This window comes from Hemicordylus capensis, chromosome 3 (assembly GCF_027244095.1).
Source record: "Hemicordylus capensis ecotype Gifberg chromosome 3, rHemCap1.1.pri, whole genome shotgun sequence".
NCBI classification, from domain to species: domain Eukaryota; kingdom Metazoa; phylum Chordata; class Lepidosauria; order Squamata; family Cordylidae; genus Hemicordylus; species Hemicordylus capensis.
The window spans coordinates 158,221,458-158,293,546 of NC_069659.1; the positions used below are offsets into that span (position 1 = coordinate 158,221,458).

A 72,089-nucleotide genomic window follows, 5' to 3' on the forward strand; every position below is an offset into this window, starting at 1 on the left:
CAATACTATGTCAGTGAACCTGCTTTGATGAAAGGGTTCTTGCTCGGATGAATGGATAGTTTGACTAGGTTCCCACTGAGATGGATTTTTTTTAAAGCTGATCTCTCAATTGGAAGTGCTATTCAAATAGATGAATTGAATTATAGTCTCAAAAACAGATATGCAATTGGACATAACTGCAAGTAGGCTGTAGGGAAGGATGCACAGCTCTGCTGTACAACATATTTACCTACAGAGGTTCCGAAGTTCAAATCCCAGCATCTCCATTTGAAAGGTTTTAAGGAGGCAGCATTGCCCAAAGCATGGAGTACCACTTCTAAGTAAAAATGGAGGTACTGGATTAGATGGTTGGTTTGACTCAGTATTTGTTGGCTTCATGTGCAAATTCATGAAAACACTTCACCGTGTTGAAAATCACACGTCGGTGCAGATGAAGTCTATCCACACTGCATTGCTTTCAGTGGAAGACTCACAAACCTGGATGTGGATATACATTGAAAGTAATTTATTTATTTATTTATTATTTACATTTATATCGTGCTCTTCCTCCAAGGAGCCCAGAGCGGTGTACTACATACTTGAGTTTCTCCTCACAACAACCCTGTGCAGTAGGTTAGGCTAAGAGAGAAGTGACTGGCCCAGAGTCACCCAGCTAGTATCATGGCTGAATTGGGATTTGAACTTGGGTCTTCCCGGTCCTAGTCCAGCACTCTAACCACTACACCACGCTGGCTCCTATATATAATGTAAATAGACTATATCTGTGCTCTGTATACTTGGACGCACTTATGATTTATCTGTCCTCTTAAACTCTTAAGAGGGCAGTTTAAAGGATTCGATGAGAGGAAAGTTGGATGTCAACCACAAAAAATAAAAAGGAAAAATATGCCCAGGATGCATGTTCTCAGGGCACAAAATTATTCTCTTAGGTCCCAAGCTAACAGAAATATTTGCCTTTCCTTTAGCCTAGCTCCCAGCTTCTGCAGGTGAGAGCTTGTATGTGTACTGTGCTGACAGCATGAGAGTAATGCACATATGCAATCATCTGTTGCTGGTTTGAGGGGGAGGAGTAAAGCATTTTTTTAAAGTGTTTTGTAAATAGCACAGGGGTTCTTAAGGATGCCACTCTAGCCTTGCTCTCCTATTTTGCTGCTCTGCCTATGCAACATCCTCAGGGAATATGATAAGTACAGGACAATATGCCTGATGTCTCTGTAATTTATTCTCCTACACAGTATTCTTTGCTGAAGGAGAGTTGCCAGAGCTTGTGTCTCCTCTCATTGGCTTCAGAGAAGGGATAATTTGTCTAGAATGCTAAGTAGCCTTAGAACAAGATTTGTTGCTTATTGCCACCTGTAATTCATAGGGACAAAAAATTATGCATGTTAATAAGAAATTCTGCCACATCCATATAGTATGGAATTAGTTAAAGGCCTGTGAAATTTTATAGCCGGCTTGTGGGGGGGTCCTTAAGGAAAGCCAGTCTTTCCCCTCACTCCTCTGTTCTTCTTCAAGTTTAAAGCCAGCTTCTCAGTTACCAATGCAGAGTCCTGCTTTCATCCTCCCAAGGCTGTATCCCAAAGTCACCCCAAAGTGGAGTGAGGAAGATAATCTTTGACATACCGTATTTTACGGACTATAAGACGCTATGGACTATAAGACGCACCTTAATTTTAATCCAGTTTTTCAGAGTTTTAACATATTAAACTGTTAAAACATATAAGACGCTCCTGAATTTTGGCGGATATTTTTCAAGGAAAAAAGTGAGTCTTATAGTCCATAAAATACGGTAGGGCAGCATTGCACAATCAGCTGACAAGTAGGTTGAAGGGAACCTTTGGTCCTCTCCAACTTACTTGCGGGTGGATCGTGCAGAGCAGCCCTTGGTCTCCTCCATACTGGGTGTTAGCTCTTTGTTTCATGGCATCTGATTGCGTCATCTTATATTTTCTAGACTAGTAAGTGATGAAAACATTTTCCCTTGGCACCTAATCTTTACTCTAGGTCCCTTCATGTGCACATCCCAAGATCAGAAAAGGATTCTGACCTACTAAACTTTGGAGGCACTTCCTAATCTGAAGGAGCAATCAGTTATCTTTCAGTTTCGTCTATCTATCCTATCTATCCATAATTCTCTGTGCACCTGTGGCTAATCCCGTGCATGGCAGCTCTCGCAAGAGTTTGCGAGCAGAGGCACCATGGTGATTGGGCAGTGGGGACTCAATACGCACATAGAGAGGAGGAGCCTGTGATGGTTAAGGTCAGTTGGAATGCAAATATTAATGGTCAGATGTTCTTGATTGTAGAGGAGGGGTGTGTGTGTGTGTATATATATACACACACACACACACGCTTAACCTGTGCAGAGCATCTGCACACTAGTACTTGATTGTTCCTCTCACTCCCCTCCACCACAGCCCTATCACCTCGGAGATCTCTCCACCCTCCCCTGAGCCACACTCCTGCTCCTCCACCTCCATCCTGTTGCTTCCATCCCCCTCACCCCTCTTGGTCACTCCTCTGTCCCTTTGTTCCATCCCCCTCACCCCTCCTGGACATGGCTGCAGTGTTGCCAGCTCTAATTGGCCAAGTTGCAGCCCCCTAACCCCAGAGACCGCCCCACCCTTACCTGAGCCCCGCTCCTTCTCCTCCCTGCAGGAGCAGCATCAGCATCAGTGGTTGACCGGGCCCTTCCTCGCGGCCGTCATGGCCACTCATTTCTCTCAGGCTGCTGACAGGCCCAGGTCTGTCCCTTGCCTGCTTGTCTCCCTCCACCAATGGCCTTGGTAGCCCCAAGCAGCAGCAGTTGACCGGGCCCTTCCTTGTTGCCACCGCCATGGCCACTCATTCCCTTCAGGCTGCTGACAGACCCAGGCCCATCCCTCGCCCTTCGTTCTCTCCCCCTCCCCTTTCTCTCTCTTCCACTCACTCTTCCCCTCGGTCTTTCTTCCTCTCCTTTCTTTTTTTCTTTCTCTCTCTTTTCCTTCCTGAGTTAAAAGATCTACAGATTCATACAGTGGCAGCCTCCTTTTCCTGAAGGGGCCTTTCCTCCCTCACAACTCCTCTCTTTGCAGACCCCTGCCCACTATCATTTCATATATATAGATTCTTCTCTCCTCTGCAATCAAGCACATCTTCCAACCAGTAACAGTTGCATTCCAACTGACCTTAACCATCACAGGCGGCTCCTCCCTATCTGCATATGGAATCCCTACTGCCCAATCACCACGGTGCTTCTTCTCTCACAGGCTCCTCCCTCCATCTGCATATGGAATCCCCACTGCCCAATCCCCATGATGCTTCTGCTCTGTTACCTCTGATTGGCCAAGCACTGTGTAGGCAAGACTTGCCACGTATGTCATTAGCCTTTTATATAGAGAGATATGTGTATACACACACACACGTATAAATATATATGTATATGAGGAGGGTAGTGGGCAGGGGTCTGCGAAGAGAGGGGTTGTGAGGGAGGAAAGAGCCCCTTCAGGAGAAGGAGGCTGTCACTGTGTGAATTAGATGAGGAAACAAGATGAACAAGATCTGTTAACTCAGGAATGGGGGGGGGGCAGAGGAGGAAAAGAAAGTCAGGGGAAGAGACGTGGAGGAGAGATAAAATGGAGGCAGGAGAAGAGAGAAGGAAGGGACGGGCCCGAGCCTGTCATTGGTCTGAAGGGAACAACTGGCTATGGTGGTGGCAGCAAGGAAGGGCCCAGTCAACCACTGCTGCTGTTTGGGGCTACTAAGGCCATTTGGCGGAGGGAGGCAGGCAGGCAGGCAGGCAAGGGACAGGCCTGGGCCGATCACTGGCATGAGATGAATGAGCGGCCGTGGTGGCAGCAGCAAGGAAGGGCCCAGTCTACTGCTGCTCCTGTGGGGAAGAGCAGGAGTGGGGCTCAGGTGAGGATATGTCTGGGGATACTGGGGCAGCTTGGCCAATAGGTGCCACAACCCTGCAGCCATGACCAAGCGTGGTGAGGGGGATGGAAGCAATGGGATGGAGGAGGAGAACATAAGAACAGCCCTGCTGGATCAGGCCCAAGGCCCATCTAGTCCAGCACCCTGTTTCACACAGTGGCCCACCAGATGCCGCTGGAAGCCACAGGCAGGAGTTGAGGGCATGTCCTCTCTCCTGCTATTACTCTCCTGCAACTGGTACTCAGAGGCATCCTGCCTTTGAGGCTGGAGGTGGCCTATAGGACTCCGACTAGTAGCCGTTGATAGACCTCTTCTCCATGCAGTTATTTATTTATTTAAAATATTTATACCCCGCCCATCCAGTGCAATACTGCTTGGGGTGGCTTACAACAATAACAGACACAGATACAAGTAATAAAATTAATTATTTTTTTTAAGTCAGATTAAAAACAATTATTAGTTTCAAATTAAAACTGAAAATTATAAAAAGCTAAATAACCTACCAGATATAGCAAAGTAATGATATTTGAAAGCACCTTTAAAAGGTGTGTTCTAAGATGTTTTTTGAAAACACTGAGGGAGGGAGCATGGTGAAGCTCTTCAGGGAGGATGTTCCAAACCGAGGGGCCACAAACGAAAAGGCCTTGTTGCTAGTCCCCGCCAACTGGAACTCTGTTAGTGGTGGGGTCATGAGCAGGGCCTGAGATGATAATTGGACAGCCCTGGCAGATTCATATGGGCAAATGCGGTCCGACAAGAACCCTGGCCCCAAGCCATGTAGGGCTTTAAAGATCAATACCAGCACCTTGAATTTAGCCCGGAAGCGGACTGGTAGCCAATGAAGCTGACACAGGATGGGTGTAATACTCGTGAAGCAACTCACACCCACGAGCATCTTTGCAGCAGCATTCTGAACCAGCTGAAGCTTCCAAACAGTCTTCAAGGGCAGCCCCACGTAGAGCGCACTGCAGTAGTCCAATCTGAATGTTAGTCAACGCATGAGTGACTGAGGAGGTCAGGTCCGACTGCTCCAAGTAGGGTAACAGCTGGCGTACCAGCCGTAGTTGGTAAAAGGCACTTCTTTATCCAAACCCCTCTTAAAGCCATCCAGGTTGTTGGCTGTCACCACATCTTGTGGCAGAGAATTCCGTAAGTTGATTGTGTTATGTGAAAAAGTACTTCCATTTGTTGGTCCTAAATTTCCTGGCAATCAATTTCATGGGATGACCCCTGGTTCTAGTGTTATCTGAGAGGGAGAAGAATTTCTCTCTATCCACTTCCTCCACACCATGCATGATTTTATGTGCCTCTATCATGTTTCCCTGAAGACATCTTTTTTCTAAACTAAAAAGCCCCAGGTGTTGTAGCCTTGCTGCATAAGAATGGTGTTCCAGGGCCCTGATAATCTTGGTTTCCCTTTTCTGCACCTTTTCCATTTCTACAATGTCCTTTTTTAGATGTGGTGACCAGAATTATACGCAGTACTCCAGGTGTGGTTGCACCATAGTTTAGCATAAGGGCATTATAATATTAGCCGTTTTATTTTCAATCCCCTTCCTAATGATCCCTAGCATGGAATTGACTGTTTTCACATCTGCCGCACATTGAGTTGACACTTTCAATGAGCTGTCCACCACAACCCCAAGATCCCTCTCCTGATCAGTCACAGACAGCTCAGGTCCCATCAGCGTATACTTGAAGTTGGGGGTTTTCATCCCAACATGCATCGCTTTACACTTGCCAATACTGAACTGCATTTGCCACTTTGTCACCCACTCCCCCAGTTTGGAGAGATCCCTTTGGAGCTCCTCACAATCCGTTTTGGATCTCACTACCTGAAAGAGTTTGGTATCACCTGCAAATTTGGCCACCTCGCTGCTTACCCCTGCTTCTAGATCATTTATGAATAAATTAAAAAGCACCAGTCTCAGTACAGATCCCTGGGGAACCCCACTTCTTACTTCCCTCCATTGTGACAACTCTCCATTTATACTTACCCTCTGTTTCCTGTCTTTCAACCAGTTAGCAATCCACACATGTACTTGTCCCCTTATCCCATGACTGCTAAGTTTCCTCAGGAGTCTTTAATGAGGAACTTTTTCGAAAACTTTTTGTAAGTCCAGATATACTATGTCAACTGGATCACCTTGATCCACACACTTGTTGACACTCTCAAAGAACTCTAAAAAGTTTTTGAGGCAAGATTTACCTTTGCAGAAGCCATGCTGGTTCTCTCCCATCAGGGTCTGTTCTTCTATGTGCTTTACAATTTTATCCTTGAGGATGCTTTCCATCAATTTCCATCCTGTGACTCAGTTTGAAGCCTACTCTCTACATAAGGGGTGAAGGCCCGAGAGCATAGCGTACCTGGATATCAAACAGGACATTGGTGTTTTGCAGGAGTTTAGTAGGAAGTGTGAGGTGGAGCCTGGAACAAGCCCCTGTGATCACAAAGAGCCTGGTGGAGAAGAGAAGGTAAGTACATACCCTCCCTCATATTCTTGAGAAAGGCTGTCTGGACAGTTAAATAGCTGACCATTACAGTAACTACAACTATGTATCAATTGTGGGGGCATGTTGGGATGAGTGAGTTTGACATCCAGGCAGTATCTGCATGTCACATGATGAGACATGTCACATGATGAGACATGTCAAGGGGTAACCATGATACAGCTGCTGTACTTCAAAATGGTTCACAAGATCAGACTATTAGCTTGTGGAGGGTTGGGGTTTTTGTTTTGTTTTGTTTTTGTTTGTAACTTGTTAAAATTTTAATAGAGTATTTAACAGCCTCAGAAATACTGTAACGTAAAATATTTATTTTATTTATTTATTACATTTTTATACCACCCCATCCAAAAGGCTCTGGGCTGTGCTTTAACCTGTTTGATACTGCTTAAATATGCTTTAAGCTATTTGATACAGATCTCTGAGTAAATATGTCTAACCAGGATTTGTTTTTAATAGACAAGTGTGGATGGTTAAGTAAGCCATGGCAGTGATTATCTGTCTGAAAGCCATTTTGCTAGGATACTATTTACCTTGAAAAAACATTTTGGGATAAATTAAGTAATGGAATCAATCTTTCAGCAACTCACACTGATGTTGGGGAGCTTGTGCACACATTTAATTGTTGTTGTATCAATTGGAAGATAAATGTGTTTGTGTTAGAATTAGGCAGCAGTTAGCCTGCTCTTGTTAGTTTCTACTGCACTAACCTTAATAGACGAAAGTGTCTGACAATCTGACTAACAAAGTGCATACATAAAGATTGACTATGACAGGATCTCATGCACAATTCCCCCAGTCCCTCTATACATGCTTCATTGCACAAGAAGGTGAAATATTTGTGGTGCCTGTGCTCTGGAAGAAAGGAAACACATTGCTGAGGATTAGTGGCATTTCTCTTTTCTAGAGTGCTTCTGGAATGTGGGCAGAGAAGAGATGTTTTGCCCACTTGCACAACAGCATGCATGTAGAGGGATGGGTCAAGTTGTGTGTGGGACCCCATTGCATCGCTGCAGTCCTGCTTTACACACACGTTTTGTTAACAATGTCAGCCACTATCCATAAAATGTTTTGTAATGTTAGTATGGACAGAGCTCCCAAAACATAAACAATCCATCAAATTGTTCTGGGTACAGAAGGCTGCTCCAGTTATGCTCTGACTGCGGTTTCCCAGAAGCAGCTGGTTATTTACTATTGGAAACGGATGCTGGACCAAATGGATCCCTCATGTAATACAACAGGGCTCTTCTTTCTTATGTTCTTCATAACCAGTGTGGTGTAGTGATTAGGATGTTGGACTAGGATCAGGGAGACTGAGTTAGGAGAGCTGGCCTTGTAGTAGCACACATGAACAATCCCCTTTGCTATGCAGGGTCTGCTTGGGTTTGCATTTATTTGTTTTATTTATTACATTTCTAGACTGCTCCATCCAAAGGCTCTGGGTGGTGCACAAGAAGTTTAAAAAATATATAAACCAACACCATTTTTAAAACTCGCTGCTTAAAACAATATTAAAACAATTTTAAAACAGTTCAAAACAATTTAAAACCAATTTAAATACTTTAAAACCATTTTAAAACCATGTCTCTTGTCCCCTAGTTGATGTGTGCACAGTGCACAGAGGGATAGTTTTGATTTTATTAGCAATAGAATGTTCAGGGCTTATAATGGCAGAATGTTGAAAACACTCCTCATCTTAACTATACTGGCACAACTGTGCCAATATAATAGAGATTGGCAGTGGCTTATCCAAGGCTACAGGCAGGACTCCCTCTCAGTCCTATCTGGAGATACCGGGGAGGGAACCTGGAACCTAGATGCTGTTCCCAGAGTAGCCCCATTCCCTAAGGGGAATATCTTACAATGCTCATGGGTAGTCTCCACTGCTCTTTCTAAGGTGTGTGCATGCGTGCGTGCTTCACAGGTTTTTTGATGCCTGCTCATTTAGTTTTGGATCCCACTCAGTTTGAATCAGGAAGGCCCCATTCTGAATGCACATGCGTGCACACTGCTTTGATACTGCTGCCCAGAACAAAACTAATTCCACACAGAGATGAAAAAAATTAAAGGGACCACTGGTAGTCTCCCATTCAAATGAGGCTCCATTCTGTCACCAGTGCTTTTTAACATCTACATGAAAGTGCTGGATGAAGTCCTCCAATTTGGTGCAGGGTGTTATCAGTATGCTGATGACACCCAAATCTATTTCTCCTTATGACATTCATTCCCTAAATGCCTGCCTATGGGCAGTAATGAGCTAAATGATGGACAACAAATTGAAGCTGAATCCACACCACTCCTCCAAATTTGGTATAAATCCATTGCAAGATGGCTGAGATATAGCAGTTTAGGTTTTTAACTTCTAGAAAGTGGGTTCAAAGTGTTGGTGACACTTTTTCACCACTATATATATATATATATATATATATATATATATATATATATATTCCCCAAAATCATGTCTGTACTGGACTGGTGCCTTTTGCTGGTTTGATAAACATCAGTCTAGTGATTTTGAGTAATTATTGTTCAAACTCACCAGTAATAACTGGGAAAATAACTAAGGGGAAGTTTCTAAAAGCCTGAGTCTGCCCACTGAGAATTCTGAAGCCAAAGTTGGGAGTGGCAAGTTCTGGCAATTTCTAGTGAGTGATTTCCTAGTTCTTTGAACATAAGGTGCCTGATAAGGACAGTCTATGAGCACTCTGGCACTTGTACAGTATAGTTAAACTGTTGAAAGTGAAGGACTATGCGCTGTCTCTTGTCTCAAAGACAGTGGAGGACAGATTTGTGAGTCAGAGGGCCTGCTTTGCACGTCCTTTCTCTCCTTTTCTCTTCCTGTTCCTTCTACCTTGCAACATGCAAGCTCCTCTCCCCTGCACCATGTGTACAGAGATGCAGAATCCATCTGCATCCAGCTAGACAGATAGATTAGAGATCCTAACTCCTCACTTTCCTATCTAGAATGAAGTTTTCTAATAAATACCATTTATATTGATTTGAAACTATGAACTGGCTCCAAGTTACTTTACTCTCAGCATACACGCATGCCTAACTAAATTCCGCTGTGTTGTGCCTCTGTGCACTCTGCTATAATGGAAAAGGAGTTTCTCCTACCAGAGAGAATTCCCAACATAAACAACAATTCCTCCTCCTCTCTCTCCTTTAATGGGCATTGGTTTTCTCCCTCTGCCCCATTTCTCTCATACCTACCAAAGGTGGGGAGAGCAAAGCTTGGAATAAATTACTAGAACGTAAGCCCACTGATTCCACTGGAGCGAAAAACACATAGGAAACTCACATAGGAATCAGGACGAGCAGAATGTGGGTTCTCTTTTTTTCCTTCCTCCCAGTCCCTCAGCAAAGCATAGAAGAGAGGAACCCCATTTATTTCTCTGGGGCTTACTTCTGAGTAAAAATATATAGTATTGGAATGAAGGACCCCATACTAAGAAGTTCTGAAGGAGAAACCTCAAGGAAGTCCTAAAAAAAAAACACATTCCCACCCAGCACCAAGAAACCAGGATTCTGGTGTAGACTGCTCTTGAACATAGAGGTTCTACATCAGAGCCAAACTGCCAATGAATATGGAAGCTTCACTTGGAATATGGAAACTTAACTTGGCCATTCTTAAGAAATGAAGCCTCCATATTCACAGGTGGTTTGGCTCTCCTGTAGAACCGCCGTGTTCAAATAGTTTGTAGGCACTGGGTAGGAATGGCTTCTGGGATTTCCTTGCTGCATTTGTTTAGAGCATTCTGGAAGCATGTAGCTGAGCACTGTGAGAAAGAGGATGCTGGGCTGGAGTACACATGCCTTTCCCAGCAGCATTTTGATAACTGAACCGGCAATTCTACGCACACACCTAGAAGGAAGTAAACTCCATTCAAGTCAGTGGGTCAATGCAACCAGACCTCCCCCGATGATCTTAATAGGCGGTAGGGCAGGTCATGCTGAAATTGGTGGGTTTGGATAACACAACCAATCTCAGAAACCTACAACAGGACTTACAACAGAAGTGCAGGTGCAGGGATGGGAGTGCATACTTCTAGGGCAGCAGCAACCTCAGTTTACATCTGAACCCATATATATAGAGAGAGAGATAGACACACCACACACACACACACACACACACACACAGTGTTGCATATGCATGTAATAACTTGCTTGTGTGAATGGGCTCTAACAAATATATGCCACTGCTAGAACTTCACCCTTTCCTCACATCACCTTACATGCAATGCTGTTCAGTCAAATCATTCGCACATTCAACTGCCGACATCAAGCAAATACTAATTAAATCGCAGAAACAAACCAGCCAGAACATTCTTCCTATTCGGTACCAGATTTTGTATAAAATTTTGCACATTTGAAATGTAAGGTGCAGGACTGAAGGTTCACAAAAGGGAATACCCTGTACTCATTAGAGCTCATAGATAATTTTGAAATGAGTTTGTTTTGGGGCTGACAACTCAATGTAGCCACTTGGGTAGTTAAAGCCCCAAAATGATAGTGGAACATTTTGACATGAAAAGAGCACATCATGTTAACTTTGGGCCTACCTGGAATACAGGCTACTGCAATTACTGTTGTACCAGTAATGCAGTATTGATGTATGTACAGTATGTTACTCTCAGAAGACAAGCTAAAGTGGATTTGAAATGAAGTGTTTCATTGAATATAACATTTATCAAATTAAAGGCTCACATTTAAATAGCAAAGGGTTTCTGTAAAATAATGAGCTAGTGGTAGAACTGAAGCTACTTAAGTATTTCTAGATACACTCTTAGCATAAACAATAACGCTGACACACATCTCTCAACATAGGAACTCTTCATGTGATTTTAAATTGTAAGTTATCGCAAGGAAGCATTAATATAAAGCATCCGTCAGACTGAAATTTGCAAAGCACACTGGATTACAAATGGCTAATTATGGAGGGATGAGACCAGCTCATACATTTGAAAATTGCCTTTTATATCTGTGATAGGCTGGAGGCTGCGCTAACTTAATAATGCCTCTCGTTTTAAAAACAGTTCTTTAGGCTAACATTTTGGCACTTTATGCTAAAACACACCTGAAAGCACTGGGAAAGCTGCACCACCCTTCAATCAGACTGAAAACTCTGCATTATCCCATTAGGGGTCCCAAGAAGCCAGATGCCCATAACCACACATCCTGAAGATCTTGTCATTTTGAGGCCCATAGCCAAGCCATTTTGTCAGGTTTAGAAGATGTAGGTGAGGAACGTAGTTTCCATCTGGAGGAAATAAGGGGGGAAGCTGTTCAACTGATTAGTCGAATAGTATCAATTGACCACCGTCTAATAATTCACTAAACAAATATTTACCTTATGCAAACATCAGCCTTCCCTTTTATTGCACTATGAGGCTGTTTTGTAGCAATGGCAGGAGGGAGGGCTCCTTACTCACTGAGCCTACTCTCGGGGTGGGCAGGCTGCAGGCTTATGGGATCTACTTTGTTTTTTACTTGAACCCGGAGGTCCACTAACTGGAGCCAGGTGCAAAATAGTGCCTGGGTTGGAGTGAATGCAAAATATGGGTCAGGAGGCAAAGCTAATTATCTAGTGCATCCCATGAGTCATACACCAGGATAAAAGGCATATATATACGGATATGAATATACATCTCAATTCCTACCAATCAGGTATTCAGACACACAGTTCTAAAACTGGCCAGCAGAGCTACTCCGAGTCTGGTCAAAGGCACTCAACTAATATACAATATTTTACAAGTGAAGAACACTAAAGTAAACAATTAGCACAAGCCACATGATGTTTTAAAGAACAATAGTTATCCTTAAGCAGAAGACCCCATTTTACACCTGGGGAATATTGCTTAGAGACATACAACTTATTCATAAGTTGAATCAAGCAATGAAGTATGCATAGGACAGCAGCCTTAACCACAATGTAGGATCCACATAAAATTATTTATACCTATGCCTAGTCTTTCCCTCTCCCTTTCCTCCTCTTTAAGAACATAGGAAGCTGCCTTATACTGAGCCAGGCCATTGGTCTATCTCGCTAAGTATTGTCTACACTGACTGGCATCAGCTCTCCAGGGTTTCAGGCGGGAGTCTTTCCCTGCCTACCTGGAGATGTCAGGAATTGAATGTGCACACAAAGATGCTCTACCATTTAGCTACAGCCCCATTCTTTCTCCTTTTCTTTCCAAAATATGGTCATTGCACTTGCTGGTGTACTCCATCTTTAGTAAGGTCATGACCTACTTGAGCACTGTCTGTAAGCTATCAGTTGAAGACTAGTGCCCTGAGGTATTTGCAGCCCTGGCTGTCATCTCTTGATCAATGTGTTTATTGCATGTTGGAACTTGAATTTTATATCAAAGAAATGGTGGAGGGGGGCATTTTCCATCAATGATAGGGACGTCAGAGATGGCACTATGGAATACATGATAATACTATATTTAAAGCTGGTAATAATAAAGTTGGGGTACCCTTAGCCAATATACTTTTACTCATACACTAAGAGCACCTTAGAGAATGTTCCCTATTCTTTCATGCATTCTTACAACTTCCACCAAGGTCTCATCTACTTCATTTTTAAGCGGTTGTACACTACATTAACCATATCCCCTAGGTTCCTCTTAAGAGCTGTAGAAGATAATTTCCTGTTCTTCATAACCTTCTTAGCTGTCCTACTGTCTCCTTACACAGTTGTGTCAGCAATTATACTATTACATCCCATCATTAATGCACTGAACCTTGTCTTCATGTCTTCATCCTTTGCTTCTTCCTGCAATTTGACATAAATATGGTTCTATTGTTCATTACCATATAATCCAGTACAGGTTGGTATCCCCCCACCCCCACCTTGCCCTCCCTTGCTTGCTCTCTTGAAAACTGAGCAAATGAGAACCTACCTGAACTTCAATGCCTAAAATCTTCCCTTGGAAACAACACTGCTCTCAGGCTTGCTTTATAATCATTCTTTTTTTAAAAAAGCATTCAAAATTTGAGGCACATGTATTTACTTTTATCTCACAAATGGCTATCACGGCATAGCTTTGTCACTCCTGAAATAAAACATGAATAATGCATCTCCCAAACAACAGACGCCTACCACAGTGCAAATAAATTATTTCAAATAAGACATGTATTAGCCAAGTATATGTTGGTGGGCTTGATAAGAAAAAGAACTAGAGGAAATTAAATGACCTGTCTACAGGAGGGTAGGTAAGATAGTTCGAACTGTCCTTTCTATTTTAAAATTTATGAACAAATGAAGTTGCTATTCTCTCTTATACATGAACTCCTGCTCATATTCAATGGCGTGCAAGAGCTGATCTACATTATGCACAACAACTATATCAAGTAAAGGCACTGCATATTTCACTGCTGCACATAGAACATTAACACAGCAGGGAGCAGGCATCGGACATCTTCACTTTCCACAACCAGAAAGTTTTTATACACCCAGCCATGTGACATCTCCACCCACATTCTAAAGCAATACAATTCCAGAAGAGCTTTGAAGTTTGTATAGAGTGCTCCAGCCTGGAAATGAAGCCTTGCCTCTTTACCAGGAGCAGAACTACCACTGAGTAGCTGCGTGCAATGAACGTGAGTTGCCGAGAACACTGGGGCAGCCACCTCAGGACATACCATTTGCCGCTGCCTCTGTGGCCTCTGCTAACTGCCGTTGTTGCTCACCTGCTTTCCTTTGCTGGCCAACTGATGTGGTATAATGACATCACCACCCAGCTCTGGGGATGGACTCATGCCAGGCAGTGACGTCATTATACCACATCAGTTGGCCAGCAAAGGAAAGCAGGTGGCCAATGGCTGCAATTATTGGGGCACCGGCCCCCAATGAATTGTTCAGAGTCACTTACCGCATCAGCCACTTCCCTTCTCCATGGCCTCTTCCACAAAAGAAGTGCAGCAGTGGAGGCAGCTGCACAGAGCATGGGCGAGAGCTCCTAGACTCAACTAGCTCTGTGCTGCTTGCACCTTCATACGTGCCGAATATTAGGGACCTTTAAATTATATATTTTAGAGAAGATATGATTGAGTTTAATCATCAAAATTGGGGGGGGGGCCTGTGGGCCCAGCTACTTATCTTTTAAGTACCTAGTATGACCAGGGCATTATTTGGATTGGAGGTGCACTGTGGGGAGGAAAGATTAAAATGCCCTCTCCATCTGCTGCAGGCCAAATTTCTCCAAACTCCCCCCTGCCCCGCTTCTTTTTCAAACAGGAAAAAGGTTAAGACTTAACATTGTAGAAGTTCCATATTAGATAGTGTTTGGTCCTGAGTGCGATGATGTCATGCCACACACTTTGTATTACAATGTGTTGCTGAGGAGAGAGGGAGAATAAAATGCAGGGCTGTGCTTTTGGTGACAGCTGCACATCTTTCGTAATTTCTAGTTCCAACCTAAGGAACCAGGGAGCTTCAGTCTGTCACAGGGACCTATCATGTGCAATTTGACATCAAAGACTTTAGATAGTCAGCACAGCAGGCACAGAAAAACTATATGGCTCATATGCCAGATAACAGAATGGAAGCACAAAGACCCAGCAACTTGTTTCTGGCTTGTTAGGATGAATCCTGTCATAGAGAGCTTATGTGATTATTATGATATTGGTATTATTAGTACATTTAGTCATTACCGCAGTGCAATACATCAATTTTGCATGTGTAACACATTGTACATATGCAATTCCCAATTGCAAAGATCTCATCTGCAGCACAATTAGGATCAGTGGTTTTTCCCATTACATTCAACACAGCAGGTACCATTTGATTCTTTCAAACAAATCTGTTTGAGAGAGAATATTCTCGTGGGGAAAATAGGTACTGGCATTTAAATTCTCACTAATAAAATGAACAGCATTGTAATGGGTGTGATATGGAAGGAAATGAGGAGGCTATGGGGCAATTCTCAGGATCACCGAAAGCAGGTGGGTGGGGAAGACTCCAGAGAAATTACCTTCTCCATAGGTGATTGAAGGATTGGTGGTGGGATTACGCTCCACACTCCCATGTGAGCCAGCCCTGCTCCAAGAAGCATGGAGCAGGATGGAGGGATCTGGGACTAGAACTTATTGTTCTGGCCCCCAGAGATCCTCCAAATCACCACATGTGTGAGCATTGTGGGGAACATCACCCCCCCCCCAGTGACGAGCAGGCTGAAAGAATGGCTGAAAGAAGCCATTGCTGCACATGCTTTAGTAAATGGGGTTGAAGGAGAGCTCAGTCCTTTAACCTTGTTTATGAGGCAGGCTCCCTAGGTGGGTTTGCCGCCAAGGTGCCACTGGGAGCCACTTGGCTCCCTCTGGTTCTCAGGGGCAGCCAAGCCCAGTCTTGGCTACTTGTAAGAACATATACTATTTTGGAGACCCTGGAGGGAGTGGGTGGGCACTGCATATTGAGTCTTTGGGCAATCTGCACACAGAGAATGATGGAGAACAGGCACCCCAGTATCAGGGGTGTTAAGTTTTGTCTCCATGCCAATGATGTCCTCCAGAAGCCTCTGCTAGTGGAACAAAAAGGCGTCTTTTAAAGTGGTCATTCGGGGGAGAGCAACTGTCCCTATCCAACCCCAGCACAGCATCACCCCAGCAGCTGGTGGTAGTATCAACCTTATATTTCCTTTTGTGAGCCCTTTTGGAACTGTGAACTATTGTATTTATTAGCTGTTTATTTTTCTGTGCAAATCACTCTGAGCACTTTTGTTGAAAAGCAGTGTATAAGTATCCATAGTTATATACTGTTTGTCATAAAGAAAGAATGCCAGGCATTCACTTACAAGGGAGAAAGTAAAGGGTTGGCATAAGGGACACCACTGAGATTGGGACACAATTGACCAGAATCTAAATTATAGCATTTTTACTTTGTCCTATAGAGCACAAGCAAGCAGTGATGGCCCAAAACAATTGGCCATTCACGGCAAGACTACCTGGGCCAGGACCTGACACCACCGCTCCTCTCTTCTCTTCTGCCTTGCCTATCGCTTCCAAGGCATGCTCTGCCTTTCTGTCTGCCACCACTGTTCCTGGACCAGGCAGAGACCAGCCCTCCCAGAGTTCTGTTATCTTTGCCCCAATGAGAAGACAGCAACAGCAAGGGACAGACCGGAGAACCATTCAGTTGCTGCTACTAGAGTAGAAGTGGCTCTGCTGGACAGAGTGACTAGAGCAGCAGCAACTTCCATCCGTCGCTGGCTAACCCTTCCATCCATTGCTGCTGAGGAGGCTAAGGGAAAAGAATCAACTGATTCTGCAACCTCATACATTAGTTCATCAGTGAACTAATCCCATTATCAAGAACGGAAACAAAACAATGCACATTAGATCTGCACCACCAAAAAATTAAAAATGGTTTTACCAGAAGTCTTTTGTAGATGCAAAGTAATTTTCTGCATCTTTTTATACATCTGAGTCATTTCTTGCCACTTTAACCATCAATCAAATGTGTGACATGACAGATCAAGCTAACTGTCAGTTGTGGATCAGTACAACTGAATGATTAATTAACACTTTTAATTAAAGTCCTTTGCAGCAATATGGTTAAATTAAACCTGAGGGAGAAAATGGAAGCCTACCTGGGAAATGTTAAATCTTGCTAAGGTCATCAAGTAAATCCTTTTTTGCTTTACTTTTTTTTTCTTTAGCTAATAAATAACAATGCATACACAACAGGCACTGATGGCTGTAAGATGATTGTGCAGGTATGCATTGATAGATGATGGCTGGCAGGCACTGGACACGCAACCGTTTGGGGAGGGACTGGAGGAAACGGTTCGAATGGAGTTAGCAACTCTGTTTTTGCAGCTGGATGGCAAGAGGAAACCTTGCGGGTGCTTCACTGGCATTTTTTTCTTTTGGGAGATTATGATAGTGCTATCTGCCTGGATGCTTGTCAGGTTCCCACACTCATTTGTGCATTTATAAATAAATACATATTACAGCATAGGTCTCCAAGAAGAAACACACTCAAGAAATGGGTAAGAGGATGCCTCACTTCCTATCAGGGGTGTCGCTATAATTGAGCAGATGGGTTCAAAGAACCCAGGGCCCCCAGCTCCTGAGGGCCCCCAACTCCACCCCTAATTTTCTTCATTATCTCCCTCTGAAGGCCCGTCGGGGAAAGGGGTGAACATGGGCCCCCTCTTACACCCCTGTTTTCTGTCACTTAGGGTAGGGAAGTCTCAACACAAAACAAAATTCTTCACAAGTGTGGTAACTGAGCAAGGGGAATGTTTACAGTTTGTTGTAAGAGGACAATATTGTTTATTTGATATTCCTGTATTATTAAAATAGAAGATTATGAGCTTTTTGGGGTGGATTCAGACATAGCACAGAACCTCAGTTGAAGCTGAGCTCCATGTCCCTCAGACCTGATCCTGAGCATTGCAGTTAATTTCAGGTCTCAGGTTCTCCAAAGGAAGAACCTAAGAATAGGCTAAGATTAGTAGGTTTGGATATTGCGACCAATCTCAACTTAGCCTAACTTAAACAAGTAGCTTCTCATGTGGGGACAGGAGAAGAGCACTCACTCTTGGTGCTGAGGGACATTGCATGGAGCTTGGCTTCAACTGAGGTTCCAGTCTAAATCTGAACACACCTTTTGATTCCTTCACCATGCTTCACATTTTGAGAGCAAAGGTGTATAATGTGAGGTGCACTTTTGCAAACTTGCAAACTAACTTACTTTAAAGTTCATTTTATTAAAATCAATGGACTCACTTCCAAAGAAATATGTTTGGAATGAATGGGTCACTGCTACATACCCATTATTCATTAACTCTAACCCAGGGCTGCTCAACTTTGGCCCTCCTGCAGATGTTGGCCTACAACCCATAATTCCTGGCTATTGGCCACTGTGGTTGAAGATTATGGGAGTTGTAGTCCAAAAACAGCTGCGGGGGGCACAGTTGAGCAGGCGTGCTCCAACCATTCTAGAAATTTATTTGCATGTGCAGGGGCGGTGAAACAGCTGAATATGATTTGAAGTTCCTACTGCAATCACTTTCACAGCTTTGCAGTTTAACATTGGCTTGCCTGTTCAGGCATGCAAGTAGCTGCAATAGGAACTTACACCTCCAGCAACATATTTTCAACGTACACATACAGTTTTCTCAGATCTCAGTATATGTTCAGGCAAGAATTCGTATTTATATCTATTAGCATAATTAAAAAGTCATGATGGCTGATAAAGTACAGTCAATTTGTTCCATCAGATACAGAATACAGGAGGCCCTCTTTATTCGCGAGATGTTCCATTTGCACTATATTCCATGAGTATGGAAACCATAAATAAACTTTAGCCCTCTGGGAATCCAGGGCTTAGGTTCCTTGAAAAACAAAAGCCAAAAAAGCAAGGGAGGGGGAAGAAATAAGAGGAGAGAAAAAAAGTATTTTCCTCTCCAGGTCTCCAGGTCTTCAGCAATGTCCCGCAAACCCTCAAATCAAACATATTTTTGGCAAATATTTGCATTAAAAAGAGAGAGCACACCACAAAATGGCTCCACACTGAAAATGGCAGCCCAAAATGGCACTGGAAGTTATTTTGGGGTCATTTCCAACCACTCAGGAACCACAAATAGGCTAATTTTTCCTACTTTTATACCAAGGATAAAGAAACCGGATCTCTAAGACCTGTCCATGGACAGGCAAAACTGTGGTTGCTGAAATTGTGGATAACAGGGCCTCCAGTACTTTCAGCTAAATCTGTGATGCTCAAAAGACAAAAGGGAATTTACCAAGGATGTGCAATTCATTTACTAAAAACAATTAGTACTGAATTGTTTACACCAAAGATTAAAACCATCTGGTGTGACTCTCTCATTTATTTTCTTTCTGAAACAAAGTTAGGCACGATGTGATTGGCTTTCATCTTGACAACAAGCTTTTCTGAAGAGTAAAATCAATCAGTCAAGCTCCAGATTGTATCATTATACAAAAAATGCCACAGTTTCTACCTGTCTCCTGTAGGTACCTTGAAGATACTGGGGGGGAAGGAAGCTCCAAAGCCCACAGCATTTTGAACAAGATTATTTATTATACAGTATAATTGCCTCATCTTAAAGCTGATCAGTCTCCTGACAGACATCATTTTCTATCCACAGGACAAAATTACTATTCAATTTTGCTGTTTGAAATTGCAGGCTGTAAATTATAGAAGAAATGGGAGAGACTCCCAGAGCAATGTGCTGACTATATTTGTTTCAAAATTTTATTATGACATTATGACTTCCACTTGGATATACAAACGTATGTTCTGGCCTAGTTAACCAAATCCATGAGGACAAAATATAACCAACCCCTGGTTGTTCAGCCTCTTAATAACTAGCTGCCTTAGATATTCCTAAACTAATTTTATACTAAAATTATGCAGTCTTTTAACTAGTTGCTCCAGCATAAGTTATAATCTTACACAATTGGGCTGCTTACATTAATTTTTCCCTCAGCTAAACAGAATTAATTATGTATGCCATTTTGCAACTCTTTGGTGGTGGTTTCAGAAGTAAAACTATTTATAAAGCTCTTGGTTATTAAAATAGATGAGAAATAATAATTCCACAAGAGGTTAACAATACAACCAGAAACAGCAGGAACATATGAATACCATGCAAAGAAGACACAATGATGCTGAGCTGGTTTATTAGCACAATAATTGGACTCTTTTAAATATATATGGAGTTTTAAGGAGACAATTTTCTGTCATTTACCTCCACTCTGCATACTGTGATTATATCGTCCAGAATAAAAAAGATCATCATGAATTATGGAGATTCTTGATTGTGCTATCAAATGCTCTTGTACCTTGATAATAGCCATTTAATGCTTTGAAGGCAACTTTGTGCAAGATTTTCTCAGCCAAGCTTGCAATTTTTTAAGGAAAAAACAATGTCTGCTTCATAAAATACAAAGTTTTAGAAGCATTTAATACTGGGAGTTTAAATGATGGATGTAACCAGTTTTTTCAATCCCCATAGCAAAAGTTTTGGTAAATTCAGAGCTAAGTCATCCTATTACACTGTCTAGACCAGAGGAACAAGACAAGGCTGTCCTCATCATTTTGCCCTAGTCAAGGAATCTTTAGCCATAGCTCTTAGTATTAAACAAATAAAAGGGCTTAGGATAGAACAATATCAACTTAAAAGGTCTCATTATGTGTCGATGAGATGCTTTTTCTAGAATCATCACTGAGTTTCTCAACTCATTTCTCACAGACAGATTATTGTTATAGCCCACTATCTGGCTATCAGGAGAGTAAAGATAAAGCAGTGTCACTTGCCTTGAATTTATGCAAACTCAGATTAATCTGCAGTTGTATGCCTGCCTACTTGCCCAGTTCAATACCTGTGCATAAAATTGCTAGACACTCTAGCTGGATTAAAAGCAGAGGGAATGTTTGAGGAGCAACTCCTCACAAACCTTTTTTTTTTTTTTTTTGCAGGCGGGAAGGAAATACACTTTTTGGTGAGGAAAGATAAATTATTAGGTTTGGGGGAGAAAGTTCTGAAAAATGAGAGGGGGAACGCTTCGGGGAGATCTGCACCCCTGAAGTAAAAAGGTTGTATTTTTTATTTGTTACCTTGATTTGTATCCTACCCTCCCCATATAACAATGGAATATGAAATATTTAAAACAACACAATATAACATGTAATACCCATATAACAATATTAAGCATCAGTCTAAACACAGATTAAAGATTCTCTGAATTACAGGCTAGTTTTATAGAAAGAAAAGAAAGATTTAGAAACATAGAATCAATTGAAACTCTCCTGATTGTCCAGGATTGTTTCAATCAGCATGGCCATATTACCAAAAAATTGTTTTTGCTTTTGGCCTATCCACACCAAGCTGATTTTTGTGAGATCTGGATGTTAAGGGACTTTTGTGGGCTGGAAAATACTCTAGATTAAAATTATCCACACTACCATGGTCAGCTACAGATTCCAGGGAACTCTCAGCAAACTTCCCTCCATGGCCTCTTCTTCCAAGGTGGGCCCTGAGAGAGTATAATGGCCCCAAGAGAGTGTTATGGTTCTGCCACCATTACACACAGAGGTCATTCACACCATCAAAAACTGCTCTATCTGGGTTTGGCGGTTGTGTGTGCTCCCAATTTTTGGTTGTGTTGAAGCAAGGTAGGAGGAAAACCTGGGTAGAAGTGTCTGTATGGAAGCAAGGAAGGAGGAAAAGTTACCCAGGTTTTCCTCCTACTGTGCTTCCACATAACCAAAAACTGGGAGCATACACAGCTCCCAAACCCAGATAGAACACAGTTTTGACTGTGTGAATGACCTCATGGCCTATGGGCACTGGTGGTGGTTTCAGTGTTCAGAAGTGGGTGCTTTGGAGGGCACTAGGCCCTTGGCAGCTCCAGCGATGCCAGCTCCTGATCCCAATGCTGCACATAGAAGCCTACTTCAAAAAGAGGTCTTGCAGTCGCAAATGGAACATAGTATGTTGTGGATTAAAGCCTTTGTCTCAAAGCAAGCTCATGTGAGGGGAAGGAAAAATGCTGAATCATCCTTGCTGAGCTTTCTGGCAAAGGCTACTCCTAAAACTTTCCTGTAATTTTTCGTATGTTCTAAAGGCTGCCACCACCACCTGCTTATCGACAGAGCTTAGAATCGCCCCCCCCCCGCCCCCCGCCCCCAGACTTGGGGTGGAATCCCAGGGAAACTCTCTTTCTCTTGCTATTGGAAAAGTACACAAAATCGCAGGGAAACTCTCTTTCTCTTGCTATTGGAAAAGTACACAAAAATACTTCACGTGCAAAGTTACACAGGGTGAAAAAACTGGTAGTTGCTGAATGTCTGAGGGCATGCTTGCACCAGAGTAAGACCCTCTTCCAGCCCCCCTGAGTTAAAAATCCCACTCAGAGAGGCTTGTAAAAGAAAAGAACAAAAAGTAAAACCAGTTTATCCAGATGCTACAGACTGCTTCCATCTGAGGCTCTCTCAGATTTTAGTTACAGGTAAAAATGCACAGTATGTTACAAGTATACTTCCAAATGCACCTTGAATGATGTTGTGGTGGCATGCTTTAAAAATCATGGTTAGCCAGTTGCAAGGAACAGGTATGTAGGAAAACACAAAAGCACAATTAAAAGCTTACAGAGTCTTTTGCAACGCCCTGGATGGATGAGTGAAGGCTAGTGCTTCTTAGTTTAGTTACATTACAGGTAAGCAATAATAGAGCAGTATCAGGAATATACAAAGCACACTCCAAAGAAACAGGAAGTCTAAAGCAAAATCTGATTAAACAAACTTCCCCTGGACTAAACTTCCCAAAGCCAAAGCCCAGGCTTCCTTTTTTCTTGTACTCACCCAAACTCTGGTTGAGGATTCAAGTGCCTGCAGTTCTCTTCCAAGAGCTGCAGTCATCTTCCTGCAGCCATACTCCATGGCCAGACGTCCTGCTCTCACCCTCAGCTTGCTCCTTCTAACAAAAACGGTCCCCCTCCTCCCAATGGCTCTCTAAGTCCCACCCAACTGGTGGGCCGATTGGCTGATCTCTGGAGTTCACCAGCCTGTTAGTCAGGATAGGGTTCACTTCCAGTTAACTCTTTATGGGAGGGTTGGCTGATCACTACACAGTAGTTAGGAAGTGACACACATTTATTGGTTTCGGGTCAAACAATACCTTTAATCTGTCATTAGCAGACAGGCTTGATGCAGGAAGCTAACTGGAATTGGTCCTTTTAAGCCCCCAAATAGCCATGGGGGGCTGATATGGTACAGGAGTATGTCATATTGGGGGTGGGTGGGTGTAGCACTTCCCCTTTCTGCTGTTTTCATGTTGAAAATCACCCCAACGTGATTATTTGCTTCTGAAACTGTAGTTTGTGCAAACAGCGACTTCTGGGCAAATAGCCCCTTTGGAAGGGAGAACCTGCCCCACCGTGCACCATGCTTCCATGTGAATCAGGCCCCAGAGTTCTAGGGGGATTAAAAAGTCCATTTTCAGTCCACTTCCTGCTATAAGCTAGTCAGTTAACAACAGGTTAAAAGCAATATGTAATATTTGGCCCTTGACAATGGCTTTCTCAAGAGAAAGCTCATGTTGGGTTTTGGCTGGAATAGGCATTGATCTCAATATACTTAGAAGCCTTGCTGTGAGTGGATAAAAATAAATGGATGCCTGACTGAGATGGAAATTAGAATGACAACGGATTTTAATCTCCTGGGATAAATATAGGAATTGGGATAAAAATACTGAAGTTTGGGGTGGTATACAAATTTGATAAACATTTCTTCACTAGCTTCAGTCATTAGAAACTGCAGTTTATAAAGTGTTTTGCAAAGTTTTCTTAACAGGAACGACCTTCAGTGGAAGGATTTGGTCAGTCATCATAATATAAATCAGTCATCATAATATTTTGATATCTGAAGGGACAGCATTGGTGAGCACTTGCATGATCAATAGCTCTAGGTCAGGCACTTTACACCTCAGGAATTAAGAAAAGAGCCTCTTAACAACATGTGCAGAATTATTAGAGGGTAAAAATAAGGAAGGAAAGCAATGTTCAAGATTATGTAAGAAGATTGCCAACTTGAAAACTAGCACAGATTCATATAAAATATAAAAGGCAAGAGATTTAGCCATTAATATTTTAGAGACTTTCTGGGGAAAGGTTAATTATAAAGATGTATGGTTTTTCACTACCTTTCTCTTTAAGTTACACTCAACAGAAATGGATCTTCTGGTGGTGTATAACTCCTGTAATATTAAATAGGATCTTGGAAATCAATACAATTAAGAACTAGAAATATCAACATGATTATGAAGACTTCTTTCCCCATAGGTGAGTCTATTCATGTTTTCAGAACTAATGAAATCAACTCATTGAGATCCCCCCACAATAATAATAATAATGATAATGATAATAATAATAATAAATAATCCCCCAGTGAGGCACTACCTTGGCGTGGTTGTGGGGCTTGCATGCCCTGAGGAAGGTGAGAGCTATGCCAGAGGTCCAACCATACTGGACAGGTCTCACCAGAGGAGCCAGACAAAGAGTGCCTCTCCCATCAACAACATGGTGAGACGTAACTTTAATAAATCTATACCGGACCGTTCGTTGCCCGGGTCAACAAGGACCGCGCCAGGTGCTGGAATCCCTGGACATCTGGTGGCAAGTGGGCAACAGGACTCAGGATCTTCAGTTGAGCAACCAGGGCTGGAGACTCCAAGGTTACTGGAAGAAATGCCGCTTAACCAAAAAAAAAAAAAACGAAAAATGTCAACAAGGAAATAATGATCTACTATTACAAGTCTAGTCCAACAAGAAGAGGTTATTTAAAAAGAATGTACCAAATTTGGAAAGAGAAGCATCCAGATACAGAAATAACAGAACAAAGGCTAGCAGACCAGAGAAGATTCATAATAAGAAATAAAGTATTCAGAGGAGTTGAGCTGGAAGAACTGCAAAGAGCAACACAGGCTCAAGATATGGAAGAAGAATTACCACCAACTGAAGAAGTTGCTCAGGTGCAGGTGGAGGAGGTGTTGGAAATAGAGGATGCCACTGTTGCTGAACTGTTTCAAAATCAAAACCAGGCAACCTCCCCTTTGCCTTCACCTCAAAAACCCAAATGCTGTTTAACAGAAAAGCAACAAGAACTAAAGCAAAAAATAACTGAGCACCTGAACCAAATAAGCACCAGGGTTCGACTTCCAGCTCTAAAAACAGTTGCCAAAAAACAACTTGCTCAGGTATTAAAAGATGTCAATGCTGCACTTGCAGAAATAACAACCAATAATTTGCAGGAAACAAACCAACTAATGTACAGTGCAGCAACAATAACAACACAAGAGCTTGGATATAAGATCAGTGGACCTGTCAAAAAAGAAAGTAGTACATCACCTAAATGGAAGATTAGATTAGAAAATAAAATCTCCAGGCTTAGACTGAATCTGGCTAAGACGGAGGTACTCATTGTACGGGGTCGGAACTTGAGAGATGATTTTGATCTGCCTGTTCTGGATGGGGTCACATTTCCCCAGAAGGAACAGGTACGCAGTCTAGGGGTGCTTCTGGAACCGAGCCTCTCCCTGGTGTCCCAGGTTGAGGAGGTGGCCAGAAGTGCCTTCTATCAGCTTCAGCTGATACGCTAGCTGCATCTGTTTCCTGAGGTGAATGACCTCAAAACATCTGCTGGTAACCTCCAGACTGGATTACTGTAATGCGCTCTATGTGGGACTGCCCTTGTACGTAGTAGGGGTGTGCATTTCGGGTTTTCAGTGATTCGGCTCGGGACCCGAGCCGAATCACCCTTGTTCTGTTCTGTGCCCGAATTTTGCTGACCCGAATCACCCCCGATTCGTTTCGGATTCGGATTTAATCCGAATCCGAATCTGAATCGATTCAGATCAGCAAAAAGGACCCTGGAGCCAAAAGAGTGGGGTGGGGTGGTAGTGCCTAATGGGTGTAGGCTACCACCCCAATTTCAGGGGGATGGGACAAAGGGCTGATTTTTTGTGATTTTTTGAATTTTTTGTGTCTTTGGGGCAGATTGGGGGCAGAAAGTGTATCTGCCCCAAAAGAGTGGGGAGGGGTGGTAGTGCCTAATGGGTGTAGGCTGCCACCCCAATTTCAGGGGGGTGGGACAAAGGGCTGATTTTTTGTGAATTTCTGAGGGTTTTCTTGGGTGCAGAGTGCTAGATTCATTCATTCATTCATCAAGCAGCATAGTACTCTCAACTCTAAATGACCCTAACACTCTCACTTTCTATCATTCTCTCCTTTATTACTATGACGAGTATGGGAATGAATCAATCTAGCACTCTGCTGCACCCAAGAAAACCCTCAGAAATTCACAAAAAATCAGCCCTTTGTCCCACCCCCCTGAAATTGGGGTGGCAGCCTACACCCATTAGGCACCACCACCCCACCCCACTCTTTTGGGGCAGATCCACTTTCTGCCCCCATCTGCCCCAAAGACACAAAAACTTCAGAAATTCACAAAAAATCAGCCCTCTGTCCCACCCCCCTGAAATTGGGGTGGCAGCCTACACCCATTAGGCACTACCACCCCACCCCACCCCACTCTGCTGCCCCATATCCCACTCCAAGTCCAGCAACAGTGCCCTGCCCTGAACCTCACCTCATCCAAACTTTTTTGGCCCACTACAGTAAACAGACAGGCACAGCCAGGAGGGAACACGCATAGCATGTGGAGGACGCACGCAAGACAACAACACTCCGCAAGTGGAGCAGCAAGGCTTGGCATGTTGTTGTTGCCCCCTCCTAGCCCACACAGCTTTGAAGAGTAACGGATGATGATGGCAGATAAGAAGAGAATGGCAGCACGCACGTGTCTCTGGACATTTCTTTTCCTGTCTGACTCTGTGGCATGAGATCGCCGCATCTATGTATGGGCAAGCACAATCTTCAAATAAAATGCTGTCAATCAACTCTCAAACATGACCCGATCTTCATTTGGAAACATAATACATCTCCCCACACACACGCACAGGCACAGTGAATTGCACCTGTCCTGTCCTTTACCGGGCCCTACGCGGCCACACCACACCACACCACATCACACAACAACACCACACACCACGAAGAGGTCTCTGCAACAAAGCAAGCTAGAATTTGCAGGCTTTTTCGGATTGCATCCCAATGCATACCGCAGATACTGGGCAGAAAGACTGTGTGCAATCACATGATACAACATTACCACTAGTTTGGAGTCTAGATGCCTTTATTCCCCTGTGTGTGTGCACTGTACGGGTGTGCTGCTCACTCACTCTGCAAGAGGGTTAGGGCTGAAAGGGCTGTGTCGCCTCAGGTTGCAATGTGTGCTCTCTCTGTCTGTGTGAGACAGACATTTGTGTGAGGGCTGCACCAGCATCAAGCTCATCATTGGCAACACAGCTATTTGGGGGGAGGGGAGGGGGGTGCATGTGTGTGTGTGTGCCGCTTCAGGCACAGCAGTAGTACTACTCCCATTGTGGCCAGAAAAAGCAGGCAGCAGCAGAGCAGACTATCTCACTCAGCGGCGCCGGCGACAACCTAATAGCTCAGTAGACCAAGGCAAACCACATATTTGGATTTGAACAGAGGAGAGCATGAAGATTAAGAAAGAACATCACCTGACCAGCAAGCCAAAATCAGAAATAAGCACATCACATTGAGAAACGCAGCAGACAGACGTTTTTTAGATTTCAGCTTCAATGCTATTGTTCATGGGAGGAAGCAATGATGACAGTTTTAGCAGGCTAGCAATTAGCAGCAAGCCCTCTCAGTGACAGTGTGTGTGCCCCCCTCGCCAGGAGGCACAGGCCCATTGCACAGAGCCACTACTCTCCCCCAGGGATGTCCCTTCCAATCCTGACTGTGCCCCCCCCCACACACACACGCAGCAGCCTGTCTCTGAGGTTGTGGATGGATGGTGCGCTGCCCTACGGCCCAGCCTTCAGCACTGGGCAAGTGGGTGCTCCCAGCATCAGGGGGGGGGGCCACCACAGATTTCTTCTGCAGAGACAGCAACTACAGCTCCCATTGTCCCTAGTCTTGATGGTGGCCAGCCATCGAGACAGTGGGAAATGGGAGTTGTAGTCTCTCTCTGCCACATCTGTGGTAACCCCTCCCTCATGCTGGGAGCACTCACCTGGCAGTCCACCATCCCAGGCTGACAGTGCAGCGGTGCCTGTGTATGCATGCGTGTCTGGATGTGCCAGCAGCACTAAGGGGCATGTTTTAGTGGCAGGGTGGTCTTAGAGGGATGGACCGTGACACATCTTCTGGCTGGGATGAACTGCCGTGGCGTGGGAGACGCTGCATAGGGGGGGTGATGTGAGTCACTCGCCCTCCACGGCCAGTTCGGGGTAGCCCAGCAGGGGGAGGTTGGCCTTCAAGAAGATGAGCTGCTCGACCAACTCAGCATCCAGGCATGAGCGCAGAGGAGTCACCACGTCCCCGGCCATGGAGAACAACCTCTCGCTTGAGACGTTGGTTGGCGGGCAAGAGAGAAACTAGACAGCAACGGACGCCAAGTCCGGCCAGACTTTGCGACGCATTGCCCAAAAGGGGAACGGCTCACTCTCCTCGTCTTCCGTCTCCTCCTCCAGGTACTGCAGAACAGTCTGCTCAGCACGGCTGGGGCGAGGGACAGGCTCCTCCCGTCTCCCCGGCATGAGACTAGCATAGCCCCTGAGCCACCGGGTGGTGGTTCGAGGTCGCACTGGCTGCTCTGCTGGTCCCACTGCCAGAGAAACCACGCCGCTGGACTGGGAAGAAGTGGGGGTGGTGGCAGTGCTGCTGCTGCTGCTGCTGGGGGTGGGATGCGCAGTGCCAGCCTGCGACCAAGACCCCTCCTCCTGGTCGTCTGCTGCATCACCTATCCCTAGCCTCCTTTCCTCTTCACGCTTCACGTGTTCGACCAGGAGGTCCCTCCACCTGGGCAGCTCGCCAGGAGGCACAGCGCTGCCCTTCATCCTTGGGTCACAAATGCATGCCAGGACATGCCATGCAGATGCGGCCCATGGTGTCTTGAGCCGCTCAACTACCCCAGTCCTCAACCGACCTGCCAGGGCAATCGCAACCCCAGTGGTCAGAGTGGTCTGGAGATCACTCATTGCCTTCTCCAGGAGAATAGCAGTGGGCAAAGCCAGGCTCAGCGTGGCGGTCTGAGTACACAAGTCGTTCGTAGCAGAATAGAACGGCTCTAGTACTAAGACCAGCTCGCGGATCACCGGCCAGTCATCATAGAGAGACTTGCACAGATCCAAGCAACCACGCGTCCCCAGGCTGTTGAGTGCTCCCTCTTGCTCATGCATGCGCCGGAGCAAGAGAAAAGTGGAGTTCCACCGGGTAGGAACATCCTGGGGGATTTGGTGTTCAGGCAGGCCCAGCTCGATCTGTCTGGCCTTGAGCTGGCGCCTTGCCTTTTCACTCCGGTGGAAGTGGCCCGCTACCTGGCGGCAACGCTCCACCAGGGTGGCCACGGGAGCAGCAGGATCCTGACCTAAACTACTAGAAGAGCCCCGAACACGCTGGTGCTCCTTGGCCTTCTTCGGCGCCTCCTTGAGGCCAAGCGCACCCTTCACTACGAGGTTCAAGCTGTGCGCAGCGCAAGCGATGTTCACACCGTAAACCCGCCTAGCAGCCTTGGTGATGTTGGCTGCGTTGTCCGTCACCATGAAGCCTCGGCGGAGGGTTGGCTCCCCGGCCAGCCACGCCCCCACCTGCCACTCCATGACGGCAGCCAACTCATCTGAAGTGTGGTCTGTGTCCATCGCCTCCACATGCAACACTGCCCAAGAAGGCGTGCATGCATGGGAGGAGCTGGATACAGCACCAGCAGCGCCAGATGTCCCCTCACCCCCATGCCCCCACCAATGGGCTGTCAGGGACATGAAGGCAGTGTGCAGCCCACTGCGGCTAGTCCAGATATCCGCAGTGAAATGCACACTGGTGTTTGGCCCAGCTGCACGCAGCTGGGCCACCACGGCCCCCCTGCACGCACGGTACAGGGAGGGGACCACCCTCCTGCTGAAAGTGGTCCTTGAGGGGATCTTGTACTCCGGAGAAAGCAGCTGGAGCAGACGCCGGAAGCCGACATTGTCGACAATGGAGAACGGCTGGTCATCAAGAGCGATCATCTCACCAATGGCCCGAGTCACGAGATGAGGCTTTGGACGATCAGACCGCTTCCCAAGAGATTGCACCCACTGATGATCGGTCAGCTTTTCCTGCCTGTGGGCAGGAGCCGCTGGCCGCTTGCTGCTGCTGTCACTACTACTGCTTCTGCTACCAGGTGAGGCACCGGGCCTACTGCCAGTGCCAGCAGAGGTCTCCACACCTGGGTGCCGCCAACGCATGTGCGACCACAGCCCCGAGGTTGTGAAGTGCATAGGGTCCCTGCCTCTGCTGACCAGTGCCTTGCAGTGGGTGCACACAGCATGGGTGGGATCACCAGGGCGAAGCTCAAAGTGATCCCAGACCACACTGCCAGACTCCCCAGCGACACGAGGTCGCTTTGTTGGTGGAACTTTTGCTGGTTCCTTCTCGGGCATACCACCACTGATGCCCTCAGTGCTGGCATGGGAAGGCCCAGGGGCAGGAGAAGATCTTCCCTCCTCCTGAGCCCCCTCAGATGCCAGACTGAGCCCCCCACCAACCCCCATAGTGACCGTTTGGGGGGTCCGCAAGGTGGATCTGGCTGGACTGCCAACCTCCTCCACCAGCACCACCTCCTCAGCTGCCACAGGAAGATCTTCTTCCCTGGTAATCTGGGAGGCCCCCCCCCCCCCAAATCCTGCCTGGCCGCAGGCCCTGGCATAGGTCCAGGCTGACCCTAGAAGAAGTCAAGCCTGCGCGCCGAAGCAGGGCCGGGGGTGACTTGGGGAGTAGGCCCCTCTTGCCGCCCCCTGCCACGACCAGCTGTAGGGAAGACAAGCCTCCCATTTACTTGCGCCCTCCCTTTTCCTGCTGTCCTCCCAACCATTGCTTTTTAAAACTTTTTAAAAATTTTCAAAATGTGAAGAAGGGGTAGTTGTCTCAGGGGGCAGCAGGTATACTAGAGGGCCAGAAAAACAGTGGATGTGCTGCGGCGCCAGTGACTTTACAATGCCTCCTTGCTTAAGGCTTGTTGTTGTTGGCACAAATGCTGTTGCTGCAAGATCCCAGTCAGAAGCTGCCGTGCAATGAATGTATCACGACACAGTCAGTCACAGAGGGACTGGGAGACAGTGGGAGTTACTTGATGCGCGATACAACAGAAGCAGTCTGTGCAACAAAAAAAATATAAAAATTAAAAATTAAAATATTAGCTCAGCTGCTGTGCAGTGCACAGGTGCAGGAGGAGTTATTTAAGGCTGGAGCCTTGCGCACACAGTGTGCAGTGCACTTAGTCAGTAGAAGTGAAAGTAAGTTTAGTTATATTATCTTTCTCTGACTGTTGGTCACTTTGAATGGAATGGACTGGAGAATTTATTTGTTGCAAGTAACTTGTGTTGTTGTTACTAATGTATCAAACGCACTCCACCACAGGGGAAAGTTACTCTCTCTGTGGTCTGAAAGTAACACACAGTTACAAAAATGTTTCAAAAAATTATCTCTGTGTCAATTTCACAGGCAAACAAGATGGAAAAGTAACTGTGGGCAGACTAGGCCCTTAAAAAATATTTCTGCAAAATACACGAAAGCAGCAACAGAAATATAAAGTTGCAGCACTACTAGGCCAGGCCACTCTTACAGTCTACTGCTACTCTACAGTTGAACCTCCTCCTAATAGCTAGCTACCGGGGAAGGTTACACACAAACCCTAGTTATTTAAAACCCTATTTATTTAAAACCCTATTTATTTAAAACCCACTCTTACAACTATCACAACACTTTAAAACCCTATTTATTTAAAACACTATTTATTTGAAACCCAATCTTACAACTATCACAACACTTATAGAGAAAAGTGAAAACCCCAAAAACCTAAAAACAGGGAAAAATTAATAAACCCCAAACGCACAGTTAAAGGAACGGAACACTACAGATTAGAACGCCGTGTGTGACGTGCGTGTGTCTGTGTGTTGTGTGCGTGTGTAAAATATAAATGGCTGGGCCAATCTCACTCAGGTGTAGGCTTCTCCAACGCCGGGTCTCTGGCGTCCACCTCTGAGGGTCTGGTCTGGTGGTCACACAGGCGGGCCTGGAGTGCAGGCAGGCAGGCAGGCAGGGACAGGCAGCAGTGACTCTCCGCAGAAAAAAATTGCCAAAAAAGTGGTTTGGCAAAAAATAGGGTGGGGGGATTCAAAAGGAGAAAAAAACCCCTCCTTTCCCACCAAGGGCTGCAGGCTGGCAATGCTTGCAGCCAGTCAGATTTTTTTTTTTTTTTTTAAAAATCTAAAATCTATTCCTCTTCTCTTCACAAAAAAGGATTTAAAAAAATGAGAAGAGGTTTGCTCTGCAAGGAAGAGGTTTCCTTTCCTTAAAAAAAAATCTCCCCCTCTTCTAGCCCCAACAAGGATTAAAAAATGAGCAGAGGGTTTGCCTCTGCAAGGCAGAGGTTTCTTTAAAAAATAAAATAAAAAATCTCACCCTCTTTTAATCCAAAAATGGATTAAAAAATGGGAAGAGTTTTGCTCTGCAAGGAAGAGGTTTCCTTTCCTTAAAAAAAATCTCCCCCTCTTCTAGCCCCAACAAGGATTAAAAAATGAGCAGAGGGTTTGCCTCTGCAAGGCAGAGGTTTCTTTAAAAAAAAAAAAATCTCACCCTCTTTTAATCCAAAAATGGATTAAAAATTGAAAAGCGGTTTGCCCCTGAAAGGAAGAGGTTTCCTTAAAAAAAAAAAAACAATCTCCCCCTCTTCTAGCCCCAACAAGGATTTAAAAATGAGCAGTGGGAAACCTCTGCAAGGCAGAGGTTTCTTTAAAAAAAAATTTCCACCCTCTTCTCTCTTTATTTTAAAAATTGCTTAAATAAAGCAGAAAACCAACCAACAAGGCAGAGCACTGGCGTAAATGCAGAAAAACAGCACCCACAATAATCCAAAATCAAAATGGAGGCAAGACTTACTAAGCAAGGCAGCAGATCTCTCTCTTGTGTCTCTTCTCCCACGCAAGGCAGCAGAAAGGAAGAAAATGGCTACTGGTGGCCCCTTAAATACCCTCCTGCAAAGCCCTCCAAAAATCACCCCCACCCTTGACCCTACCTCCACCTGTACCTGGCCAATGGGAGGGTGTGATTTACTATCCAAACCTTATTTGGTCATTTTCCTCTGCAGGTAGGAACTTTTATTTTCAATGGAGGTGAATGGGAAAATTTTTTTGCATTGAAGTCAATGGAGAAAAAAGGCGGGAAATTCAAAGAGCTGTCAGAATGAAAATGGAGGGGGAAGAAGAAGGCAATTCTGCAGCCACAAAATGGAGGCTGCAGACATGCCCACGGAGGTCCGAATCACCCGAATTTTTTTTCACGAAATTGGGGTGATTCGGATCGGGCACAGAAAATTTTGGGGGTCCTCAGGGGTGATTTGGATCGGCTCCGAATCACCCGAAATTCGTTGTTTCAGGCACAGAACGATCTGTGCCCGAAACGAAATGCACATCCCTAGTACGTAGTCTGGAAACTACAGCTGGTCCAGAATGCGACAGCCAGGCTGGTCTCTGGATCATCTCGGAGAGAGCATATAACTTCTGTATTGAAGGAGCTAAACTGGCTGCTGATATGTTTCCGGGCAAAATACAAGGTGCTGGTTATAACCTATAAAGCCCTAAACAGTTTGGGCCCTGGGTATTTAAGGGAACACCTTCTTCTGCATGAACCCCACTGCCCACTGAGATCTGCTGGGGAGGTCCGTCTTCAGCTGCCACCGGCAAGTCTGGTGGCCCATTCAGGGATGGGCCTTCTCCACTGCTGCCACGAGGCTTTGGAATGCGCTCCCTAGTGAAATAAGAGCCTCCCATCTCTGACAGCTTTTAAAAAGTCTTTAAAAACACATTTCTTCACCCAGGCTTTTAATTAATGTTGTTTTAATGGTTTTAATGGTTTTAATGCTGTTTTAAAATATTATTTTAAAATTTTTAAATTGTTGTAATGTATGCCCCCCCCCCCCGATTTTTGTCTTAACTAATGTTTTACTTTGTTTTTATTCTGCTGTAAACTGCCCAGAGACATAAGTTTTGGGCGGTATAAAAATGTTTTAATAAATAAATAAATAAATAAAATAGATCAGATGCTAGTAAATTGAATAATATGAAAGACAAGAAGATGAAGAATGAAAACACCAAACAGTATCTGATCCAAAAATACCACCTAGATTCAAGGAAAATTAGAGAAGTCCTGGAAATAATAAAGCAGCAAATAACAGCAGTGTCAAAGAAGATTAGCAGATACGAAGTGAGAATTACAAACACAGGCAGAATCTCCAATTCCAGTCGAATTAGAGACGTTTCTACCAAAGCATAGAAGGAGAAACTGCAAGAAATGTAGAAAAACCAAATAAAGAAAAAACAGTGCAATTCTGGGGGAAATTATGGGACAATCCAATAGATTATAATAAAAAAGCAGGCTGGATGAAAGAGGATAAAAAATAACCAACAAATGCAAGATCTAATAATAACACCAGAATTAATAAGTGAAAGAGTAAAGAAAATTAAAAATTGGACTGCTCCAGGCGATGATGAACTGCATGGCTTTTGGCTTAAACACCTAACAAGCCTTCATAAACAACTATAAAAACAGTTCAATCACATTTTGCAAGGAGGTGATATCGAACAATGGCTAACAACTGGGAAAACTCACCTCATCATGAAAGACCCAGCAAAAGGTGCAGTTCCAAGTAATTATAGACTGATAACCTGTCTGCCAACCATGTTCAGATTATTAAATGGAATAATAGCAGATGAAGTAATGCAACACTTATTAACTAACAAACAGCTTCCAGTTGAACAGAAAGGGAATTGCCCAAACACCGGAGGCACAAAAGACCAGCTGCTAATTGACAAAATGATTTTAGAAAATTGCAAGAGAAGAAAAACCAATCTAAGTGTTGCATGGATTGACTACAAGAAAGCCTTCGATTCATTGCCTCACACATGGATACTAAAATGTTCAGAAACAACTGGTGTCAGCAAAAACATTCAGATATTTATTTTAGAAAGCAATGAGCATGTAGAGTACACAGTTAACAGTCAATGGCGAGACACTTGGGCAGGTTAGCATTAGAAGAGGCTTTTACCAAGGGGACTCACTATCCCCTCTGTTGTTTGTAATCGCCATGACCCCACTTTCACAAATACTATACAAAACAGGCCTCGGATACCAAACATCTAAAACATCAAGTAAAATCAGCCATCTGCTGTACATGGACGATCTGAAGTTGTATCGAAAGTCCCAGTCAGAAATCGAATCACTGCTAAACACTGTCCATATATTCAGTAGAGATACAGCAATGGAGTTTAGACTAGACAAGTGTGCTGCATTAATAATGAACAGAGGGAAAATAACAAAAATAGAAGGAATAGAACTGCCCAATGGAAGCAACATCAAGAACCTGGAAGAGAAAGAACCTTACAAATACTTGGGCATTCTCCAGGCTGATAACATTGCACATGCTGAAGTTGAAAGAAAAATTGGAAGTGAATACATCAGTAGAGTTAGAAAAATCCTAAAGTCCAGACTCAATGGCGGGAACACCATACAAGCCATAAATACCTGGGCTATACCTTTTATCAGATACACTGCAGGAATAATAGACTGGACCCAGGCAGTGCTAGAGACGCTAGATCGTAAGACCAGGAAAATAATGACCATCAGTCATGCTCAGCACCCCCGCAGTGATGTAGATAGGCTATACCTCCCTCACAGCTCAGGTGGAAGAGGAATGCTGCATGTCCATCAAACATTAGAGGAGGAGAAAAGAGGCCTTGAAGAATATATAAAGGACAGTGAAGAAGATGCACTTAAAATGGTCAATAACACGAAACTATTCAACACCAATGAAACAAAGCAGGCCTACAAGAAAGAACAAGTCAAGAACCGAGCAGAAAAATGGAAAAATAAGCCCCTGCATGGCCTATATTTGCACAATATAAATGGAAAATCAGACATCACCAAGACCTGGCAATGGCTTAAGAATGGTTACTTGAAGAAAGAAACAGAGGGTTTAATACTGGCTGCACAAGAACAGGCACTAAGAACAAATGCAATAAGAGCAAAAGTCAAAAAATCCACAACAAACAGCAAGTGCCGCCTTTGAAAAGAAGCAGATGAAACCGTGGACCACCTAATCAGCTGTTGTAAAAAGATTGCACAGACTGACTACAAACAAAGGCATGACAAGGTAGCAGGGATGATACACTGGAACATCTGCAAAAAATACAAGCTACCTGTAGCCAAAAGTTGGTGGGACCATAAAATTGAAAAAGTTGAAGAAAATGAAGATGTAATCATATTATGGGACTTCCGACTACAAACAGACAAACATCTGCCACACAATACACCAGATATAACTGTAGTCGAGAAGAAAGAAAACAAGTTAAAATAATCGACATAGCAATACCAGGAGATAGCAAAATAGAAGAAAAAGAAATAGAAAAAATCACCAAATACAAAGATCTACAAATGGAAATTGAAAGGCTGTGGCAGAAAAAGACCCAAATAATCCCAGTGGTAATTGGTGCCCGGGGTGCAGTTCCAAAAGACCTTGAAGAGCACCTCAAAACCATAGGGGCCACAGAAATCACCATCAGCCAATTACAAAAAGCAACTTTACTGGGAACAGCCTATATTCTGCGACGATATCTATAACAACAGCAACAACATTGACAATAAAATTCAGCCATCCCAGGTCCTTGGGAAGGACTCGATGTCTGGATAAAGCAAAGCAGTCAATAACACCTGTCTGACTGTATAAATAAATAATAATAAATAATAAACTAGTTTAACCAGTGCAGAGCATATGTGTGCTAGTACTTGATTGCTACCCTCAGCCCCTGCCACAGCCCCACTCACCTCAGAGATCTCCACCCTCACCTGAGCCACATTACTTCTCCTCCTCCATCCCATTGCTTCTATCCCCCTCACCCCTCTTGGTCATAGCTGCAGCATTGTGGTGCTTCCCCTGAGCCCGCAGAAGCAGCAGTTGTCTGGGCCCTTCCACACTGCCACCACTGCCACGGCTGCTTGTTCCCCTCAGGCTGCTGACAAGCCCAGGCTCATCCCTTACCTGCCTGCCTCCCTCTGCTAATGGCCTTGGTAGCCCCAAACAGCAGCAGTGGTTGACTGGGCCCTTCCTTGCTGCCAATAGACGCTGCCATGGCAGCTCATTCCCCTCAGGCCTCTGACAGGCTCGGGCTCTCTCTTCCTTTCCTTCTTCTCTCTCTCTCTCCCCCCCTTCCTGAGTTAACAAATCTTGTTCATCTTGTTTCCTCATCTAATTCACACAATGACAGCCTCCTCCCCTTCTCCTGAAGGTTCTCTGTCCTCCCTCACGACCCCTCTTCACAGACCCCTGCCCACTATCTTTTATATAGATAGATAGATAGATTCCTCTCCTCTACAATCAGGAACATCTTCTGAGCAGTAACAGTTGCATTCCAACTGACTTTAACCATCACAGGCTCCACCTCCCTATCTGCATATGGAATCCGCACTGTCCAATCACCATGGTGCTTCTGCTCTGGGAGGGATAAACCACATAGCTAATGCAGTCTGCAGCAGAGCAAGAGCAGTCTTGGGGCAAGAAGGATGATGCTTAACTTGCTGGGGAGGGGAGGCCTCCAAAGAGCTTTAGGTCCAGGTTCCAAAATTGCCTAGGTGCACCTCTATATGCATGGGAGAGAATGTCTGCATGCCCCTAAAGCCATCTTCCTAAACCTAAAGAACAGACCTAGAATTACCCAGATAGAAATGATAGCCTCCACTTGCCCTATTGGCCATATTAAATACATAGATGGAGGAATAGTGTGAGATTCATCACAGACATGGTGGCCAGAGCTTGGCTTCTTCAAGACTCCCCTGTAATCTAATTTGTGGGTTCAGGCAGAGGAAATCCAAAGTGTTGAGGAGGAAAATGATCTAATGTGATGAGGAGCAAAGACTGCTGAACCTACAGCTATGATAGGGAATTCTTAAGGGTTCCTTTCATCTATCAATCTGGAAATGCTTGGGATGCTTTGGTAGAAGAGGTTTTCCTATAGTGGGAAGTTTCCCTTCACTTTCTAAAGCTTCCCTGATGCGAAGCAAAAAGCTAAAGGGGAAATATATCAACCTATTTATTCATGCAACTTATGAATTTCTGTTCATACTTAATAGTTGATTTATATGTTTGATTTATAAGTATTGTTTTAATTGTTTTATTGGATGCAGCTGTGCTCAGGGCCAATATTTTAAAACTAGTTGATCCGGCTCAGAGCATCTGCACCCCTAGATCTCCGTCTCCTCCCCATCTTCATTCCCCACCTTCAGCCCCAGCCCCTGTTCTGCTTTCCTTTCCCTCCCTTCAGCCGACCGGTGGCGCTTTCCTTTCCCTCCCTGCCCGCCGCCAGCAGTTTCCCTCACCAGCCTGGCCAGTACTTTTCTCACCCGCCCACCAGCTGGCTGCACCACAGCTGCCTGCCGGCCGCCGCTTCTCCTCCATGGCAGCCGCTTCTACACTGCAGCCAGCCTGCCTGCCAGCTGCCGCTTCTCCTTTGCGGCCTCCTGGCGGTGGCTCCTTCTCCTTTGCGGCCTCCTGGCGGTGGCTCCTTCTCCTTGGAGGCCAACCGGACACCCGTCCCTGTCACTAATTGGCAGCTCGCTCACAAATTCTCATGAGAGCTGCCACACATAGGATTAGCTACGGGTGTGTTTAGGATAATTATATATACAGATGTGGCTTATGATTGTTCACCACTTTTGAGCAACTTTAAACAAACAAACAAATGTTGTTTTGAGCAGGAAATTATTTTGACATAGGAACAGGCATAAAGAGAAAGTATAAATTTGGACTGAGAAATATATTGGGACTTCTTGTCATACTTCTTCATTGCATGGGACTTTTACACACATGGCTTTTAGCTTGTATCTCCTCCAGAATGGAGGGTGTGAGTTCACATTTCATCCAGATTTACCCTGAAGTTGCAGCGGGCTACCAGGGACCAGTTCACACACAATTCTGGTTTCCCCCAAATTAGAGCTGTGTGTTCTGGCTTAGCCCAAATAATGTCAGATGTAAAAAAAAAATCTTGTATTTTCCCCAGCTTTTTAAAAAACCAAAGAAAAAACAAAAAATGAGGCTTCTGGTATGCCCTGATGCTTCTCTGTGATGTGTGGAGGGGCCATTGCTGATGATTCGGCTTTTTTCAAAACTCACATTTTCATGGGTTTTAAAAATATATATCTGCTGGTTGAACTTGTAGAATGCCAGGTGTCAGCAGGGGGTGCTGCTTGGAAATTTGTCTTGCTAATCTTCTGTAACGCTGAAGTTAAAGCAAACGCAGACTGGAATTGTCAAACTAAGAACAACAACAAAAGGTTTCATGCCCAGAGGCTATCTTTCTTTTGATTTTAAGTAAAACATATTTGTTGGGAGGAGAATTTGTTTGTGTGAACTGGTGCAGGCCTGCCTCCATACCTGCCGCTGCTGTGCTCCTAGTTCACGCACAGGGTGGCGGCCCGTGTGAGCAGAATCAAAAGGCAGCACAGCAGCCTGCTGGCTTGCTCGAGCTGGTGCCACCTCTTGGCTTGGCTGGGCTCCTTGTGCCCATCCTCTAGCTGCCAAGAGGGAGCTGCCACCATTCTCCTTCTCCTCCTCCTCCCACAGGATGTCTGACTGGCTGGCTGCTCCTGTGTTGTGTAATGATTGTGATGATGGGGACAGTTATTGCTAACCCGGAAGGAGCTTCTTGCACACAGGTGAAAGGGAAGAGGAGGGCAATGGGGCAGGGATAGGAGGCATCTGCTAACCCAAGCAGTGGCATATCTAGGGTGGGGCAGCCAGGGCACATGCCCTGGGTACCACTTGAGGGGGGTGCCAGTGCCATGCTGCTTCACACACCCTCCCCAGTTCGTGATTTTTTTAAAATTAAAAAACCCTGGTTTTTGGTGCAGCGGCCATTTTGGAGGCTTCCATGCATTGAGCCTGTGCGGCAGGCATTTTTAAAAATATATATTTTTTAAAAATGGCCGCCGAAAACAAAATGACCACCACACATGCTCAAATGGTCCCTGTGAGGCCCTAGGCCTTGCCATGTCTCAGCAGAGTCCATTTGAGCATGCGTGGAGGGCCTCCAAAATGGTCATTGTGCTGAAGATCAGGTAATTTTTTAAAATTTGCTCTTACTTTGCTTCTTGTATAAGTGAGTTAAATGTGATGCCTTAATAATATGACTATTAATGGTGAGTTTGTCTTTGAATCAGTGTGAAATCCTTAGTATTAAGGCCCACTGGGAGTTTCTTGCTCTTTTTCTCTCATTTTAACCGTCTTTCTGAAATACTAGAATATATTCCAAGCAGTGACACAATTTATTCTGCATATCCTTTAATTATTTTCAGAGTCAAAGTATCTATTTATTTTTTAAATGCATGTAATAGTGATGCTACAATGCATAGTAGAGAATTAGACAGGCACTTCTGTTTAGTTTTCCAAGTATGCCTCCACATAATATTTGTGTATTTCATGAGTCCCAGCATACTGAAATTTGTAGTTTTCCAGCATTTTTTGGTCTGGTTATGTCAACTGCTAAATAGTTTTTGGAATATTAAAAGATTAACAAGCTTAACTTTTATTTTTGAGCTGATATTATGGTAACGTTATCTGAAAGATAAGTGTCAGATGTTTGGACAGGGGCGCAATTTCAGTGCTTTCCCTAGACGCTGTTTTCCCTAGATACACCTCTGAGCCCAAGAAGAGAGATTGGGGGAAAATGAGGGGAAACTGGGAAGATAAGAAGAAGGGAAATCTATTAGGTGACATAGGTATAGCCGCGCCTCTCCTCCTCCTCTGGGATGTGATTGGTTGAAGAAAAAACCCAGAGCAAGCTGTGGGAACGCACAGAGGAAAAAGATCCACAGGGAATGTCGAGAGTAGCCGACCCTATGTGAACAGTCCATTTAATCCTCCAAATTAAACAGCTGAAAATCTGCTGCGAAGCAGATTCGATCTTCACATACCCCGCGGCATGAAGCTGTGTCTGGATAACTTCCTGGTGAATATATTGGCTTATTTCTGCTTTGTTTCTTCATTACAGAGGTAGAACTGTTCATTGCTTTTTTGCTTTTTTAAACTTTTGGTTAATAAAATATTAGTTCTGGTACAAAAGGGCTCATGTTATGCATTCACTTCTGCTGAAATATGTATAATTCTGATTGAGTACCTGAAAATGAGATTCAGGTTAACACTAGTAACAAATGCTACACTTGTGTTACTGCCAATTCTAGTTGGCACTAACTACTCTATGCTTGTCAGAGGTGTTCTCCATTCCTCATCAGAAAGACATGGGTTTCAGAATGACAAGCATCCAGAACATTTATTTGGCATCTGTTGAAGTACTGTTGAATTTTTTTCAACAGGATATACTGTTCTGTGTGTAGAGATTCTCTAGAAGATGAATATGTCTTTTTAAGAATATGAAGCTCTCACAGGAAGTGAGCCGCAGAAGGAAAAGGAATTGCATGGTTAGAATATAGTTGAAATAAATTCAGTTTATATTTATGAAAGGCACAACTTCTGTCTCTTGGTCACAATGACTTTTCAGCAATACCATAAGATTCAACAGAGCTGGGCAATATACAGGTGAAACTCAGAAAATTAGAATATCGTGCAAAAGTCCATTAATTTCAGTAATGCAAATTAAAAGGTGAAACTGATATATGAGACAGACGCATTACATGCAAAGCGAGATAAGTCAAGCCTTAATTTGTTATAATTGTGATGATCATGGCGTACAGCTCATGAAAACCCCAAATCCACAATCTCAGAAAATTAGAATATTACATGGAACCAAGAAGACAAGGATTGAAGAATAGAACAATATCGGACCTCTGAAAAGTATACAGTGTACTGTGCTTGACTGGCCAGCAAACTCGCCTGACCTGACCCCATAGAGAATCTATGGGGCATTGCCAAGAGAAGGATGAGAGACATGAGACCAAACAATGCAGAATTGCTGAAAGCCGCTAATGAAGCATCCTGGTCTTCCATAATACCTTATCAGTGCCACAGGCTGATAGCATCCATGCCACGCCTCATTGAGGCAGTTATTGCTGCAAAAGGGGTCCAAACCAAGTACTGAATACATATGCATGCTTATACTTTTCAGAGGCTTGACTTATCTCGCTTTGCATGTAATGCATCTGTCTCATATATCAGTTTCACCTTTTAATTTGCATTACTGAAATTCAGGCGTGTAACAATGATAGGGCAAGGGGAGACAGTTGTCTGGGGGCCCCACTGCCTGGAGGGGCACCCCAGAGGCACCTCATGTGACTCCCCATTGCCCCCTGCCCAGCCCCATAGCCTCTCAGCCACTTGCCCTCTTCGCCGTCTCTCCTGCTTGTTCTGCTGGCCCGCAATCGAAGCAGCAGGCAAGCTGCAAAGAGCTCCTTTTCTCCCGCCTCTCAGCTGATCGGCGGGTGGGCGGGGCTTCCACGGAGGCCTCCGTGTAGTCCGCAGTGAAGCCTGAACTCGAGTAGGGCCCAAGCCAGCCAGGAAGGAGGAGGCAGCCAGAGTGCTCTCTGCAGCAGAAGACCCCTTGCTGCCCTGCTTAACCCAGACCAGCATTTGCCAGGTAGAGTGTGAACTCCTTTTTGTGGTTACCTCTCTCCCCCCCCCATATATAGGGATCTGCTTGCCATAGGGCTTGGATATGGGGGGGGGGGAGGGACTGAGAAGTCTCTGAATATTTATTTTGAAACAGCTTGGAAAATTTGCTGACTTAAAAAAAACTATCTAAAAAGTCCTATGTGGCTTGTTTCATGGCAGAAAATTGCAAAAACTTCTGGAACAGTATTTTATTAATTTTATTTATTCATTCATTCATTTATAAATGCACTTATGTTCAAGTTGTTTTGCAACCCAGAAGGTCTGAGTGAGAACTGTGAAGCATGTGTGGTGCTTTTATTTTATTTTTCTTGTGTGTGAACTGCTCCCCAATAACTTGCAGGGACTTCAGGGTAAATCTGGCCAACATGTGAATGCAGCACCTCCATTCCAGAGGAGATGTGTGTTAAAGGGCTTTAAAAGCCTCCTGTGAAAAACCTCCTGCAATCAAACTTGACTGAATTTGTTCAGAATTCTGAGAAAACAAACATAGGCTCACCCTGCATGGTTGAAAGTCTCCTTGGCTAATCTGCAGCGAGGGGCCCATTTTAATAATTCATCTTTCTAGTGTGTTCTAGGCATTAAAAGTAATACAAATGTATAGTACTCAATGTATATCACTATATATTGTGACGTGTGTGTGTGTATTCAGTGAAATGTATTTGCAGGCAGCATACTTATTTTGGAATATCAGACTTAAATCCTTGGGGGCCTGGGGTGTGAGGAGGCCCTGGACTTTGGGGGGGGGCCATTTTAAAATCTTGTCTCTGGGCCCACTCCAACCTTGCTATGCCCCTGCTGAAATTAATGGACTTTTGCACGATATTCTAATTTTCCGAGTTTCACCTGTATGAACCAGAGTTCCTTTTTAAAGGCCTGCTTTTAAAAGGAAAGCCAGTCCTTGAGAAAATAAGATGTAGCTTTCTCAGCATTGCTACCATCATACTCTGAAAATCCAGGTACAACACCAGATCCATACTCATGACCACTCCACAAACTTGATTCTAAGTTCTTCTCTGAGCAGAAGACAAGCTTTGGATACAACACAATGATATTTTATTTGTTTGTTTAACCATTTTCTATCCTGCTTTTTTTCAGCTAGGGATCTTAAAGTGTTGGAACTTAAAGGACTTTGCGCTGTCTCTTTGCCTCAGACAGTGGAGGACAGACTAGTAAGTCAGAGGGCTAGAGGGTCAAGACATTTGTCATCACTTCTCCACTGCTCTGATGCTATCCCTTTGAAATGTAGATTGCTTATCTTAGGGGATTCAACTTCCTTCCTCCTCCTCTCTCTTCCTACCTGGCCGCCTACCTTGCAACATGGCAAGTTCCTCTCCCTGTACCATATGTGCAGAGAGGATGCAGAATCCATCTGCATCCAGTTAGATAGATAGATTAGAGATCCTAAATCCTCACTTTCCTATCTAGAATGGAGTTCCTTAATAAATGCCTTTTATATTGATTTGAAACTATGAATTGGCTCCAAGTTACTTTACTCTCAGCATACACACATGCCTAACTAAACTACCGCTGTGTCGTGCCTCTGTGCACTCTGCTATAATGAGAAAGGAATTCTCTCACCACAGAGAATTTCCAACATAAAGTGATTAACAGCATGGACATTCTCCAGTAATATGGAGCAGAAGAGCAGCAAAATGTGCAGCAAACAACCCTAACAGCTGATATGGCTATTTTTTCTTTTAGCTTAGAAGAATAATGTTAGTGTCAGACATCTGTTTCCATAAATTTGGCCAATTATTTCAACTCCATGTAGAATTTCCTTTCCTATCACAGCCTTTCAATTGACTTCCTCCCCCCCCAGCATTCCTCCTGACTCCTCCCTCTCCAAAGTTCCTAATATGTATGTATGTATATTTTATTTAAATATCTCAATCCCCTTTCTTTCTATCCTTATCCTCCTGCTGTCTTTTCAGGGCCCCTGCTCTTGCTCTTCTAGACCCATACTTCTATTCTCCTTTCTTAGGCCCTTCTGCCTGCTTTGCCTCTCTCTAGAATCCAAACACTTTAGCCAATGCTAAAGGAGCATGCATTCTTAAAAAAAAAAAAAAAAGACTTGGAAATTTCAGTTTCTTGACTCATTTTCCCCCAATGAAAACAAAAGGGAATTAAAACAAAATGAGCTTCAGAAGAAAATCTATTCAATTTTTCTTTCATTTTACAGGAGTCAGGAGCCTTGGAACAGCCTGCATAATAGATAAAGGTTGCAGGGAGAGAGTGAGAGAGAAGTTAAATTGATACACATTTTTAATGGGGTATCCTATCTGTCTGAAAATGGGCAGCTATTATCCTTTGGTAGGGTTGTAAAATGCCCCCCCCCAAATTGTGCCATTTGAATGGAAACTACTGAAGTTAGAGGCATCAGAAGACTGGCTAGGTCTCCCAGCAAACTCAATGGAAAGCAAAAACAAATGAACTGAATATGAATTCAAATAGGATTAGAATGCATGTAGAAATGAATTAAACTTTTAAAAATAAGAACTAAAACTGAATGAAACAAGAAATCTCACATACTTTCACTTCTCCCTCTCCCTCTCCCTCCCTCCCTCCCTCATATTGAGGAGGCTCGGTCACTGCCAGCGTCTTCTCTTCATATCACCACCAAATCCCTTAATCAGTTATAATATAGACTAGTAGGTGAGACCTGTTGTTGACTAGGTAAAGTCATTTTGCATAAATTACACAGATAGAGAGATTCAATATATGTAATATGATTTTTTAAATTAATGTGGTTACAAAAGAAAAGTAAAAGAACAGTTTGATATTTGTGGGATTTCAACTTGAAGCATTATTCATTTAAATAAATAATCACAATATATGTTTAATTTGAATCCTGGTAAATTTGAACAGAGAAAGATCTTCATTTCTTGGGCAAGATATTTTTGAATTACTGATCTGATTATTAAGTGTTAAAAATATGCTGATTATATTCAAAATTTGTTCTAAAAATACAAAAGAAAAAATCGAACCTTTTCCCCACCATATTCCAGTAAAAAGTGCTGCATTCAACTAATGTCAGTAGCAGGATTGTTCATACAAAATTTGGTATCTGTAGGTAATTGAGAAGTACATTTGGAATTTCATCTTTCTTTTTTTTTTAACGTTTAAACTGTTCAGTGAGGAGATTCCAGTGTAAAAAGTAATGCATCCAGCTAATTTCAGTTATGTATGCAAAATTTAGTTTCTATAAGTGATCTGGAAGTAAAACGTTGTTTCACACAAACACACACATTCTGCAAAATATATAACAAATTGTTGCTTGTGATAACACTAATTAAGCTTTCAGATGAGCTTCAATTTATGAAACAAAGACCACCTATCTTAATTTGGAAAATATACATCCATACTGCAATTAATAGTTATTTTAAAATTTCAATTTATAATTCAGATACTTTTTCTCATATAACAAGAAAACTTTAATGGTGTCCATGTTAAAAAACAAAACAAAACTAGGTTTCTCTATTGAGTCCAAGTAGTGCAGATTATTCTGAGGTTTTTCTCATGCATAGCCTAACCTGGGCTAGGGACACCGAGCCCAGGTTAAGCTGTGTGTGAGAACCACGGGGGTCGGATCCAATCCTGGTGGGGCAGTGCTGCCTAGCCCAGCTATTTACACTGGCTGTTTGCTGAGGTTAAAGGAGTGAGAGCAACCTTACCCCCAGCTACTTGCTCTTGTGTGAGCACAGGTTGCTTCCAGCCCGCCCATACACAGAGATGGGCGTCTAGAGCACCTGTCTCTTTGGGGAATCCCCCAGTGCAGCATGCGTGTTGTGCACTGCATTGTGGGCTTCAGGGAGGCCAGGATGAGTCCTGTCCTCAGATCAATCTGCCCTGCTCCGTGGTCCACAGAGGAGGGCTGCTCATGTGGGAGAAGAGTGTGCTTCCACCAACAAAACAATAATTGTCTCATGGGAAGGCAAGGTTTGGGAAGCCTTCCCCCAGCCCACCCACCTGGTAGGTCATGTGAATGGCCACTGCTTTTAGTCATCTAGGCTGAAACAGCCTTACACGTTAAACATGATCAATTCGGGGCGTTTAAATAGGTAGTTCCCTTTGTGTCTATAATAATCACTCTTCCTATCTGAAAGTCATGCTTAAATGTTGTTGCATACTTTCCATTCTCCCAAATGCCATTCCCAGTGGAAGTCCTATCAGGTTTCCTTTGGATTCAAAGGCACTGGGGACTTGCAGTGTCTTTGTAATACCTCTTTTGTTTACAAATGCCCAAGAAAAACTTAAGTGAAGGCAAAGAGGCACTCCTAGAAAACAGCAGCTCCACTACCGTCAGTTGGGATCCCAAGAGAGGGAGAAAGAGGGAGACCATATATACCCAGGGTGATTCACCTTTAGGCAACTCAGAGCTTCCTTTATGGCCCAAGTCAGATGCCCTACCATAGTTTAGCACTACATGCATGAGGCGGCAAAGGGGATTATTTTGAATTCCAGATCCTAATTTGGACCCATGGACATACCACACAGGGGACACACACAAACACACACACACTCCTGGATGATCTCATAAACTCTCTTTCCTTAAGGAACATAGGCTAAAAATTGGAAAAGTTGGTAATACCCTAATAAGAGATCAATTCAAGTAATCAAGGGTGAGTCCATAATAGCATGTTATGGAGAATGATTCTTTGGAGTTATATAACATAGTTATATAACTCCACAAATCACGAATATCTTCAGATTTACAATATACTTTGTAACCAGTGCTTTAAAAAAACCACAAAAAAGCTAAGGCAAGTATAATGATTTTTAAATAGAGAGGAACACTTTTATTTTCTCCTCTGTCTAACAGTTTCATGCTGAAAGCTACACGAAACCCACTATGCATAAATACAGCTGCTATTATTCAGTATTTAAAACAGCTTAAAGATGCTCAACAGGCATTAATTGCAACAAAAACATTAAAATAAATTGCCCAGATAGTATTTGTATTTTGATTATAGATGTGTAGGTCTATTTGAATTATAATGAATTGATGATGGTTACTAAAAGATGCATAATGACAAATCATCACGCTGGGAAATCTAAGATAAAACAAGGTCAATAAAATTAATGCCTTCGCATAAATGAAACTACTTAAGAACTCTGAAGATTGGAAGTGCCTGCTAATGTAAACAGATTTAATCTACTGAAAGTCCAAATGAGTCTACTGAAATGAATGGTGTGAGATTTCATTAGCATAAATTTCAGATCCTTCTAAAAGCTTCTGTTTGTTTTTAAAGACTATTAAGAAAGTAAAACAACTATGAAAGATCTTCACAACAAAAATAATACGTCTTCAGCTGATTCCAAGCTGACAGGTTCAACAGGGCACCTGAGCTACAGCACAGTTAAGTGGAAACTAGCTGACCTGTCACAAAGCAGCTGCACCCCTAGTTCTCCCTGTCTCTCCCCCCCCCATTTTCATTTCTTTCTCCTCCCTTCAGCCCCATTTTCATCTCCCCCCCCTCAGCCCATTCTCCCTCGGCGGCCAAGCTGCTTCCCTTTGGCCAGCCTGGTGGGGGCTGTTTCTCCTCGGCCGGCTGCCTGCTGGCCTGGCATCAACCACTTTCCCAGCAGAGCCGGATGGTCTGGTGGCCACCGCTCTCCTGTGTGGCTGGCCTGGTGGGTGGCTGCCGCTTCTGCTCCGCCGGCCAGCCTGGTGCGCTGCTTCTCCTCCCGTCTCCGTCACTAATTGGCAGCTCGGTCTTGAGCTCTCGTGAGAGCTGCCACAAATGGGATTAGCGACGGGTACGTTTAATATATAGATACTTGCATTTTAAGTCACAGCATATCCACCCTCACAACTGGTTAGGAAAAACCATTCCTGTTTCTCAGAAACTTCTGGGACTTTTCTCAGAAACTTCTGGGACTTTTTTTCAGAAAGTTTTGTAATCGTGTGCACAGGGATCCATGTGCAGCTACTAGGGATGTGCACAGAACCATGGCGGGGAGGCTCAAAGGTGGCAGGGGTGCTGTTTTAAGAACCAGAAGAACCGCCGGTTCTTCGAACAGGTTCAGAAGCCCATAAAGGGGCCTCTGAGGACACTGCCAGTTCTTTCTGGGACTGCCATGCTTTCCTCAGTGGGCAGCCAGCGACAGCCCATCTGTCGTGCAGTGTGTGTGTGCAGTGGCTGCCGCATCTCTGAAGGAACAGCCCAGGGTAGGACCCACTGTGGTGCCCCTTATCTTCCACTTTGTGCATGTGGGGTGGCCAGTTGAGCAGCGGGGGCAGGGTAGGCTACCCTGGTCTGCTCTGTCAAAGAGGTTATCACCATTGTGCACACACAAAGCGGAAGAGAAGTGGCCCTGTGGGGGCACTGCAGGGGTGCAAGGTACTGCTGCCACCAGGTTGGGAGGGGCAGATGGCCCAGATGCAAGCACACATACCCTCCCTATGCCACTGTATTTCACCAAACTACAGTTCCCAGGATTCTTTGGGGAAAGAGATTATAGTTGAAGTGATATAAAACTACTACTACTACTACAACTACTACAAATATTTATATGTCAATTTTCACTAAAAGTTGTCAAAGCAGTTTACATAGAACATTTAAAATGACCATATGAACTAAGCACTGGGGAGGTGGAAAACAAGGCATTCATTCCAGAATCACTCATTCCTACTCATCTCACCCCATCCCAGCTGCTTCACTGCCACATGCCTTGCCCTTCTATGTATGTATGCATGTATATATGTATTTAACACATTTTTATACTGCCCCATATGCAAGTATGGGCAGTTCATAATCTAAAAGCACAACAGTTAAAACATTAACAGAATTAAAACAATTTAAAGTACAGATAAAACCCCTAAAACATAAAACTAAAACTATAAATTAAATGCCTGACTAAGGCATGTTTTCAGGTCCTTCTTAAAAACATCTAAAGAAGGGGAGGCTCTAATTTTATTTATTTATTTATTTATTTATTTATTTATTTATTTATTTATTTGATTTCTACACCGCCCTTCCAAAAATGGCTCAGGGAGGTTTACATAGAGAAATAATAAATGAATAAGATGGCTCCCTGTCCCCAAAGGGCTCACAATCTAAAAGAAACATAAGATAGACACCAGCAGCAATCACTGGAGGTACTGTGCTGGGGGTGGATAGGGCCAGTTACTTTCCCCCTGCTAAATAAAGAGAATCACTACATTAAAAGGCACCTCTTTGCCAAGTTAGCAGGGGTTCCGAATCACCAGCAATGGAGTTTTGAATCACCAGCAACTGGGCTTTTGGCAACTGCAACTGGACATCCTCAGATGATTTTAATAGGTGGTGGGGTTCATGAAGAAGGCATTTTCTTAAATACCTTGGACCCAAGCCATTTGGGGCTTTATAAGTAATAACCAGCACTTTGTTTTTCTCATAGAACTGTATTGGTCAGTTGTTCTTTTAAAATGGGTGTAATATGAACTCTTCGGGTAACCCCAGAGACCAACCTGGCTGTTGCATTCAGTGCCAACTGCTATTGGTACAGAATGCAGTTCCTGAGTATGTTCAAAGGCAGCCCAATGTAGAGCACATTGCAGTAGTCAAGTCTGGATATTACCAGCGTATGCACCACTGCTTTAAGTTATGTCCAGAAATGGACATACATAGCTGGTGTTATCAGCCGAAGCAGATAGAAAGCCCTCCTGGCCACTGCCTCAACCTGAGAGACCAGGGAGAGGTCTGGTACCAGAAGTACTCCCACACTACATACTTGCTCTTTCTTGGGAAGTGTAACACCATCCAGAACAAGCAGATCTAAGCCATTTTCTAAGTTCTGACTTCCCACAATGAGTACCTCCATCTTGCTTGGATTCAGCCTCAGTTTGTTCTCCATTAATCCCAGCATGTGGGTTGGTATTCACCGGGTTGGTATTCACCAGGTTGTTTTCTGCCTGGCCCCCCTCCCCACCCATACTGGCTGCCATGAAAACAAAGTCTTTAAGTTCTTGTCAATTTCTGCTTTGGTATCCAGTTAGAATGTCCAAAAAATTAAGAACCAATTGTTTGAAAATTCAGAATATTTTAATCAAACGTTCATACTGTTTAGAGTTCTAAAAGAACCCTTTAAAAAAGAAGTTAGTGAATAATCTTTCACTAAATCTTTAAATCTTTCAGTTTAATGAAACTGGACTTAGATATATGTTCATTTATTTATAACTTTTTTTTGCAGGACTTAAGCAAGGCTAAATCTACAATCCTAAACATACTTACAGTAAAGTCCTAGGCCTTTATACTCGGCCTGTATACTTAGCCTGTTTACTCAGAAGGAAGTCCCATTATAGCCAACAGAGTTTACTCCCAAGTAAGTGTGTTGGCGTAAGTGTTACACTCTTGTAAGGATTGTAGTCTTACCAGAATGTAAGTCTCAATCAGCAGGACTTGCTTCTCCGTAAACAGAGAAGCCTCTTGTAACAAAAGCCTCTTGTATTTTTGATTGTACTGCACAATAACAAAAGCCTCCTGTATTTTTCTTGTCCTTGTGTTCATAATATGCCCTTTTGGGAAACCAAATAATTTTCAATTTGAATCCTATTTCCACTACTTCCTTACAAACAAGTAGGACAATAGAGCCAAAATTAAACTATTTTATGTCCCTCTGATTTCAATGCGAGGCATTTGAGCACATGCTTAACTAAAATGAATGGGACAAACTTTGCCTGGATGATGTCCATAAATACCAGCAAAAAAGTTCAGAGAAGAATAATCTGTTGACAGAGTGGGCAGGGATGCTGGCAAAGTTCCCTCAGCTTGGGCCTGGAGAAGAATGTTTGGCCTTTGGAAAGTCTCCCCTTCCTCCACCCCAAAGACGAACATATTTCACAAGCCCCAAGAGTTCTTCTGAGCTCAGACAGCTTGGTGAAATTCTTCACCACTTCTCTGCCAGCCTTTCACCCTTTCTTTACTGGTATCAGCAGCACTGGGGCAGCAGGAGAAGCAGCAGCAGTAGCGATGTGCAGGGAGGCTTTTCACTCTTTGGCCTATCCACAGAAAAAAGAGCTGACAGCTCTTCGAACACGGGCTGGGTTTCCCCCGCCCCTGCCCTCCCCTTTCATCGCCATTCTTCTACCTAGAGCACAACGGTGAGGATGTGATGGTCCTTGGTATTGGAATCTTCCCAATGGCTACTGCAAAGCAAATACATTACAGAGCCTTGGGGAGGATGCCAGATCTTAAGGGCCACCATGCTCTCTGGTGCAGAGCATAAGAACAACAGTAGGGGAGGGGGAAATAGGTTTTCTAAGTACTGTGTAACAGCACTGCTCCACTTTTTTCCTGGTGTATTGCAGGGAAGATCGAAAAATCTCCCTTCTCCCGGCAAAGAACAGCTTCTGGTGCTTCTCTTGCTGTTCTGCCACTGGTAGGGGAATGGGGAGGGGCTGGAGAACTTTTCTGAGCCACCTCAGATTGGCTCAGTAACTCTTCCTGATTTTGGAAAGGAAGGACTCGGATAATTTTCAGTCTATTCCAGGACAAGCTCTGAAAAGTTTACCCATCTCCAGATGCAAAGAATTTTCTTTCCTGGTTTCCAGTCACAATTCTTCCCCTAAAGCAGAAGGTACACTAGATCATCGAAATGGATCCGGGGGTTATTAGCTTGTGTTGTTGTCATGGCAACTGTGGGTAAATGAAAAGCTTTCCAGCCAGCTGAAGTATACTAGATGCCATTCCAAACACTTGTCCATTATCAAAGCTTAAATGCTGGATTCCAATGTTCTGGAAACACTGTTTTGTAAAGGACAGAAGTGAAGCTGTGGCAGCTAAGCAACAAGAGCTCAAATGAATGCAGTGCACTTGCCTTAACAATAGACACAGCCACAGAAATCCATTTTATCATTTATGAGAGGCTGACAGCATAATTAGTAGCGTTCGTCATTGCCCTCACTGGAAGCTAATAACTGTTTTTGTCCATTATGAGCAGCTATCCTTATTAAGCACAAACATGATAAATGGTACGTGCTATATTTGAAATGAGATTTGAACTCCATCTTAGTCATGTTCAGAGGAAACACATTCTAGACTGAAATTCTATCACGTTCAGGGTGCAACAGTGTTAGTGCAAACCTTAGGAACTAGCCCCCCCCCACTAAGATCCATGGTTGGGAGCACTTTAGATTCACCCCTTCCTCCTTTAGCAAGTGATACTTCAGTGTGTTGATACTGTCTCCATGCTTCTTCACACTGACCAACATTTGTTATTTAGATGTAGGTAGGGTTGCTGATTGATAGAAGAAGACATTATCACCCATCACTGTCTGCAGATCTAGCTGCTATTAAAGGCACAGGAGCACAGGTCAGTGAAAAAGTTGGCAACCACAAAAGGAAGAAGATTTGGCCCCACCACTGTTTGGGCATAGAGACCAGACTTGTATGTGGAAGATCTGAGTTCTTGTTCTGCTTCTGCCATGAAGTCTGGCTAAGACCAGGGGTGTCGCGACCATTGAGAAAGGGGGGTACAACTGTCCCCAAGCCCCAAAGATCTGGAGGTCCCAAGGCTCCCCCTCACCCTCGGCCAGGGAACCCCCTTGCCCCTTCCCACATCCTGCCGGCAAGCAAAGCACTCTCCAGTTGGGAGCATGAGGCACTCCCCTCTTCTCTCCATTTCATGCTGGCTGGGGAAGGATGGATTCTCTTCTCCCCTGTGCATTGGCCCCTCTCCAGCATCTGACATCATACATAAGGGGGCAGGGCCACTGCAGTGCATTTCCCCTGTCAGCAGTTTGTGGAATAGCTGAAAGGGAACTCCTTTCCAGGGATTCCACCAACCACTGACAGAGAAAATGAAACTGTGCTGGGGCTGTGACAGTCCCGTTCTCTGCATTGGCCCCATGCCCTTATGTCTGACATCAAATTTAGGGGGCATGGCATGGCTTGGGGTGTGTGTGGGGGGGAAACACCCAGGGGGTGGGGGAGCCCCCAGTCAGACTTTGTCCCCCAGCCCCCTCAAAGCTCCCTACGCCGGTGGTTAAGACCTTCAGAAGGGTGTAAATTGAACACAAGGCTTTTCTTCTAAATGTTCCCCAGTATTCAGATGTTACCATATATTGCCCTATGTTTCCTTTGTATATGGAAATCTAAATATAATAGTCCACATGCTGAACAGGCTTAGCCTTGTGTTTCAGCTCAGCCTGCACTGCTGCAGTTCCCTAAGGAAGCATTGGCAGTCTTGTACAAGACTGCAAGTCTCCAAATCCTTAAAGTTGTGCATCTGCACTTCAGGCTCACAGCTTGCATCGGAAACAATGGCCTACATGCTGCACAGACGTAGGAAGGCAGAAGAAGTGCTGCACATTTGCAGGGAACCTTCAGCATCCTTGCAGCAAGGGTGTGTGGCAACCTGTGTGGGTGTAGTGTGGGGAGGAAGCAATTGTCACTATCTTTGTCGATATAGTGATATAGATCACTATAATTGTCAATATCTTTGCCCTCACAGCCAAAGATATTTAAACTTGCAGAAATATGTTCCTGAGGGCTGAACGACCCTTCATCACAGAGACACTGAAGGCTCCCTATAAATGTGCAGCCCTTCTTCCACCCACCTACTGTTGTACAGCATGTCAACACAAGTTGCACTCCCAAAGGGCCAGTGTGCAATATGAAGGCTGCCTTCAGGTATAATGCCAAATCGGAGGCAACCATACCAGAGGTTCAGATTTGTGGTCATTCAGATACATGAACACACAGTTCTATCACAAAAGCAACCTGAGATTTTCACCCCCAAACCTAAATTGGAACCTTTGGTTCCACTTGAATTTCACTGAAGAAATCTCGGGTCCAGCAGTGGCATCGTGGCATCTGGATTTTGCTGCTGTGTCAAACTGGAGTTGAGGGTTAGGAACATAGGAATCTGCCTTATACCGAGTCAGGCCATTGGTCCATCAAGCTCAGTATTGTCTACACAGACTGGCAGTGGCTTCTCCAAGGTAACAGGCAAGAGTAATCTCAGCCCTCTCTTGGAGATGCTGGGGAAGGAACTTGGAACCTTCTGCTCTTCCCAGAGTGGCCCCTCTCCTCCTTGATTGGCTGCCATAGCTTTCCTTCATGAGAAGGAGGAAGCCTGCACAGCCAGTTCTTTCCCCCAGCACTTCTTTAGATACCTGCAGCAATGTGGGCTGATCACAAACTCTGGTGTAACACAGCACAACATTTGGGCCAGTGTAATTTTTTTTAATCAATTGAGAAATCCAGTATTTTGATATAGCTGTTATTAGGCAAGAACATATCCCCGCCCACCCCCAAAAAGGCACCAAAAGGTATTAGCAAAGAGAAGAGTTCATGTTCTAATTGATTCCATATGCGGGGGGGGGGGGGAGTAGACATTTGCATTTTAAAATAGCCCTGTCAGTGCACTTTGCAATGCAAATAGTTGATTATCCCCATATTGCAGGATCAGGGGGCTGAGGTTGAGAGAGTTGCTTCCTACTGCAATGTGGTCACCATTTATGTCACAGGTTGGGTGTCAGGTTGAAGCTAAGAGACTGATTTATAAAAAGACCTACAATGTAGTCCACTGTTATTATACTGTTTGGGGGTCAGGCTGCTTATGACAATCCTGCGTTGTAGTTCCTTGTTAATATTACATTTTCCACATGAAGTAAGATCCTCATTAGAAAGAGAAGGAATTCCTGTCTTTGCTTCAGGGGTGGATAGGACACACTTGCTGTCAAATCACAGCTATACTACAATTCTGAATTTCTCCATTGATTTCTATGGGCATTTTCACAACTGTCTTGGTGGAGAAAAAAACCTATTGAAATGGGGACCAGGGTGCTTTCCAGACCACACAGGAGGAAGTGGTGTAAAACCTGACAGCAAACCCTAACATTTTGAAGCCGGTTAGAATTAGCTGTGTCAGATTTTATACCACTTCCTCCCACGCTGAGGCTTTGAGAAGAGAGGACGGGTGGGTGACGTGATGGCTTTCCATCCCCACTTGGTGAATTTGTGCAAAAGCACTGTGCTCTTGCAAATAATAATAATGATGATGATCATGATCATGATGATGATGTGATTTTTTCCCCCAAGTATCGCTGGTACCATTGCACAAGAGAGTGAAAGGAAGCACCAAAGCAAAATACACACACACGCTGTCTCCCTAGACCAAGAAGCAGATGGGTCATTTCAATTACTCACAACAATAATCATAAAACATACAGATACAGACACACACACACCTCTAAAAGGCACAGAGGGAAAATTGCAGCTGCAATCCTATGCACTCGTACTTGGTAGTAAACCCAGCAAGCCCGCAAACTGTTCTGAAAACTAAAAAAAACCCCAGCTACTATTTTATCACGCACATACAACACCTTAAACCTGAAACATCAAGATAAGATCTGAATACAGGCTGTGGCTGTGCTAACAGCACCTTGCTGTTCCTGTATGCAAGACGGTGTCAAAACCCAGATCATATGAAGGCACACTAAGCTTATATTTCCCAGGGGAAAACTGCTTATGCTACAATAAATTTGTTAATTTTTACAATGCTACAAGAGTTGTAGCAGCTGTGTCATGCTTGCCACTTAGCTCCTGTCCTTTTGGCACCCTAAGGAAGGTAACCTGGCAGAATACTTGTAAGCACAGTGCCACCTACAGGCAAAACTACCTCTGCAGCTCAGCTATTTGGGCTCTAAATTGTATTTCTTGCTTCTGCAGTGAGGAAAGAAGAATTTCTGTTCTTTTCTGTCTCAGGTACCAGACCTAAACATATTGCTGTGCCTAGCACCTAGGCAGCCCCACATAGAGCGCATTGCAGAAGTCACATCTGGAGGTTACCAACAAATATACCACTGTTTTGAGGTCGTTCATCTCAAGAAACGGGCACAGCTGACGTATCAGCCGAAGCTGACAGAAAGCCCCTCTGGCTACCGCCTCAACCTGAAATACAAGAGAGGTGTGAATCCAGAAGCACTCCCAGATTGTGTGCCTGTTTCTTTTGGCGAAGTGTGACCCCATCTAGAACAGGCAGATCAAAATTGTCTTTGGAGTTATGACCACACACAATAAGTACCTCCGTCTTATCGGGATTCAGTCTCAGTTTATTCTTCCTCATCCATCCCATTACTGTTTCCAGGAAGGCATTTAGAGAGGTTATGCCATCTCTTGATGATGTTGACATGGAAAAGTAGATCTGAGTATCATCAGCATACTGATAACACCCAGCACCAAATCCTCTGATGATCTCTCCCAGCAGTTTCATGTAGATGTTAAAGCGCATTGGAGACAGTATGGAGCCCTGAGGGCCATTATGGTGATACATAAGCTCAGATTTTGAAGAGCAACAATCTCCAATTGACATCATCTGGAATCTGTTTGAGAGGTAGGAACTGAACCACTGTAAGAGAGTGCCTCCCACACCTAACACTCTCAGACATTCCAGAAAGATACTATGGAATGTATCAAACAATTGACTTGTTTGCAGATCAACACCTTATGCTACGATACAGCATATTTAATTGATTGTAATGTATCTAATGTGCTGTGGAAGGTGACAGCTAAAGCTTCTATGAGATATAAATATTATATCACATAACCGAACCATCTGTGGTGGTTTGGATCAATTTCAAATCCAAACTGAACTGAACCACTGGTCCGCAAACCAGTTGGTTAGAACTGGCTGGTGGTTTGTTTCATGCTGTTGATCAGGTTCAGCCCAGTTCACGTTCCTTGCTTGTGGAGGAATCTGGTAAGGATTCCCCTCTACAAGCAAAGAGGATTCCCTAACTATAAAGGGGTTTAAGGGGCAGGGGGTGGGTGAGAGGGCACCTTACCGGCAGTGCTGGTGGCAGCCCATCTTGGCCAAACTGGCACTCCCCCCTGCTCCATAGGCCAGCGGGTGGCTCAGTTCTGGTCACCATGCATGTGTGGAGGCTGGAACTGACCAAGTGGGTGGCTTGCAATGCAGGGGGGAACTGGTGCTGAGAGCGGCTGCTGCTGCTGCTAAGGAGCTGCCATGTCACTGCCACTGATGATAATGTGTTCTCCCTCTCGAACCCCTTCATAGTTATGAAATCCCCTTTGCCTGTAAAGGGAAATCCTTACTGGATTACTGTACAAGCATAACCAAAATGGTCAAAACAGGACAAACCGGTTTGCTCCAAGATGGGCCCAGTTCAGTTCAAACTTGGATTGCCCCCTTTTTGGGGGGCTGGGCTGGTTTGCGCTTGGACCAGTCAAACTGAGCCAGTTCAAATCAAACTAGGTTTGATTCGGACTGGTTTTGCACATCCTTTCTCATAAAAGCTTTAGCTCCCACCTTGTACTAATGGAACTGTCTCATCTGCAGAAGTACTAGCTGACATCCAAGCGTTTGTTCCTGAAAATTAAAAATAGCTTTCTTTTTAAAGAAAGAATACAATCTAGTCATTCACGAAGATCCTGTGGACTATTTTTCTTTTTCATTCTTTGTTACGCTAACACATCAGAACAAGATGAGAAAAAAGAGGGAAGATTGTGTTCTGCTGGCCAGACTCTGAGAGCTTGTTTCTGCCTTGCCTTCTTCTCAAGTACAGTTCTGTTTGGGCCGGTTAAAGATGAGCATCTTGGCAAGAGACAAGGGTTCTTGTCCTACCACACTTAGTCAGTGGAAGACTGCGTAAAGAAATGAAAGAAAAGAAATCTTGTGAGTATTAATTCTTTTTTTTTTTAATGCCCTAATGGATGGGTGCTCTGCTTGGTATTTTAGCATTTTAACTTTTATGAATATATCGGCTCTATTCTTTACGGGCTGTCAGTTAATTCAGTATGTGGTGGCTACTAGGTCTCAGAAGGGCTGCCAAGAAGACAAAGCACTTTCCACTCCTCTTGCTCAGAAATCCATTTTAGGTTTTTGTTTACCTTTGGGAAACAAAACAACAACAACAGGGAGGCTGTTCGCATGAGCAGCCTAGCCCATGACTGGGCTAGGCTGTTCATGTGGAGCACCAGCATTCCCGCCCAGTCTAACCTCACTCCCAAGCCTGTCTCTTAGCTGACGTTAAGGGAGCAAGTACTCATTAAACATGGCTGCCAGGATTGTGTGTCAGAGATGATCCTACAGATCCCACAGAGATGGGTGCTTAGAGTGCCGATCTGATGGGAGACCCCGTCAATGCACCACGCTTGTGGCGCGATGCGTTGAAGTATATCTGGAGGCTGGGAAGCATCGTCCTGGCCTCCAGAGCTCTGCTCTTCATGGCACAGTGTGGATCATCTGGGAGCACAGTCCACACTCCCAGCAGCATTTCCATGACCGTCTGGGGTGAAGATGAGTTGGATCAGCCCCTCCCCAACCTGACCCCACTTGTCCGGTTATTTCATTCATTCATTCATTCATTCATGCATTCATGCATTCATTCACTTTCTATACCGCCATTCCAAAAATGGCTCAGGGCAGTTTACACAGAGAAATAACAAATAAGTAAGATGGATCCCTGTGCCCAAAGGGCTCACAATCTAAAAAGAAACATACTGTAAGATAGACACCAGCAACAGTCACTGGAGGTACTGTGTTTGGGGTGGATAGGGCCAGTTACTCTCCCCCTGCTAAATAAAGAGAATCACTACATTAAAAGGTGCCTCTTTGCCAAGTTAGCAGGGGTTATGTGAATGGCCCCTGGGTGTATTCAATTTACTTCTAAAGAAACCAGACTCAGGAAACACAATTTCTTGCAGACCTTCGGTCACCTTCATGTTATGATTCAGAATGGAGCCACAAACTTGCATATGGAAGATTTGCAAGTTTTATCTCAAAATGATGATCAAATAGGTAATTGTTCTTTAGACCCAGATTTACTAGGCAGTGACTTGCTCTCAAATATTTTCAGTTAGGGATGTGCACAAACCTATTCGGTGTTCTATTCTTAGAATGCCGAACTGGTTAGGAACCCCATGTTCAAACCAGTTCAAACACTGGGGTGGAGGTGTCTTTAAGGATGGGGGGAGGGTGCACTTACCCCTTGTTGTGTTTCCCCCTCGAGCGCCCTGCATAGAAATAGTCCCACGGGTTGGCAGCGTGCCTCCTTGCTGCCCCATTGTTGCAGTGACCAGAAGTCACTGGATATGCCATGTGCATGTCGTGGGCAGGTGTGTGCACATTGTGTGTGTGGCATGTGCCCATACACCCACACGGCACTTCCGGTGACTTCTGGTCACTGCAAAAATGGGGCAGCAAAAAGGAGGTATGCTGCTGCCCTGAGGGACTATTTCTGTGCAGAGTGCCAGAGGGGGAAGAGTGGTGGTGGTGGGTTAGTGCACCCTCCCCCATCCTTAAAGCCACCCTGCCCGACCATTGGCTTGAAGGGAGTGCACATCCCTATTTTCAATCAATCTAATGCATCTCAACCTATTCTTAATTTTAAACAGCCAGATAAATTAATGGATAATTCCTTAGAGAAAGCTAAGAATTAAGTGCTTACAGATATGCAAAAATGTCTCAGGAACCAACGCATTCTCATGGCTCAAGTCAATGAAAAAAAACTTCAGTAAGCTAGATCTGCTATGGAAGGAAATAGCTTAGTGAATATGCAACTAATGCTAGCCCTCATTGAATCAGAAATAGTAACTGTTATTCCTTCTGTTAAGGGACCCCTTCAGGTCATAAGTAATCCCTCTGTGAACATTGAACAAGAACATGCCAATAACCCTACTTCTAACTTAAAGATCCCAAGGGGGCAGTTAAGTGAGATCTTAATTGTTTAATCTATATATTCTATATTATTATTATTTCTTGTTTACACAGTCAGACAGGTGTTATTGACTGGTTTGCTTTATCCAGACATCGAGTCCTTCCCAAGGACCTGGGATGGCTGAATTTTATTGTCAATTATTATAGATATCGTTGCAGAATATAGGCTGTTCCCAGTAAAGTTGCTTTTTGTAATTGGCTGATGGTGATTTCTGTGAACCCTATGGTGTTGAGGTGCTCTTCAAGGTTTTTTGGAACTGCACCCAGGGCGCCAATTACCACTGGGATTATTTTGGTCTTTTTCTGCCACAGCCTTTCAATTTCAATTTGTAGATCTTTGTATTTGGTGATTTTTTCTATTTCTTTTTCTTCTATTCTGCTATCCCCTGGTATTGCTATGTCGATTATTTTCACTTGTTTTTCTTTCTTCTCGACTACAGTGATATCTGATGTATTGTGTGGCAGATGTTTGTCTGTAGTCGGAAGTCCCATAATATTTTTACATCTTCATTTTCTTCAACTTTTTCAATTTTATGGTCCCACCAATTTTTGGCTACAGGTAGCTTGTATTTTTTGCAGATGTTCCAGTGTAGCATCCCTGCTACCTTGTCATGCCTTTGTTTGTAGTCAGTCTGTGCGATCTTTTTAAAACAGCTGATTAGGTGGTCCACTGTTTCATCTGCTTCTTTACAAAGGCGGCACTTGCTGTTTGTTGTGGATTTTTCGACTTTTGCTCTTATCGCATTTGTTCTTAGTGCCTGTTCTTGTGCAGCCAGTATTAAACCCTCTGTTTCTTTCTTCAAGTTGCCATTCTTAAGCCATTGCCAGGTCTTGGTGATGTCTGATTTTCCACTTATATTGTGCTAATATTGACCATGCAGGGGCTTATTTTTCCATTTTTCTGCTTGGTTCTTGACATGTTTATTATTATTATTATTATTATTATTATTATTATTATTACCCTGCCCCACCAGTGCTCTACTGCTCAGGGTGGCTCACAACAATAAGATAGACACAAGATACAATAAAAGTAATAAAATTAACTAAATTAAACCCCCCCAAAAGTTGTCAGATTAAAAACCACAATCATTATTAGGTTCAAACTGAAAGTTATTTTAAAAGCTAAAAATTGAAAATTATAAAAAGCTAAAGAACCTACCAGATATATCAAAAAAATTGAGCACTAAAAAGCCTCCTTAAAAAGGTGCATTTTAAGATATTTTTTAGAAACACTGAGAAAGGGAGCATCGCAAAGGTTTTCAGGGAGAGCGTTCCAGAGCCGAGGGGCCACAACTGAAAAGGCCCTGTCTCGAACTTAATTTATATTTTGTTCGTTCATTTGTTTGTTTAACGTATTTATATACTACCCAAATCACAAGTCTCTGGGTGGCTTACAACAATGCAATAAAAACAATAAATAAAAAGGTTAAAACTTTACAACAATTTAAAAGTTAAAATAGCATTAAAACTATTAAAAACCACCAAACAATTAAAACAATGTCTAATTAAAAGCCTGGGTGAAAAAATGCATCTTGTCTGCCTTTTAAGAAGTTGTAATATTAATCGAATAATATATTACATTATAATGTAAAATGTAATTACATTTTACATTATAATGTAAAAATATTAATGTAATATTTTAAAAAGTTGTAATATTAATTATATTAACATTCACCACCTTATTTAGAACAGCCCTATAAGATGTTTAAGGCTAAGAGTGATTTGCATGAGACCACATAGTAACTCAGATGGCTGAGGGTCAAACTGCACATCATTACCTCTTATGGGTCGGGACTATGACATGGAGGAGGGTGGCTTTAACTTTCTGCCTTCAACATGGTCCTGATCTAAATCAGGGCCCCACAGCTGCTATTTACTTATAGGGCAAAAGCTTTCATTGGCACCAATGGGAGTTGCAATCTAAGGGGTATACTCGTGGGTCAAATGGGCTGTAACCCGAAGTTTGGCTTAAAAAAAGCCAAACCTGCCAACCTTGGTTGCCATACCTGGCTAAGCAGCAGCTGCAGGGCCCCCAATCCAAATCAGGGCCATGGTTAAAGTACCAAGGTCTCTTCACACCTTGATGCTGATCTGCAGGAAGGCTCAATCTGGAAGTGCTTCCCTCAGAAGGAAAACAGCCTCTTTTTAATCAATATCAGATCAATATAGTCAATCATTGTGCTTAACTGACCACCAAATTATATTTGATAGTAGTATCCCTCTGTCTTGTGGGTGAACCCTATTGCTTACTTGTCTACGGTATTCACACTCAATTTTTCTATAAATTTTAACTGACATTCAGATTGTATGAAAGGTAGTTCTCATCCCTAAGAACTAAATTACTCACGCAGAGAATTACAGTATTAGAAATGTATCCAGCTAATACATTAACTTTGAAGTGCCCTCTCCTTTTGTTCTTGCATTTGTTGACTTTTTCATTGGGGGGGGGCACATTTCTAGCATGCACTTGTTTGAATTGATTTCTCTCAGCATCCCTTTATTTCTCTGCCACCATTTAAAGTCTCTGTATAACTATACAGGATTCACAGGATCCAAGTGTATAATGGTCTCCTGCTGAGGTAATGTGGTATTGTAGGGGTGGGAGTAAAGACTAGTTACTCACCAATTCCTTAAAGATGAATAAAATATAAGTTTATTAATTATAAGTTCTGAAGTTACCTTGATTATCTACTTAGAAAGTAGGGTAGTTTACTTGCTTAGTTACAGACTGTTGTTTTGACAATTACAGAATATTTTCATACACTTCAGGCATATACTACTTTTATAATAATTACTTTTATAATTTCATAAGAATCTTGCTTTTTAAACTGTTTATCTCCACAGTTCTTACAGATGGTCTACTTTAAACATACTTCACCCCACCAGCCCTTTTCCTAGGTCTTACATCCCACTACTCCATATTGACTACTCCTCTGCTCAATACTCCACCCCTGCCCCAGCCCTTTCCCTATGTCTTACATCAGACACTTTTACATAGTGGCCGCCTTTGCACATAACGACAAATGTGGGTTGACAAACATGAGGTTTATCCTGGGAGCCAGGAATTGTCCTGCAAATGACCTTCCAACCCGGTTAGGGTAACCTCCAGCTTCAGGGCAGAGGAGCCCTTCCCACTTCCATATCTTCAAGGGGGCGTGCCATGCGTGACTTTTCAGCATCGAATGCCCATCCTCAGCAGGGAAAGGATATTTAGACCCTTTTAAATGGCATTCCATTTAAAAAGAGCCCCTGGTGGCGCAGTGGTAAAACTGCTGCCCTGTAACCAGAAGGTTACAAGTTCAATCCTGACCAGGGGATCAAGGTTGACTCAGCCTTCCATCCTTCCGAGGTCGGTAAAATGAGTCCCCAGAATGTTGGGGGCAATATGCTAAAATCATTGTAAACCGCTTAGAGAGCTCCGGCTATAGAGCGGTATATAAATGTAAGTGCTATTGCTATTCCAACCCTTCTCCTCACAACACTTGTGCCCCCACTCTCACAAGAGCTCTGCAGTCAAACAGTCTCACACACACTTACTGGTATGGCTACAGAGGATGGAGAGTTGCATTATTTTCCTTTTACTCTTGGAAGGGCTCATGATGACTTCCTAGGATGGGATATATATACAAGGGCAGGCAAAGGATCCTGGGGTCTGGTCAACTGTGACAAAGGATGCTTTTGGGATGGCAGACCCATTCAAAACAGTCCAGGATCCCCCAACACACTCCTGCCCCAGTGTTGGCTTGCTACCTGAGGATTAGCTTTCTCATGAGAAGGCCAGTTCACTGGGGAGGACCAGAGGTTCTGTGAGCTTCGGTTTTCTGTAGGACTGTAGCCTTATGTGTTAGGCCATCCAACTATTGGGGCCGCTGGTATATCTGTTTAAAAATATGAATCATAGTCCTTGTTTTCCCCTCAACACTCAACTCCAGCAGTCTCACGAGGAGTCCAGGCCACTCCATGTGTCTGGCTGCTTCCCTGTGGTCTCAGTCTGGCAAGATCAGGGATTGCTCCTTGTACACATTCAAAATTCCTGGGCTAAGACATATTCCTGGGCATATGCAGATCAGCCGCCATGGGGAATTGCGGGTGAGGGGAGCCCCTATTTTCTGCCACCCCTGGCAAGCTGGGTGGCCATACTGGGCAAAATTCAACATGCCTATGTGCCAAGGGATGAACAGACTGCCAGAGTGAGAGCTTTCATTCTTGCTATCCACCAGGACCTGGAAAGGTGTTGATGTGGTATCCTTCTCTGGGGCTTGTGTGGATCTAGCAATGAAGCTGAGTGGTGAAAGCCCTCCAGCCTGCATGTGTGTTTCTATGGCCTGCCACTCTCATGAGAGAACAGTCCTTCAGAGAAGGGGCACTGTCATCACACATTATTAGCGATCCAGCCCAACATAGCCCAAAATGGATTTTCTCATGAGTAATGCCATAAAATGTGTGCTTGCACCCTTCCCCTACTAATTAGTGCAAAAAGATAGAGGAGAGCCACTCAATAATTCCACGGGCTGCCTTTCAACCCAGACCCTGAGTATCACTCCCCTGGCATGTGTTCTCTTTGATAGGAAACAACTGCCAAGTTCATGGTGCCACCAGGACTGCATGTGCTTGGGCAAATACTTCTTCATCACTTGATTTGTGAAGATGCCTCCACAAAGTGCCCATGTAGTCATCCCATCCCCTTTCCTGAAGATTGTCAAAGGAGGGAACACAGGACACATTGGAAAGGGGGCATCCACCAATGTGGCTTTTCCCTCTGAGATGCTGTGAAGCTTGGGATGTGGCAACGTGGCATCCCTGTTGCCCAGCAATGGCTGGAGGAGTGCAGAGACAGTGGTGGGCAGGGCAAGTGCTCTGAGAGGTATCCAGAGAGAAGCACAGCAGGCATAGTTTCTGGGCTGGTCTGAGCCACCCTCTCTATGGTTTGGGCAGCAGCCACAGCACAAAACCCAAGTTACAGTGGTAGCAGAATTCAGATGACATGATGCCCCCTTCAAACCCCAGGTTGGAGCAGTGAAACTCAGTACAAACCAAAGGTTCAGATGACAGCTTTAGCTCAAAAACCTCAGGTCACTTTTGTGATGCAACTGTGGTTTCACACATTCGGACGACCACAAAATGGAACCTCTGGCTCACTCACCTCCAGTTTAGCATTATGTGCAAGGTGAACCTTCAGTTCCAGCTGCTCACTTCAAGAACTGAACTCTAACTACTTTCTAACTGAACATTTTAAAACTGCCCCCTCTTTCTCCACTAGGGGTTTCCCAGGCTTGGCTGCAGGGCTTTTCGCTGCTGGACTCTTAGGCCAGTGAGTTCGCCTCCACTTTGGTGTGATGTCCAAAGGCGGCCTAAGTATGGGCTTTAATCCCTTCTTGCATAGATAACATTTGAAACTCAAACAACCATCTAGCACTCTACATTCTTTAAACACAGATCAAACTTCATCTCATCATACCTTCCCTCCTTTTCTCATTAAAAAAACCCCACAACACATTTAAAAGTATTTAACAGTTGAAAGCATCATAATCAATACAACACAGGAAGTACAGAAGCACACTTAGCAGATCTGTAGTGACATTAATCTGTTAATCTGGAAAGTGCACAGCTGTTTTTGGACTACAGTTTTCAGAATTTGACTAGAATTCGCAGAAGATAGGAGTTATAGTTCAACAACATCTGAAGGGCAAAGTTTGCCTACCCCTAGGCCAGACTACAGGAATGAAAAGCAGAACTGTCTGTATATGCAATGGGACAACTCTTCATTTAAAGACAAGGGTCTTCTGCTCTCACATGAAGTTTGGCCTGAAAAAGCAAAATTGTGTGGCAATCTTTTAGCTAAAGATTGGCGGTTGATAAAGAATCTGCTAAGTCATTTGTGTATCATCAACAATTCGTGAAAAAGGAAGTTATACTTCAGCAGTTTCCTAAACCAAAAGCATAATGAGAACTGGACCATAATATCACACCATAGTGACTCTCTGTGAAATTCCTAGTTAAGAGTGTGGGCAAATGGCCTTCTTTAATTGCTTGTGTGTTAATGGCGATCAACATGCTCCTGTCGGTTAAGAACCTGCCTGTGTTAATTCTGATAATAAACAACCTCACCAGGCTACCTGGAAAAATGTTTTTGTCCCTTCTTTTTCTTTTTGTTCATTGTCTACCTTCATTTCATGTATTTGAATAATGTTATTCCATCTCTTGTGCAATGACAGACAGCTTGACCAGGTTCATGTAGATTTTCATTGTGCTTTGACTAGGTGCCAAATTGTCAGAGAATGCTCTTTTTTTCTTGAGTCTTAAGTACTTTATCATTTCAAAACATGCTTTTAATCTCTATTCATCTTAAATAATGGCCCTCAAAAAAGTGCATGTCTTTATTATTTGATCGGTACAGAAAAAAAGACAGAAGATACAATATATTCCTTCTAACATACAGTGAAGGACCATTAAGTTTCATACAATGAAGTAAATCGGCTTAAGACAATTTTCAGAACACCATTGACCTATATGGGAGAAGGTAAAGGGTTTGGAGGACAGCTGAGACTGGGACTAAACCCGCCCCCCACCCAACCAATCTCTATGGACCTTAAGGAAGTGGCACATTTGCCCATCCTTTCAACAATACTGCAGACGGTCGTTTCCTTTGGCCCATCTTGTTTAGTGGAACTGTTGGATAACATGATGCACAATGCTAAATGGGGCCAGAGGATGTCACACTGGCACTGTTGTCCTAACCAGTGGCTGCACAAGCTTCAGCTAAATGGTATCTCCCATGGTGGCAAATGGGAAAAACTGTGGGGACACAGCTTGTATAACCCCTAATCAGGAAAGTGGTGCTGCTGCTTTGTGTACACAGTAGCAGCAGTACCAATGTCTTCTGGCCTCGTTAGCACTGCACATCAAGTCAGACACTGGTAGCGATGTGCTAGGTAGGGTTGAGCTGGATAGCACTCAATCTGGTCTGGCTCAAGGGCTTGCCCTCGAGCTGGATCAGGTCCAGTTCAGCTGAAGCCGAACCCCCGGGCCAGTCCGGGTGTAGGAACCTAGGAATGGCAGTTTCTATGGTGTTTTCCATGGCCATGGCTAGGCTGTTTGACCAAGGTTCCAGGAAAAATTGAGCCTTTCAGGCCTACAGAGTCAGAAATGTGCCTTTCAGGCTGATTTTAGACATAGGCTGTTTTTCATGCAGTTTCCACATTGTCAGAAGATGCACTTCTCAGAAGATACACCTTAGTGACTTTCCAATGTGGGTGAGGTTCTACATAAAAGAAAAACTGAAGGGCAGAAGGAATATTATGATATAGCAACAGGATGGAGACATGACCACAAAAGTCCCTGTCTGTTTCTCTTGTGATAGATCCTTTGAAGTAGATTTTTGACAAAAATAATTGATATGGAAGATGTAAATTTACCTGCACAAATCCTACGTAAATCATAGTCCAAGGCTAACTGATCAATTGGTTTATAGGTCAAGAGTATGCTGAATTAGTTTGGCCAATCAATGTTGAAACAAACAAGGGAACAAATCTGAGGGGATCATGCCAGGACAAGCTAAAAGGGTGGGGCAGACAGTCAGAAAAAAGAGAAGAAAAGCAAGAAGAAACAGGCAAGCAAACTTCCGGCTCAGAACACCCCATTTTGTTGATAGATCTCAATTTACAATTTATGATTAGAGTATTCAACCTGTATCCTGAGAACTGCATTTTGTTGCTGACTTCTGAGATTGTCAAGAAATTGGGTGAGAATAAATATTTTTGATTGTTACTTCTTGTCTGTGTTTTCTTGGATCCCAGAGGGGCAGAAATCAGCCAAAGAAAAAGTAAAAGCATCTAGACCTTCTGAATGCTTTTTTTCCAGTTGGAAGAAAGGAATTCTGATATATTAAAATCTTACACAGGACTGGTTCCGGTTTAATTACAAATGAAAAAAGGCAGACTTACCACCATTGCAGTGCCTCAGGGAGTGCTGTCGTGGGAGGGACTGCTGAGGTTTCTGCTCCCCCCCCCAGGCTCAAACGGCCTGCTTCGGGCTGTTTTTGTTTTTAAAAAAAATTGGCCCCCTCCCGCCACCCTGAGCCAGGCCCAAATTGGTTTGGACTCAAGCTAGACCAGGCCCAGCTCTAGTGTGCCCAGAACCTGACTGGACCCAGTTTGGTTTGAGTCCAGTTCTACTCAAACCGAACTGGGTTTTCTGATTTTGTGCACACCTCTAGCACCTGGGAATAGAGTCCACTTCTGTCTTATGGAAGCCTGGTCTATGCATGAAGTAGAACAAAGTAGCAGAATGCTGAAAAAGTTGAATGGACTGTGCCGCTTCAGACTGAAGGTGTGGGTTACCATTTTTCAATATTCCTTTATATAAAACTCCTGCAAATAGAAAATCAGTTTAACAGGGGAAAGTCTTGGCCTGAAACTTTCTCCATAATGTGCTAGCTTCCTAATGCAGTGATTATTATCATCACACAGGGAAGCATTAAAAATGAATCAGAATCATTTTATTTGCGGCCATAAGCCAAACAAAATTAAAACTCTTGACTGTTAGCAGGTATGTGTGTGTGTGTGTGTGTGTGTGTGTATATATATAACATAAAATAACTAAAAGATACACAATCGGTCTCATAAAACCCCATGACAAGAGGTCAATTTCATAGCCACATATAAAAATTTAGCAACCAGTTTTGTAATACTCTCATTAACATCAGTGAGACATAAATTAAGATAAAATGAGTCAGGCCTGCTTGGAAACTGAACAAATAAGGGCGTGCATTAAAAATGGTTTTCTCCACCTGTAGCACGAAGCAATGCAATCTATTCTGTGATCTCATTCCACTCTATGTGTAGACCTAACCCAAGAAGTGGAGTACAATGAGGGGCTCCGCAAATGTATGGATGGGAGTATGCATATAGTAAGGGAGATTGAGAGTAAGAGAAAAAGCTATGGTGCTTCATAGAGGAGCCTGGGTTTATAGCAGCCTCAGGATCCTCTGACTTCTGCTGATCTTGCAAGAGCCTGTGATCACTGGGAAAACTGGGGAGATTGACGTGGAACCAAAAAACAGAAAAAAGGGAAGATGCTGTTCCCTCATACTTGGCTGCTCCCTTTTAATTGGCTTTCCCTGTCTCCAGTCTTCCTCACAATGAATGCTTTCGGCCTGATGTTGCTTTCCTAGAATAATTCAAACAGTCTCTATTCGGTTCTAATCAATGTAGCCTTCCACCCACCACATCAAACTCTTCAGTTTTCCAGATTACCTCTGCCAACTTATGTCATATTCAGATCTGTTTTGACTATTAAAATATACATGCTATTTCATTTCATTCAAGAAATTTCAGACTGCAACCCTGCCTTCACAAACACACACAAACCTACCGCTAGTTGTTGTGTCTTCAATATGCAAGGCTGGGATTGCTAACAGGTACCACGCTAAACACCTGTGATTCTTTAGCAAATACAATTCATCTCACACCACTCTGTTTACATTTTTATAATAACCAATCAGAGTCAATTACACAAAATGTTCCTCATCCAAGTTATAAATGGTTACTTTTACAGCTTCCTTACACAAGCATCTTCTTTTGTCTGCAATATTATTTTTTCCTTGACCTTTCTCCTCATATCTGCAAAGCAGTCATGAGGGATTTCTCTCTCTCTCTTTTTTAAATCTTGGCATACTGTGGAATCAGTTCAATATTTACTTTGCTATTTTCACTCATTGCTCTTTTGGGTTATTTGTTTCATTTTGTGATGATAGAAGCAAGAAAAGAACCGTGGGGAGTTTGGCAGCTTTCCTTTCCTTCTGTGAGTGCAAACTGAGAACCATTCTGCATATTGTGAAGAAATAGGTGGTAGAATTCTGGACTATATGTGTGAAATCTGCCTGAGAGGTGGTGGTGTCAGTCTGAGCTCCTTGTAGAAAACAGGATAGAAATGCAAGAAATAAATCTCCCCCAACCTTTTCTTGTCTATTTAAAATTCCAACTAAATGGTTTTCATGGGTGAAAGTGTGTCTGAATTGGCCATGTATTTCATTTTTATTCCAAGCTTCCTCTAAGGAGCTTAGGTCAGCATGGATTCCTTTTCCTGTTCCTTTTATCCTCATAACAAATCTGGGAGGTACACTAGGCTGAGAGATACCAACTGGTCCAAGATCATCCAGGACGACTTGTAGCTCAGCAGCAATTTGAACCTAGGACTTTCTGGTGCAAGTCCCACATTCTAGTCACACTAGCTTTATCAAGTTCTTATCTTGATAAAGATCTGAACCAGTTTGGAGAATGCTTCATATTAGAACTAAATACCACAACCAGGCCAAGAGGCAGTTTTCCAAGTAGTGGCACTATTATATTTAGCAAAGGGGGAGAACAACTGGCCCTGTTCAGCACAGCCCAGCATAGCTTCTCTTGGCAGCTGCCTTATGTTTCTTTTCAAACTATAATTAGGAACATAGGAACATAGGAAACTGCCATATACTGAGTCAGACCATTGGTCTATCTAGCTCAGTATTGTCTTCACAGACTAGCAGTGGCTTCTCCAAGGTTGCAGGCAGGAATCTCTCTTAGCCCTATCTTGGAGAAGCCAGGGAGGAAACTTGAAACCTTCTGCTCTTCCCAGAGCAGCTCCATCCCCTGAGGGGAATATCTTGCAGTGCTCACACATCAAGTCTGCCATTCATATGCAACCAGGGCAGACCCTGCTTAGCTATGGGGACAAGTCATGCTTGCTACCACAAGACCAGCTCTCCTCTCTTGTTCTATATAAGCCACTTTGATAACTTTGTGGAAAAGCAGTACATAAATATTCATCGTAAATAACTGACCATGTCTCATAACAGATGGCAAGGGATCATTCTGATAACATCTACTAAGTAGGTCCAGCCAGCCTTTTTGCACACTTTGGGGATGAAGAAAGCAGGGCCATTTCATTAACACATAATAGTGTGGCTAATGAACACGATGCTATTCCAAGGAATTGGGGTGTTGATTTTAATGAAGGAATCAATGATGCCATTAATATTTAAATTGAAAAAGATGGGATTGAGCAAGTAACCTTGTCTGGCCCCTTTGACGAGCATGAAAGGAATTATTCGTGCACCATTTGACCCTACTCTGACCTTTAGCACTAGGATTTTTGTGTAAAACTCTAATGAGAGGTAAACATCTAACATCCATATCCCTGAACTCCCATTTATATCCAGGCAGTTCTCTATGAATAGAATCAAAGGCCATTTTTATATATGCAATTTTTTTTTTAGTCCACAAAGATCAAGTTCCTGGGCTTAAGAACGGTGTATTTAAATATCAAAGGATTAAGAATAAAGCAGTTTCTAATGGCAGAAGAGCCTTCTTTTAAAACCTGCCTCTACCTATGATCTTCTCCACTTATTGCTCCTACTTTTCCCTCATCCAAATCAGTTTCTCTAACAGGTGTCTGGAGAATTATTATCTATTGCCATAACAAGTAGGGCTGTCCAATGCCAAAAGAACTTTAGTTAATTAATTTTCTGGCTTTTAACCACTTTTTATCTCTAAACCTACACAATACTATATAGCTGCTACACGGTACCAGCTTGTATGGCGGCATGGTGACACAAATGTTCTCCCTGCATGCATGGAGATCACGCAAATAGCCTCTGTGCATCCACACAGGCCGGATCTGGGCCTCCAGGAGGATCTGGGCCTTCATGTTGCTTGGGCGGGGGAGCACCAGCGTGACTTAGAGGAGCCGCTGCAACCGC

General features: G+C 43.7%; 1 long non-coding RNA gene across 1 annotated transcript; it reads left to right on the forward strand.

Annotated features, from left to right (window-relative positions):
- The first annotated feature begins 3,593 nt into the window (after positions 1-3,593).
- On the forward strand, positions 3,594-17,162 carry LOC128350313 (uncharacterized). The gene is made up of 3 exons (XR_008319254.1): positions 3,594-3,897; positions 6,316-6,390; positions 16,317-17,162. It is a non-coding gene; the product is annotated as an uncharacterized LOC128350313 (long non-coding RNA).
- The last annotated feature ends 54,927 nt before the right edge of the window (positions 17,163-72,089 follow it).